This window comes from Aulonocara sp. 'chitande type north' Nkhata Bay, linkage group LG3 (assembly GCF_057382095.1).
Source record: "Aulonocara sp. 'chitande type north' Nkhata Bay isolate Kocher_YH1m ecotype deep benthic linkage group LG3, A_spYH_male_GT1.1, whole genome shotgun sequence".
NCBI classification, from domain to species: domain Eukaryota; kingdom Metazoa; phylum Chordata; class Actinopteri; order Cichliformes; family Cichlidae; genus Aulonocara; species Aulonocara sp. 'chitande type north' Nkhata Bay.
The window spans coordinates 67,094,385-67,166,018 of record NC_141346.1 but is presented as its reverse complement, the minus strand read 5'-3'; the positions used below and the strand labels follow the sequence as shown (position 1 = coordinate 67,166,018).

General features: G+C 42.7%; 3 protein-coding genes, 1 non-coding gene and 1 pseudogene across 5 annotated transcripts; 3 read left to right on the top strand and 2 right to left on the bottom strand.

Annotated features, from left to right (window-relative positions):
* The first annotated feature begins 11,309 nt into the window (after positions 1–11,309).
* LOC147336702 (protein NLRC3-like) lies at positions 11,310–17,052 on the top strand. 2 transcript variants are annotated; one of them, XM_086285555.1, is made up of 5 exons: positions 11,310–11,517; positions 11,659–12,964; positions 13,043–13,507; positions 14,027–14,203; positions 16,857–17,052. In XM_086285555.1, the coding sequence occupies exons 1-5, from the start codon at positions 11,310–11,312 to the stop codon at positions 17,050–17,052; spliced, it is 2,352 nt and encodes a 783-aa protein (XP_086141681.1). The 2 variants fall into 2 exon arrangements, with proteins under 2 accessions (XP_086141681.1, XP_086141682.1); XM_086285556.1 differs by lacking the exons at positions 14,027–14,203; positions 16,857–17,052 and having other exon boundaries at positions 11,385–11,517; positions 11,659–12,973; positions 13,025–13,511.
* A 21,622-nt stretch (positions 17,053–38,674) lies between these two features.
* Positions 38,675–39,619, top strand: LOC147336701 (uncharacterized protein F54H12.2-like). The gene has a single exon (XM_086286220.1). The coding sequence runs from the start codon at positions 38,675–38,677 to the stop codon at positions 39,617–39,619; it is 945 nt and encodes a 314-aa protein (XP_086142346.1).
* Positions 39,620–46,341: 6,722 nt separating this feature from the next.
* On the bottom strand, positions 46,342–47,786 carry LOC147336700 (uncharacterized). Its single transcript, XM_086285594.1, has 8 exons — positions 47,708–47,786; positions 47,600–47,635; positions 47,352–47,522; positions 47,106–47,222; positions 46,881–46,943; positions 46,735–46,797; positions 46,547–46,648; positions 46,342–46,445 (listed from the first exon to the last, which is right to left on the bottom strand). The coding sequence occupies exons 1-8, from the start codon at positions 47,784–47,786 to the stop codon at positions 46,342–46,344; spliced, it is 735 nt and encodes a 244-aa protein (XP_086141720.1).
* Positions 47,787–58,717: 10,931 nt separating this feature from the next.
* Positions 58,718–58,836, bottom strand: LOC147336699 (5S ribosomal RNA). The gene has a single exon (XR_015128687.1). It is a non-coding gene; the product is annotated as a 5S ribosomal RNA (ribosomal RNA).
* A 358-nt stretch (positions 58,837–59,194) lies between these two features.
* On the top strand, positions 59,195–59,303 carry LOC147336698 (5S ribosomal RNA; annotated as a pseudogene).
* Positions 59,304–71,634: the final 12,331 nt, after the last annotated feature.

Below are 71,634 nucleotides of genomic sequence, written 5' to 3'. Positions count from 1 at the left end.
CAGCCCCAGCATTCCCACAAATCTGTCTGTTTCCTTTTTTTAAGTTTCACTGTCTGTCTTCTAAACTTCGCTGATGCAGCTGGTCGTCTTTGTGTGAATCTGCGTGTGAAGGTAATCGAATCAGTATGTATTTTTTCTGATAATATCAGCTGTGTGCAGCTTCGCTCCAGCACAAACCATAGCATTGTTCATGATGACAGATATGAACGAGGTTGACTTGTAACACCGCAGTTATGTGAGCCGTCATTTGTAAGCCTCTTAAACTTTCTTGCACTTTTACACAAAGTTTTATGGTAGTGCTTCTTCTTCTTTGGGGATTTTTGTTCAACAGACTGAAAAAAGCTGTAATATATTTTTGAAATATATTTAAATTGGTATTTAAAGGACTATAGCATATTCTAATTAGATTTATGATACTGTGTTAAGACAGTAAAATTGTGCATGTGTGTGTTTGTGTGTCTGTCTGAATTTTGCTGGTACTGCACTGATTGATGATCGTTGATGATCCACCTGACTAGTATAAATTAGAGTTTTATATAACAGAACAAATTTGATATTATAAAAATATTTTTTTAAATTCTTGCTTACTAGCTGACACTAAATTTTTAACTGATTTCCCTTCTGGGACACCCACACTGTGTGCAGTTTCATCTCAGCCCACTGTGTGATTGCACATTAAAGGACATTTCTCCCCAAATTCAATAAGCTCAGTGGATTATCATAACAGCGTATCAACAATTCATTTAAGAAATCCTTCTTAGTTGTTGTCATGAAAATCTCAGTGGATTCTTGATTTTGCTCGTCTACTCTACAGCCTGGATAGTTTCATTTCAAACTGCTGCCGTGTTTCTGCCAAATTAAAAAACAGTTCTACTCAAATTCAACAAGGTTCAGTTAATAAACAATGATTAACAAAAGATTTTGTTCATATTTCATTATATAATTCTGATCCATCAAAAATATTCCTTCTTAGAATAATCCTTTCTCTTATTGAAGATCGATTTATTTTTCTCATTTTGGTCATTCCTATTAACTCAGCCATTTCCTTAATCAATCCCACACCACCGCCCCCAAAACCATGGGAACACAGAGCAAGGAAAGCACAAAGTACACAAGAAGACGGGGACAATAAATACACACTGGATAATGAGACGAGAGGCAACGGGTGAGAGACATGATGCAGGAGAAAACTACAATAGTCACAGGAAGCAACAGTTAAAACAATAAAACAGGAAAACATGGAGAACAAGGCTTAAATTACATAGAGGAGAACAGACTGGACAGGGGAACATGAGATAGATAAATGCAGACGAGACTGAGACACTGATGGGACCAAATCATTAACCAAATGGGGGAAGTAAAACTCAAAGCTAAATTCACAAGACATGAGACGATAAAAAAGAGGAAATGATACACAGAGACATACGCAGACATGTAGAAAACAGAAAGGAAAATATAAGTGAATGGGAAACATGACAGATGGGGAAATCAGACAATGACAGACAAACAGAGAGACAAGACAGACAAAGGGACATAACTGAAGTACAGAAAGGGATCACAAAAGCAGATATTTAGTGTTACAAAACCAAGAAGACAAACTACAATATGAAAACAGGGTACATGGGATATAGTAAATCCTAAAGCAAACTATTAACCATCCTTATATACAAAGAGCCAAACTAAAACACAAAAGACTCTCAAAAACAAAAAGGCATCACAAAACCCTGAGGAAAAAAACAGCGATCCTCCATCAGCTTCCGCTTATCCTTTTCAGGGTCGCGGGGGCGCTGGAGCCTATCCCAGCTGTCATAGGGCGAGAGGCGGGGCACACCCTGGACAGGTTGCCAATCTGTCGCAGGGCCAACACACAGGGATAGACAACGATTCGCACTCACATTCACTCGCACATTCACACCTAGTGGCAATTTGGATTATCCAACTAAATATCCCCACAAGCTGCATGTCTTTGGACGGTGGGAGGAAGCCGGAGTACCCGGAGAGAACAGCGATCCTAACAAATAATGTTGCAGTGGTTGGAGATGAAACTTTGCAGACATGTAGTAAATGGACTGATTCTTATATAGTGCTTTTCTACTCTCCTGGAGTTTTCAAAGTGCTCTATACAACAGGCCTCATTCACACAAGCACTTCTAAACACAAGTGCAAACTAATCATCAGAGGGCAACTTGGGGTTAGTATCTTGCCCAAGGATATTTGGCATGCAGGCTGGGGAAGCCAAGGTTCGAGCCACCAACCTTCCAATCAGCAGCTGATCTGCTCTACCACCTGAGCCACAGCCACCCACCCATCACAAGTGGGTGAGGCTGGTTCTGATATGGTGCTTTTCTACTCTGAGCATTCAAAGTGCTTCATACAAATGACTCATTCAAGGACTTTTCCTATGCAGAAGAGTTTTCTATCTTGGGGTTAGTATCTCGTATCAAACAAACAACCTTCCAGTTACTTCGTGACCTGCTCTAACTCCTGAGCTACAGACAGAAGAGGAGTTTGTTAAGAATTTTATGACAACTGTCAAAGTTTTTTTTCTATTGTTTATTAAATTAATCTTATTAAATTTGAGTAGAACGCTCCTTTTATTTCTCTGAAACCTTGCAGCTTTTGGTGGTTAAACTGCAAATATATAGAGAAGGTAACCCAGAGGAAGAATGCACAGAGACTTTTAGGTCAGCTATCAAGAATCATTTTTACGCATTTTGATGCAATGTTATGATATTTGATGTTGAAATTGATTAGAAATGACTAATTTCATTTCTACAGAATTATGCAGTGTGGGTGTCCAAGAAGATGAATTCAGAATTTCATGTCAACTATCATATATGATTTAATACAGAACCTTCATACACCTACCTGAAACCATTTAAATGACATTATTGAGTTCCTTCAAAGTTTCTCCATTTGAACAGAGTTGTTCTTTAATTTCTCGTGTCTCAAGCAGCAGTTTGAGGTGAAACTATGGATGCATGAAAGAGCAGCTGAGCCAAATGAGAACTGAATTTCAACTATAAAAGATGATTTTCAGAAATATTTTTCATTTTTTGAAGTTATTTTAGATTTGAATGAATCATGAATGAAGAAGCATTACCAGAAAAATTAAGAAGAAAAGACAACTTGAGTGAAAAACAAATGACACTGTGGCTTTATTTCTGTTAACTTCCTGAAAACCATGTGTGTTGTTATGTGTGTGATCAGCAAAAAGGGATAAGAAGCAGCACTACCGTAAAACTTAGCATTGAAGCTCACGTTTGGCAGATAACGGGTGGCAGGCGTGGCTCACACTTGACCACGGTGTTGGAGAAACTCTGAGCTCCGGGTCTTTATAATCACTCTGTGGAGCTCACAGAGACTGCAGGGAGGACAGGAGGACAGAGCAGACTTTGTGAATTATTTTTTATCTTAGATGTAATATAAATTCAACACAGGCCTCTGAGGAAAAGGATCGTGCTACAAACTTTCGTTTCTCTTCCAACAGAAAGCAGAGGAGTGGAGTTACTCAGAGGCTGACTGGATTAAACACACCAAAGGTTTATATTCCAGTTGGACCGTATCTCTTACCAAGGTCTGCACTACGTATCAGGATTTGATCTTATTCAGGTAATATCAGGGTTCTTATAGGGGTTTGTTCACAATAGTAACTCATGCAGCTATTTTTCAGTCTCACTGACAAAACATTTTACAACATGCTGCATTTTTAATAGTAAACTTCTGTTCAGTGCTTTTCCTGTCACACACTCTTACATGTGTTTTGTCTGCAGCAGCAGCAGATGTGTTGTTGTTGTTAGATTGTATTATCTGTTTAATCTCTTCAACATGGTTTTAGTTTTCTTTGTAAAGTCAGCAGCTCTGTCACTTTTCTCTCACTCCTCTTCTGCTCGACACTCAGCTGACACTCAGTTTCATTTCCACATTCATGAAGTTGTTGTCCAAGCGAATCATAGGCTCCATGATCGGTCAGCAAACTGTGTCCAGGCAGACAGGTTGGATAAGAATAACAGATTTATGTTTGATTACGCCCGTTTCCAATTCAGTTCCAGTCATTCCTGGCCCCAGGAGGTTGATGGGGGTAGGAGATGGGGGGCAGTGGGTTGTAAGCACAATGTAGATGAGTGGAGGCTTAATGTACTTAAACTTCCAGTCACAGTGAATCAGTGTGTGTCAGTGAATGCATCATGTGTGCTTCATGGCTCCATCTAGTGGACTGATAGTAGAAGTAGAGCAGCTGATGGCAGCTTCCTGTGCCTCACACTGCTGTCTGACTGCATTCAGCTGATATTTGGACAGCACACATGATGGAAAGGAGGATTTTGGTTTATGTGCACATGAATGATTTGTGTTTCCTCTGCAGGTGAAGGTAGAAAGTGTGTGTGAGCTGATGTGAATTGAGCAGCATGGATCAGTGTGAGGACAGAGAGGAGGGAGTCCCTCCCTCTAAAAGCACTCTGTGTGGGGAACATGAGAGCCAGACCAAAGCTCAGAGGTGAGATGACCATCTCTAACTGTCCATGACTCTTCTCCATGTCACAGCTCAGCACTCACATCACTGCTCCATCATTATTCACACTCATACCTCTGTGTGTTGTTTTAAAGCCCAGAGCTGTGGGGCGTACCAGGCTCAGCTGGACATAACCCTGAAAATAATCCAGAACCTGGACCTGAACCCAGCTGTGTTTCCTTGAAGAGCAACAGGTCGAAGGATTTTTATATAAACTTTAAAGGCTGTTCTTCTGCTGCTGAGAGGTAATGTGTGTCTAGATGTTGTTCCTGACTCTGTATTTTTGAATAAATCCTCATGTTTAATATCAGCTCAGCTCTTTTTCACACACATTTCTATGTTGGTATGTGAAGCGGTGTGTGTTGGAGTGTTTCCACAAACACAGCAGTCAGAGTGGAAAGAGTGGATGTTGTAGGAGGTGTTTGTGTAGTGAAGAGGCTGAGTGTCTGTAGGACTCCAGCTGCTCCAGCAGGTGTCTCCTTTGTGCTTTGCTTCAAACACAGTGTAGGGAGGAGCTTCCACTCAGGTGTTTCAGGTGTTGCTGGATGGAGGAGGACAAATAGTTTTTCCCTTCAGTGACACTTTAGCAGCTCAATGTTCTGGGAGATGTTTGTCTTTATGAAGGTTTATGAATTCTTGTTCTTACTTTGGTTAAACTGAGCAATACATTTTCCATCTAACATTTAAAGTAAATTTCCAGGTGAATAAAAGATCTGCAGCTGCAGCCTCTGTGATGTTTCACAGTCTGAAAGTAACAGATTCAACCAGAGTTCAAACAAAGGCTTAATATACGTGTGTGTTTGATATAATGCCAACAAGTACAAATAGGTGTTCTTACAGGTCTTAATCACAGAGGTCTGATAAGTCTGGTGACTTTCACACTCAGCAATTTTGCTGCCTTTTATTTTATATTGGCCTTTTTAAAGCCCTTCAAAGTCTCCCACATTCATACAGAGCTTTTAACACCAAACTCCTTTACAGTCCTTCTCCTCTCACACACGATCACACGACTGATTTGTCTGCAGCAGCTGTGTTACTGCTAGTATTTTATTATGTGTGTAATCTCCTCATATTGTTCCTGTGGTTTAGTTTGACTTCCTTCTGCAAACTCAGCTGCTCTGTTGCTGATACACGTCTCCATGAATATGATTGATCAGATGCTGCCAACACCATGTGTTTCATGTGAGCGCTCAGCTGAAACCCTGGGTTGACTTATCGAGTTAATAACAAGCTTCACGTGACTGTGAATGCTAAAGTGAATCCAGATAAAGGAAAGAGACCCTGCTAATGTTGGACTCCCTTCTTAGTGTAGATCCCAGGAGGAAGTTCAACATAGCCATTCTTTGTGCTAGCTCGACCAAACCTGAGACCACAGTGCAGGATAATGATTATCATCTGTCTCTGTCAAGGACATTTAAAATCCACAAATAACAAACATAATTATATTTGATCATTAAAAATATGTTTTCACTTAAAAAAGCATGAGCACACTGGTGGATTACAGAAACATGAAAACTCGTTAACAGTAAAGTTAATTTAGGCGTAAACAAAGTGTCAAACATACTTAAGTAGTAGGACTGATGTTTGTATTAAAATACCCTCTTAAAGCTGAAATACTGATTCAACTTCTTTACTCAAGTAAAGGTAAAAGAGTCCAGGCTCTGAAATGTACTCACAGTATTAAAGTAAAAACTCCATCTTTGAAGGAAATTTCTGCCAGTTTTTGTGCAAAGTTACCTGAATTTCTACCTCCAACATTAATATGAGAAAATTATCTGAACTTTTATTCTAATTAATTTAATCAGCTTGAACATTTTGTAGCACAAAAGTAGAAAAAATCTCCGTTTGCTGTTGCCTGCATTGTAGATGGGCGGCTTTGCCTCAACACCTAAACAGGAAAATGAGTTTAGTCAAGTATTAAAGTGGGATTGAAGAGGTCAGGAAACCAGAGATCAGGTGTTGTGGTGCAGCATGGTCACAAGAATCATTTAGAAATGGGTCGAAATATTTTCTCTTCTAGATTTTTTGCACACAGTTTGATGTGCTGCTGCTCTGAGGTTTACTGCTCTCTGTGTGCTTAGAAAACTGTGAGGTACAAGTAGATTTGACACAAGTTATAGTGGCTGATTTCCATATAACGGTGGAATACAGGGACTTAATCGTTAAGTAAGAAGAAAGTTTGAAGCCTAATCTTGAAAGTAGAGATAGTGTCTGTCTCCTGAATCCAAACTGGAAGCTGGTTCCACAGAAGAGGGGCCTGAAAACTGAAGGCTCTGCCTCCCATTCTACTTTTAAATACTCTAGGAACAACAAGTAGGCCTGCAGAGCGAGAGCGCAGTGCTCTAATAGGGTGATATGGTACTACAAGGTCATTAAGATAAGATGGGGCCTGATTATTTAAGACCTTGAATGTGAGGAGCAGGATTTTGAATTCTGGATTTAACAGAAAGCCAATGAAGGGAAGCCAAAACAGGAGAAATCTGCTCTCTCTTTCTAGTCCCTGTCAGGACTCTTGCTGCAGCATTTTGGATTAGCTGAAGGCTTTTCAGGGAGTTTTTTGGACATCCTGAAAATAATGAATTACAGTCGTCCAGCCTGGAAGTAATAAATGCATGAACTAGTTTTTCAGCATCACTCTGAGACAGGATATTTCTAACTTTAGAGATGTTGCACAAATGGAAGAACGCAGTCTTACATATTTGTTTAATATGTGCGTTGAAGGACATGTCCTGGTCAAAAATGACTCCAAGGTTCCTCACAGCGTTACTGGAGGCCACGGTAATGCCATCCAGAGTAAGAATCTGCTTAGATACCATATTTCTAAGCTTTTCAGGGCCGAGTACAATAACCTCAGTTTGATCTGAATTAAGAAGCAGAAAGCTAGCAGCCATCCAGGTCTTTATGTCTTTAAGACATTCCTGCAGTTTAACTCATTGGTGTGTGTTATCTGGCTTCATGGACAGAGAAGAGCTGGGTGTGCTATGTCTTCTGATGATGCTGCCTTGGTGATTTTAACATCCATGTCTGCTGTGACTCTAAACTTCTGGTCAAGGACTTTTTAAATATTATTGACTCTTTTAACTTGACCCAGTGGGTTACTGGTCCCACTCATGAAAAAGGTCACACACTAGACTTGGAGCTTTCCCACGGGCTGGATGTATGCATCACTGAAATATCTGAGTTGTGCATCTCCGATCATCTTCCTGTGTTGTTCACAGAGATGGGCAGTATCTGATTACTTTTTTCAAGTAACGAGTAAAGTAAGGGATTACTATTGCAAAAACTGTAATTAGATTACCGTTACTTTCCCGTAGGAACTTTTCGTTACTGCGTTACTAAAACCGTGATTTTTTGCGAGAATGTCTCACGACAGTGACATAAGCGAGTGCGCCGTTAGTGACAACAGCTGTGTGCAGATCAACAATGGATCATATATCGAGTGCAGGAGAGAGTATGAGCGTGCAGCGTTTAAAGCGTGGAAGCACTGACCTTACTTTGAGTTTGATTCCATAAAAAGTGACAAAAACATTAGTGTCCGTTGTGCGTGGGAAGAAAACTTCTTTTTACAGCGAAAAAAACCCCTAAACTTCCGAGCAAGCACTGAGTGAGTTATGACGTAATGGGAAACTCACAGAGAAACTCGCGGATTTTTCCATTGACCGCTGCACACCTGCATTAGGGTAAACCTCCGCCTACCCTACTCCTGCTTTACAGGTGAAAATAGAGCAACAGGACCGCTGAGTCTTTGACTTTATTTATTTTCTGCTGTGTTTTACTTGCATCTATTTGAAAGACTGAGTGTAAACACAACAAATATTTTATTTTATGTGCTGGAATGTGTAGAAAATAGGTTTAAATGTTAAACTAATTTATTCAAGTCAGAGAATGTTGCATATAATTAAATTTTTGCTTGATGCATAAAGTTAAAAGATTAAAACTAATAAAACAAGTTTAAAAAAGAGACTTTTCCATTTGATTACATTTTGTATGATGGATTATGCAGAAAAAGTAGAATTGGGCTGAAAGATCTATCGCTTTATTACCTATTCAGGTTGTAAATCGTGTTTTTAAAATGTAACTAAGTAACTAAGTAACTAAGTAACTAATTACTTTTGAAAATAAGTAATCAGTAAAGTAACGGGATTACTTTTTTGGGGAAGTAATCAGTAATTAGTTACTGATTACTTTTTTCAAGTAACTTGACCAACACTGGTTGTTCACTCTAACTATGCGCTGCTCGGTAGATAAGCCATGCGCCTCAGTGCGTAAAAAGCGAGCGCTTAATGCTCTAACAGCGCCGCTTTTTCTGCTGCCTTTATGGACTCTGGAATAATGAACTCCAGCTGTTAAAGTGTTGAGGACCTTTCGGACTTTCTTCTTTCTACCTGCACTGATATTTTGGTCTCTATTGCTCCGTTCAGGACTCTGCGCGCTAAGCATTTATCAGAGCTGTGGTTGAATGAACATACGCGCTCCCTTAGACGTTACTGTAGACGCGCTGAAAGGAGATGGAAAAAGGACAGATTGTATGTTTCTCTACAGATTTTAAGGACTTTCTGTCTTTCTGCTCACCAAGAAGCTGTAAAAACTGCAGACACAGTTTGTCTTAAACTTAGTGTCAGTAAATAGTCACAGGCCTCAGGTACTTTTTAATGTACTCAATTGTTTTTTTCGTTGACGTGATAATGTCGGAGTCATTTCTTCACCAAGTATTTGTGATGATTTTTTAGCATTTTTAACAACAAGCTTCTATCTATTAGGGCTCTTGTCTCGCCGACTGCTGCCTCAGATCCGAGTCTTTCTCCTGTGTGCTCAGCTGTCTTAGAGCAGTTTGATCCCGTCTCCCTTAATGACTTGACTGCAGTAGTTTGTAACATAAGATCATCACACTGCCCCTCTGATTGTCGCCCCCCAACTACTCTTTCAAGGATTGTCAGGTTGGAGATCGGCCTATAATTAGCTAAGACAGCTGGGTCTAGGGATGCTTTTTAAGTAAAGGTTTAACTACAGCCAGCTAGGGATGGGTACCGTTTAGATTTGAAAACCTGCTAAATCAGAATCAGTTGCTGATGATGGCTTTTTTCTTTGACATTAATCACATATAGTCTTAACTCAAAGTGAACATAGACTTGATTGAAGTAACTCAGATCAGCCAATTCAAAATGCTAATTCAATCAACTCTGAGTTCATGGCTAGACTCAGTTTGTTGGCCCTGCACCTTAAAACTATTCCCTGTTTGTCCCTCATGTTTTTTGGATATTGTTTTCACATCTTATGTCACGGCTAGCGGGGCAAGCCATGTTGAATTTAATAAAGGACCCAAGATGCCGACACTGCTGTGAAGTGAGTGAGCTTTATTGAAACAGTGAAGTGCAGTGGAGATGGCCTGTGCAGAAGCTAAGATAACCTCTACTGAAAAACTAAAAAACTAACCTGAAACCTTAAACGGAGACACGGAGAGATAACACAGACGAACCAGCAACAAGCAGGAGAAAACAAAGGGCTCATATACACAAAAGAGCCATCAGGGAATGAGAAAAGGGAGACACAGCAGGATTCATTGGACATAACCAGACAAGGGGAAGCAAAAGTAGACACACTAACATAGGACATGGCACTGTCAAAATAAAACAGGAAGTGAACACAGAGACACAATACTAACACAGTACAGAGGGAACACAGAAACCAAAACCTCAGAACTAGGAAATCTTAATCAGAATGAAATTGTAACAAAAGACAAGAACAATCAAAACAAAACTACTGAGTCCACAGACTCGGGACATACATCGGCTCAAACTGTGGTCATAAATATTTTGTACTTGTAAATCAGACTGTGTAGTTGTGAACTGAGTTTTGTAACATTGTGAATCAAAATATCTGAAAAGTTTATGTTTTTGCGTTCATTAATTTGTGTGTGTAAAAATGTAAAAAATATAATAAATGTAAGAAACATTAGAACTACTTTTGCTGACACAAAGTTTGGCGAGCACTGCAAGTTGTCACTTTAAACCAGTCACTGATATAAAGAGAGCACCTTATTCCAGGGTATCTGAGCATGGAGGGAAAGCTTTATGCAGGAGATGGTAAGAGCTGTTGGGACTAAAGAAACTGAGCAGAAAACTACAGACATCTGGAAACTGAGTTGTTAATTCTCAGTGGGATCAGCAGGACTAGCAAAGCTTCACCATGACAGTCATCTGATTGACTGAACCCATCCAAACATCACTTCATGGACCTTTAGCTTGTGTCTGTGTGTGGACAGACATAACATGAGCTAATTATACATTACTCCTCCACAGAGTGGACCAGCAGAGAGCAGAGGTTTCCACTGGTCAGCCTGCACAGCAACATCAAACACACCTGGACTATGTGGTTATGGTTTGTAGTACTACGTTTACATTTGTTCTTTTCAGTCACCTCTATGCTGCACTTTGTGGACCAGAGGATTGTCAGTGTGTCCAACATAAATCAGAGTTTAGGCTCCATGATGTCAGTCAGATTGGGGTGACTGTAGCTCAGGAGGTGAGCAGGTCAGCTACTAGTCAGAAGGTTTGTGAATCAAACCCTGGCTGGCAAATGTACTGGGTAACGTACTAAACCCAAGCTGCCCTCTGATGCATCCATCAGAGTGTGAAAGAAAGTATTTAAGCATAGAACAATGTGCTTGGTTGAATGAGGCATGTTGTATAAAATGCTTTGTGTGCACAGAGTATCAAAGAGAGCTATATAAGAACCAGTCCATTTACCACTGGGTAATTCATATAGTCTTCTTTTCCAGCGGCTGGAGGACAACATCACCATGTTTGTGAAGAACGAGCTGAAGAAGATCCAGAAGCTTCTGAGTCCAGATCCCCCAGAAACTTTAAAGAGCCAGATGGAGGATGAGGAGATGTTTGAAGGTGAGGATGAAGATGAAAGAAAGAGCTGCAGAGAAGCATTTCTGAAGATCACACTCCACTTCTTGAGGAGACTTAAGCAGCATGAGATGGCTGACCATCTGCAGAGCAGTAAGAGAATTTCTCTAAAGACTGAATATTGATCTTTCCTAATGGCTCAAGAAATGGACCAATAGACATTCATCCTTTCAGGGTACTGAAAGGCTATGATATTTATTATATAATATTTTTTTCTGAATTTCTTATTTTCAGAAATATTTGCTTCACTCCGTAAACGTGAACTTAAAGCCCAACTGAAGAAGAAGTTCGAGTGTGTGTTTGAGGGCATCACTAAAGCAGGAAGCCCAACCCTCCTGAATCAGATCTACACAGAGCTCTACATCACAGAGGGAGGGACTGCAGAGGTCAATGAGGAACATGAGGTCAGACAGATTGAAACAGCATCCAGGAAACCAGACAGACCAGAAACAACAATCAGACAAGAAGACATCTTTAAAGCCTCACCTGGAAGAGATGAACCAATCAGAACAGTGCTGACAAAGGGAGTGGCTGGCATTGGGAAAACAGTCTTAACACAGAAATACAGCCTGGACTGGGCTGAAGACAAAGCCAACCAGGACATCCAGTTCATATTTCCATTCACTTTCAGAGAGCTGAATGTGCTGAAAGAGGAAAAGTTCAGCTTGGTGGAACTTGTTCATCACTTCTTTAATCAAACTAACGAATCAGGAATCTGCAGGCTTGAAGACTTCCAGGTTGTGTTCATACTTGATGGTCTGGATGAGTGTCGACTTAATTTGGACTTCAACAAAACTAAAATCCTGACAGAAACCAGAAAGTCCACCTCATTGGATGAGCTGCTGACAAACCTCATCAGAGGGAACCTGCTCCCTTCTGCTCGCCTCTGGATAACAACACGACCTGCAGCAGCCAATCAGATCCCTCCTCAGCGTGTCGACATGGTGACAGAGGTGAGAGGGTTCACTGACCCACAGAAGGAGGAGTACTTCAGGAAGAGATTCAGAGATGAAGAGCAGGCCAGCAGGATCATCTCCCACATCAAGAAAGCTCGAAGCCTCCACATCATGTGTCACATCCCAGTCTTCTGCTGGATCACTGCTACAGTTCTGGAGGATGTGCTGGAAACCAGAGAGGGAGGAGAGCTGCCCAACACCCTGACTGAGATGTACATCCACTTCCTGGTGGTTCAGGCCAAAGTGAAGAGGATCAAATATGATGGAGGATCTGAGACAGATCCACACTGGAGTCCAGAGAGCAGGAAGATGATTGAGTCACTGGGAAAACTGGCTTTTGATCAGCTGCAGAAAGGAAACCTGATCTTCTATGAACCAGACCTGACAGAGTGTGGCATCGATATCAGAGCAGCCTCAGTGTACTCAGGAGTGTTCACACAGATCTTTAAAGAGGAGAAACAACTGTACCAGGACAAGGTGTTCTGCTTTGTTCATCTCAGTGTTCAGGAGTTTCTGGCTGCTCTTCATGTCCACCTGACCTTCATCGACTCTGAACTCAATCTGCTGGAAGAACAACAAACAACGTCCTTGTGGTCTAAATTATTTGATAAACCAAAACTCCAATCTCTCTACCAGAGTGCGAGGAAGGTGTTTCAAACAAGAAAATCTTCAGAGAAATACTTCTACCAGTGTGCTGTGGACAAGGCCTTACAGAGCCCCAATGGACACCTGGACTTGTTCCTTCGTTTTCTCTTGGGTCTGAAGACCAATCAAACTCATTTGCAAGGCCTGATGACACAGACAGGAAGTAGCTCACAGACCAATCAAGAAGCAGTTCAGTACATCAAGGAGAAGCTCAGTGAGAATCTGTCTGCAGAGAAAAGCATCAATCTGTTTCACTGTCTGAATGAACTGAATGATCGTTCTCTAGTGGAGGAGATCCAACAGTCCCTGAGTTCAGGACGTCTCTCCACAGATAAACTGTCTCCTGCTCAGTGGTCAGCTCTGGTCTTCATCTTACTGTCATCAGAAAAAGATCTGGATGTGTTTGACCTGCAGAAATACTTTGCTTCAGAGGAGGCTCTTCTGAGGCTGCTGCCAGTGGTCAAAGCCGCTAAAAAAGTTCTGTAAGTTATGAAGTTTTTATTATTTAATTTGGTTGGTTTGTTATGGAAAAACACACTGCCATCAACTTCTGTTTTGTTTTTGTCAAAATCACTGTAATATAATCACTGTACCTTTATATACACGTGACTTGTATTAATGCTGCTGCCCTCTTGTGGCTAAAGTGTAATTATGTTATTGTTATTAGGGAGGATTTGAGAGTAACATGCCAAGTGAGTCAGCACCTTTGCTTTAGCTTAAAAAATCCAAATTCTTACGTCATCAGTTATAGTTGCATGTATTCATTATCATAATTTAACCTTTAATATTGATGTCTTAAATTTATTTTGATTAAACTAGCAATAATTTTATGGTTGTATTAAATAAATACATCATTAATGAATTATTTATTTTAGTAATTAATTAAAAAATATATATTGATAATGAATTATCAGTTAATGTCATTTAAAATAATTCATTATTTATTTATGTACAATTCAAATTAGTTAATTACATATTTAATCAATTATTGGTTTATACAGATTGAGGGGCTGTGGTTTGTCAGAGATCAGCTGTGATTATCTGGCAGCAGCACTGAAGTCCAACCCCTCCCATCTGAGAGAGCTGGACCTGAGCTACAACAAAAAGCTGCAGGATTCAGGAGTGAAGCATCTGTGTGGTTTCCTGGAGAGTCCAGGATGTGGACTTGAAACTCTGAGGTCAGTCAGCATGTTTTAGTTGTGCTGAGATGAATATGATGTGAAAGTTGTGCTGACACTAAACTGCAGACATCAGGCTGATATTATACTGATCCACACTGAGGATCTTCATGGTAAAGTCTGTTTTCTTCTTCTCTGGTTTAGTCCATTGACTGCAGCAGAACAATGTTCACATTTCAAACAGTGAGACTCAACGTATGGCCCGCGGCCCACACGTGGCCTGCCCACCTTTCCTGATTCAGAGAGAGGGGACCCTGATTAACTGTGTAGTGTTCTTCCTCACAGTTCTAAGTATCAGACACAACAATGAATAATCCACAGCTGACTGTCTTTAGCAGGTCAAAGGTCACGGCACACAGCAGACAGTGGGAAATATTATAATTCTGATCATTTATCAGCACATATCCATATGTATAAAAACAAAGCTGACACTGTGAGACTTGATCAGAGGTGTGATCATCACAGCAGAGGCCTTTGTGTCAAAGTCACTGAGGATCAAACAGAAACACATGAAGCAGATTTTCCTGTTCTGGCTTTTTATAGCTGATAGGTTTGTAGCTTGTACCTAACCGCTGGAACGTTGAAGACAATATAATTACACTGCAAAGCAAGACACAAGTAGGCAATATTCTTCATGTTTCTCTTGCACGGGAGAAAACCGGACAGAGTGCCGTTCCTTCACTTGACCCCAGTTGCTCTCGTCCGTTCTCCCGTACCACTGCCCTTTTATTGAGGTTACATGAATATGCATAGGTTCATTAACATATGACGTCTACATACAAACAAAGAGTACCTTGCCTGTGTGTGTGTGTGTGGTGGGTGTGTGTGTGTGGTACTGCTGATCAAAGGGTCATAAAAGCACACAAGCAACATCCTTGGTCAGGAAGAGGGTAGACCCCCCCTCATCCTAGATAACACCGTGAGGAAGTCCAGCAGTTCATTTATAAACAAAAGCACTTAGACTAGAACAGATGTAACTATGTTAATCCTACCATAACACAATTAAACACTTTCCCATGCTCCCAGGATGTAGGTGTGCATTCCAGTGTGGAATACACACCAAGCCTCTGTAGCCTGTTAAAGATCACACAACTTATCACTACACAATTGATTATACACCTCTAAGCATCTATGGTTAAATATTTCTAAGCATAAATGACAATCAACAATACAAACTCTAACAATAGCAGATAACCTTCAAAATATTCTGCAGTCCATCAAAAACTGAAGCAAACCATGAATCAACATGTGAACATGAGCTGATGCTGCTGAAGGGAAGCAAAGTTACAGAGGTTTGATTACAGACAAAGCTGAGAGTTTGTAATCTGTCATCATTTTAAAAGGTTTAAATTTCTTCAGTATTGAACAGCAGAAATGAGGCTTTGTTTTCGGAGGCCGACAGCAGTGAACACAACAGCAGACTGGTGCGTAATAAGCAGTGAATAATGCAGGAAACAGATTTTTGAAGGTAAACTGTTCTTGAAGTACACTGAGAGAGAGAGAGCTGTGCAGGAAGTAAACGTCAAAGTCAGAGAGAATTCATGACGATGTTCATCAAACGTAAAGCGTAGTTTGGATCTTCTTCTGCTGCTGGTTCAGTCAGTTTTGGTTGGAGAGAGATGAAACCTGCAGCTTCAGGATCTGTGAGCTGTCCACTTTCAGCCCCGACGGCGTGTCCGTGTACGTGCCGTCGAGTGAAAGATCCACGCTCTGTGTTTCCATCTTTGTGTGTTTAGCTGCTCTCATTTACTGTTTTATCTTCTAATGCTGGGTAATGTCAGCTGGTCCATGTGCAGCTGGCTGTGAGGCTCAGGGAGCGTCTACAAAGTGCAACACTGAAAGAACATCATCCATAAATGTTGAGTAATAACTGGACTCTCATACAGCGACACTCAAATGCCTTTAAACATCAGCTTATCCTGCTGATCCAAGTCCAACACTGAGTTTGTGAAAACATGTTTGTCAGTCATTTTGTTTGGTTTCTGAGGAAAATGATTCAATAACTTGCTGCTAATACACAACATTTCAACATATTTCCTCATAACCCTCTTTTGTCTGACCATTTGATCCCGTTTGAATTTGCAATAAAGGATCCACAGAGTTTGGTGACAATAATGACAGTAGATGTTTGTGTGAAAGTGCTGGAAGCAAATGAGTGTGTGATGTTCTTTCAGTGTTGCACTTTGTAGATGCTCCCTGAGCACTGGTCTCACAGTGGTCTCACACTGCACATAGAGACCAGTGTTGTTAGTCCAGGTCAGAAGATGACTTGTTGGAATGAAAATGAGCTTGTAGTTTGTCTGCTTTAATAATGTGACTGGAAAAAGGTGTTGGACTTCAAATATGTCCATTTCTTTCACACTTCACCTTTAAAAATGAAGCCTTGTGGTTCCTGGAAGGAAAAACACGACTTTTTCAAGTCTTTGTCCTGTTTTTATGAGAAATGTACGACTTTAATGTGAAACATTCAGAGTTTTTTTCTCTTGTTGTGTTTGTTTGAAGCTGCTTCCTGTTGGCTTCAGCTGTTTGGAGTTTCCATTTTCTAAACTTCTACATTCTGAACCTTCTTCAGCTCTGAACAGATGATGAAACACTGAATGATTTCAAGCTCACACTTTGTCTAATAAACTTACATCTTTCATTCTTTATACAGATTGGAGAGCTGTGGTTTGTCAGAGATCAGCTGTGATTATCTGGCAGCAGCACTGAAGTCCAACCCCTCCCATCTGAGACAGCTGGACCTGAGCCTGAACAACAAGCTGCAGGATTCAGGAGTGAAGCATCTGTGTGGTTTCCTGGAGAGTCCAGGATGTGGACTTGAAACTCTGAGGTCAGTCAGCATGTTTTAGTTGTGCTGAGATGAATATGATGTGAAAGTTGTGCTGACACTAAACTGCAGCCATCAGGCTGATATTATACTGATCCACACTGAGGATCTTCATGGTAAAGTCTGTTTTCTTCTTCTCTGGTTTAGTCCATTGACTGCAGCAGAACAATGTTCACATTTCAAACAGTGAGACTCAACGTATGGCCCGCGGCCCACACGCGGCCTGCCCACCTTTCCTGATTCAGAGAGAGGGGACCCTGATTAACTGTGTAGTGTTCTTCCTCACAGTTCTAAGTATCAGACACAACAATGAATAATCCACAGCTGACTGTCTTTAGCAGGTCAAAGGTCACGGCACACAGCAGACAGTGGGAAATATTATAATTCTGATCATTTATCAGCACATATCCATATGTATAAAAACAAAGCTGACACTGTGAGACTTGATCAGAGGTGTGATCATCACAGCAGAGGCCTTTGTGTCAAAGTCACTGAGGATCAAACAGAAACACATGAAGCAGATTTTCCTGTTCTGGCTTTTTATAGCAGATAACCTTCAAAATATTCTGCAGTCCATCAAAAACTGAAGCAAACCATGAATCAACATGTGAACATGAGCTGATGCTGCTGAAGTGAAGCAAAGTTACAGAGGTTTGATTACAGACACAGCTGAGAGTTTGTAATCTGTCATCATTTTAAAAGGTTTAAATTTCTTCAGTATTGAACAGCAGAAACGAGGCTTTGTTTTCAGAGGCCGACAGCAGTGAACACAACAGCAGACTGGTGCGTAATAAGCAGTGAATAATGCAGGAAACAGATTTTTGAAGGTAAACTGTTCTTGAAGTACACTGAGAGAGAGAGAGCTGTGCAGGAAGTAAACGTCAAAGTCAGAGAGAATTCATGACGATGTTCATCAAACGTAAAGCGTAGTTTGGATCTTCTTCTGCTGCTGGTTCAGTCAGTTTTGGTTGGAGACAGATGAAACCTGCAGCTTCAGGATCTGTGAGCCGTCCACTTTCAGCCCCGACGGCGTGTCCGTGTACGTGCCGTCGAGTGAAAGATCCACGCTCTGTGTTTCCATCTTTGTGTGTTTAGCTGCTCTCATTTACTGTTTTATCCTCTAATGCTGGGTAATGTCAGCTGGTCCATGTGCAGCTGGCTGTGAGGCTCAGGGAGCATCTACAAAGTGCAACACTGAAAGAACATCATCCATAAATATTGAGTAATAACTGGACTCTCATACAGCGAGACTCAAATGCCTTTAAACATCAGCTTATCCTGCTGATCCAAGTCCAACACTGAGTTTGTAAAAACATGTTTGTCAATCATTTTGTTTGGTTTCTGAGGAAAATGATTCAATAACTTGCTGCTAATACACAACATTTCATCATATTTCCTCATAACCCTCTTTTGTCTGACCATTTGATCCCATTTGAATTTGCAATAAAGGATCCACAGAGTTTGGTGACAATAATGACAGTAGATGTTTGTGTGAAAGTGCTGGAAGCAAATGAGTGTGTGATGTTCTTTCAGTGTTGCACTTTGTAGACGCTCCCTGAGCACTGGTCTCACAGCCAGCTGCACATAGAGACCAGTGTTGTTAGTCCAGGTCAGAAGATGACTTGTTGGAATGAAAAAGAGCTTGTAGTTTGTCTGCTTTAATAATGTGACTGGAAAAAGGTGTTGGACTTCAAATATGTCCATTTCTTTCACACTTCACCTTTAAAAGTGAAGCCTTGTGGTTCCTGGAAGGAAAAACACGACTTTTTCAAGTCTTTGTCCTGTTTTTATGAGAAATGTACGACTTTAATGTGAAACATTCAGAGTTTTTTCTCTTGTTGTGTTTGTTTGAAGCTGCTTCCTGTTGGCTTCAGCTGTTTGGAGTTTCCATTTTCTAAACGTCTACATTCTGAACCTTCTTCAGCTCTGAACAGATGATGAAACACTGAATGATTTCAAGATCACACTTTGTCTAATAAACTTACATCTTTCATTCTTTATACAGATTGATGGGCTGTGGTTTGTCAGAGATCAGCTGTGATTATCTGGCAGCAGCACTGAAGTCCAACCCCTCCCATCTGAGACAGCTGGACCTGTGGGGAAACAACCTGACGGATCAAGATGTGAAGCAGCTGTCTGATCTTCAGCAGAGTCCAGACTACAGACTGGAGACTCTGGTGTAAGTAGAGTGATGGAGTGAGTGGGTGGTGCTGTCAGCAGTATTGTACTAAACACAGTCAGTATGAAACAAAGATCCAGTGTTTCCTGTAAAGCTGCAGTTTCTCAGTGAAGCTGTGAGAGGAGAATGGTGACAGGCTTCAGGATTGGACACAAACACTTCCTGTTTCTGACCTTTATGGTCACCATAGTAACGGCTGACACGCTCTGATCAATCACTGTCAACAGCCAATCAGCTCTCTGAACAAAGCAGCACGCAGACCAATGACTGCATTCATTTCCAAGTTTAAAGCAGTGAAGAACACAGTCTGTAGGTGAGGAAGAATTTAGTGAGAGCAGATGTTTGGATGGAATTCCTCCAGTTAACAGCTGGAACCGTCCATCTGGATTGTTGGGCTTGTTGTTGAGGTTCCTACAGAGCTCAGTGTAACACCCCTTTCAACACTTGGGATACAGATTTAAATGGTTACCTGTGTGTTGGGCCAATAGCTGAGGTTCGACCACTGGAGCAGAGTGGATGACTAATGAAACGCTCTGAGAACTTGGTTTGATCAATTTGTATTCACAATTAAAGAATCTCACATACATACAATGAAAACAATAACAGTACATGAAAGGAAAAATTGGGCCCAAGTCATGGAAAATAATAAACAAAACACACATTTGATTTGACTCAGTCTCTCTCTCGTGTCCGCCGACACCCTTAAGTGTGAGTCAAGCAATGAGGATTCTCTTTGCGGGATGTGCAAAGGAGGAATGACGTGCAAATCTGTCCTACCACTTAAGTAGAGTTTGTACAGTTCACGGTTCGTCCAAAGAATTTAGTTCTCTTCTTAAAACAATCATCTCAAGGATCCTGGAGGGGTGGCTCGCCATCTTTGGACTGGATCATCACTGAACTGTACTCCCAAGTAAAAAAACCTGACCTGTATAACACAGTCAGAATAACATTCAAAAATCTATATTTAGTCATTTATACATATCCTTTCTTATGTTTCGTTCATACATACTAACAAATTTACATTTTACCTTTCCAGTATACAGAAAGAACGACAGAATATTCCAAAACATAGACAATGATAACTTCTTACCAAAGTAACCAATAAAATGGGCTCTCCTGGAGCTTCAAAATGGCGATGGTGAAACGTTGTAGTACAACTACAAAGAAACATAACCCCATTTTTTTTAAACTGTATTCTCCTCACAATGAACACAATTAAGGATTGATATAGCAACATATCAACATCTATAGCATACATATAACTTACAACTTTTACATGCATCATCATAGGAAGCTAACAAACTCTAACATACAGTTTAATCCTCACAATCACACATGTACAGCCACATGGCTAATAGCAATAGCCGCGATAGCCGCTAGCATGTCATAGTGGCTTAAACTCACAATATTCTTGTTCACAACAAATTAACTCACCCAGAAGAATCCGAGCAGTTACAAACTCCTTTCTGGTTAACAACAATTTCCAGATAGCTTATTTCCACCGTACAGAGGCGGAGCCAGACATTTGAAACACCTGGGGCTTAGCCCAAAGAGTAGTATGCATGTGGGATTTTTTTTATTTTTTATTTTTGGGGGGGGGGGGGTAGAAATGACTGAAAGATTAATAGGCTCTGTTCAAAAAAGAATGACTTCATATAGGGAAAAGTATATATCACATGTGCAGGACACCTTAAACTAGTTTTTTAATTAAGCAGCAAGGCAGAACAAGGTCAGGGCTGTATCAAGACACGAGGACTAAACCCCAATTCAACCAGACCCAGAACTGATCCAGAATTAAAACAGGACTACAACAGTTCAAAATCAGGACTACTGAGGACTTAACCAAGACAGAACCACAATCAGAACTAGATGATAGCACTAAAAATCATCATAGACCTGCACTACACTTATTTTTTTAATTCTACCAAAGTCCACTATTTAGATTGAGAAAAGTTTATATAATTATTGAGCCTTGTTGTGCATAGAAATATACTGAACAACATACAAAGCATAATATATAAAATAACATTTACCTGAGTTTTTTCTTTGAAAGAACCCTCGAATGTCCATTCTTATATTTCAGTACATAACTGAAACCGATTTAGTCGGGGAGGGTAAGAACTGAAAATATGAAATAAACACACGTAAGCTAAGACTCTCTAAAAAAAATAGCATTTGTTCGGCTTTTCATTTCGCCATTTGTTGATTCACTTGAAGAGCAAGTAACGTAATATTGGTCAAGTGATCAGTTTCATATCAATCTTTCGTGATGCACCGTCATATTTACATTATTTGTATGGTACGAATGATTTGCTTTGGTACCTGGTCAAACTTAAGCTCTCCTTAGTATGGCTGGCTCCGTCTCTCCAACAGCGCACTCACTGCTGGCAGCAGCTGCCCCGCCCCCTCGCTCAGTCGCTTAGTGCCTGAGCTTGGATCATACCAATATCAGGGGGGGATTCACGCACAGTCGTAAATTCCCACAGTGTGCACTATGTGCTTTGAATATTGTGTGTACTTTTTGTTTTATACAGTTGTCAGCCAGGCATCTAACTATGAAAAAATTACACTCCAAAAGACCCCGGGCTTCTGACAAAACAACCCGGGCTTAAGCCCCGTAAGCCACCCCCACGCTCCGCCCCTGCCACCGTACAATCCGACTGATTAAAAGCAACCACGCTTTCCACTTGGAAAAAACTGACTTTTCTTCCTCTCCCTCTTTCCTGATATCCGTAGCTGCTATGCAGTGAACGGCAGGAGGCGGTACTTCCCCCTGTATACTTCAAGGACCATCAGGACATTATAGACATCTTCTATTTTATTAATTCTCAACAAAATAATTTAACTTAATAAAACTTAACAGTGAACTCAAAATACTAACATCACTCATAACACACTAAAACCCTTAGTAACTCTCCAGGGTTACATCAGAGCGGACACACCAAGGTTCTTCTAATGAATGAAAGTCCAAACTCAAACTAGGAGGGAAAAACATTTTCAGCAACTTCAATAAAAATCCAAAGATTAGAAAAAGTGAAGCAACAATGAGTCCTAGTACAGTCCCAGCACTGAAGTCCCTGCTGCTCTTTATACTGGATGTGCTGCATCACTGACTGACAGCTGATGAAGAGTCTCTGGAAACACTCGTTTATCTCCTCTGCTCTTCCTTCTTCTCTCTGCAGGTGGAGGTGATGATGGTAAACAGGACGGTGTGTGTGCTGAGAGAGGAGGAGCTGTGTCCTGATGATCCAGAGAGGTTGAAGCAGCAGCAGCTTGTGTGTAGAGACGCTCTGACTGGGCCATGTTACTGGGAGGTGGAGAGGAGAGCTTCATCCAGCAGTGACTGACAGAGGAATGAGAAGAAGTGCAGATGACTGTCAGTGCTGCAGAGTGAACTGCTCTGAGAACAGCTCCACTGTCAGACACAATGTAGAGTCCAGCATCATCCCTGTGTGTCCCTTTGGATCTGACAGAGGATCATCAGTGTATCTGGACTGCTCTGCTGCTGCTCTGTCCTTCTATAGTCTCTGCACAGTCTCTGTCTGACTCTGGCTTCAGACCCTCCTGGATCAAACTCACCTGGAAAGACTTTCAAACATCACTCAATAGATTTGAATACAGAATATATTTGATATATACTGTAGATGTACTGTAGAGTTGCAGTTTGTCACTTGTAAATACAGTCTGTGAGCAGCTGTGAGCTGAAAGATCTTTCTAGAAACACGAAATGTTTTCACTCTTCTGTTGCTTTTTCATATATTTCCACAACATTAATATTGATCCCACCTGTCTCACCTGTTTCATGCTTTTATACATAACAACAGGACACGTGTGATCTGAGCGCTGCTGTGGTTGCTGTGCTGCACGTCTTCATTTAGATAACAGAGACATCTAGTGGTTCAGAGGGAGAACTGCAGGAGGTGGAGCTGTGTTTTAGCATGGAAAACTTTTTATCTTTTAGACGCAGATACAAATATGACAAGTATCAGTGTGAGATACAAAAGGTCACATCAGTCAGCAGAGGGAACAGTGATCACACAGCAATGTAAGAATAGAAACATAACAGTGAATCTGGACATGTATACAGATGGAAGCAAACAAACAGGATGTAACACTACATTAAAGCCACAAATGGGAAGAAAACAAAGCCAAAGGAAAATATATTTGATCTCAGGAATCCAAATCAGATGCTTTAGAGCAGGGGTCGGCAACCCTGGGCACGTGTGTCACAGCTGGCAAGCGAAGGGTTAACTGATGGCACGACCATAGCTGGACTGGCCATCGGGCATACTGATGGTGATTTTTCGTTTTTATGGGCCAATGATGTTTTTTTATTTTCTTGTAACGGTATAAACAATGGAAGGTGGCCGATTGGCCGGATGCTGGTCGATGTGTAAAAATAAGTCAGTTGTTTGGTGGTGGCTATGGCGGAGCTTCCACAGAGGCAGCAGGTGGATGAGGGAAAGGGGAGGCAGGAGGAGCAGAGACCCGAGGCGGCCGCCGGTCCGAGTGTCAGGTGAACTGAACTTCAGGTAAGAAGTTATGACCTGCAGTCTATCTGGGTCAGATATAAACCAAGTTTAGGTGGAGTTTATTTTCATTGTGCTGACTTTTTACAGTCAGTTACAATAACTCGTACTGCTACTAGCTAGCATGACGGAGTTTCTATACTGCTGGGTGGTGCTATGATGTTACTGATAGTGAACTTTACAGTGGCTTACAAAAGTATTCGGCCCCTTGAACTTTCCCACATTTTGTCACATTACAGCCACAAACATGATTCAATGTTATTGGAATTCCACGTGAAAGACCAACACAAAGTGGAACGAAAATCTTTATATATATATATATATATATATATATATATATATATATATATATATATATATATATATATTTATTTATTATATTATTATATTATATTATAATATTATAATAATATTATATTATATATTATATTATAATATTATAATAATATTACATTATATATATATATATATATTTACAGTGATGCTAAATAATCCAAACAACAATAAATCCCCAGTGCGTTCCCGACTCTGACATGTCCTCTTGCCAGTGTTAGTGTTCTTTGTCTCCGCTCCTCAGTGTCTGAGCACCCCGTGCTCGCTGCCCTCTCGTCTCCACACTCCTCCTGGGGAATAACAAAGAGGCAGCCGTCAGCAACGCCACAATGCAGCAGACTAACCTTAACTAACTCGCCAAGAGACTAACGTGAAGTTACGCAATGATCCAGCATCGGAGACAGCTCCACCACACTCCTAAGTAGCTCCTCTGACGAGGCTTGATCAGCTGCAGGTGTGAGTAATTCCAGCGGCGGAGCCAGACATTGTATACAACCGGGGCTTAGCCCTAAAGGGTAATACGCGCGCGGGGGGTTGGAAATGACAAAAAAACCTGCTGTAAAGTTGAAGATTTATTAGGCTGTGTTGTAAGCTTAAAAAAAAGAAAGAAAACTTAATATGAGAAAAAAATATCACATATGTAGCTTAAAAACTGTTTTCTACTTAAACAGCAAGGCAGAACAAAATTAGGGCTGTTTCAAGATACGGGGACTAAACCCCATTTCAACCACACCCAGAACTGATCCGGAATGAAAACAGTAGAATAACAGTTCAAAATCAGGATTACTTTAGGACTTAACCAACAAAGAACCAAAATCAAAACTAGATGACAGTAGTAGAGATGGACCGATCCGATATTACGTATCGGTCTGATACTGACCTAAATTACTGGATCGGATATCGGAGAAAAATAAAAAATGTAATCCGATCCATTAAATATCACGAAAGCACCTCACAAAACTTGCAACACGCCGTAACTCACCTCAGAACGTTAGCACGTTGGAGCAGTATGCATCACGTGATAGAGCGGCTGTGGCATGCGGGACCTGTCGGTGGTCTGGATAGCATTTGGAGCTTAGCTACCAACCCGGCATTTCATCTCCAACAAAGTTATCCCGAGAGAAGTAAAGCAAGTGTGTAAGTCTATCTCTGAATGTTTGTAAAGCATTCTTGCGTTAATCAGAATCAGAATCAGAATCAGAATACTTTATTGATCCCTGGGGGAAATTATTTTTTGTTACAGTGCTCCATTATAATCCAACATTAAGACAAGACAGACAATACACTAACTAAGAATAGTACAATATATACATATATATACATACATACATACATAAGTCACTCATAAATAAATAGCTTTTAAGCTTAACAAGTGACTGCCTCTGCTTGCTGCTACTTCAATCATGAAACTGCTTAATGATCAGCTGATCGGCTTTTCTGTCGCGAGTCCGTCTCTCTTGTTTGTTTTTGGCCCACTTTGCACCAGAAAGAGGAAACCAGCAGCTGAACAACAGCAGCACGTTTAAGCTTGATAAGCTTTTGTTAGAATTTATTTAATATTACTTTCTACACCAGGATCTTTTTCTATGTAGCTGACGGCTGGTAACTGTGCAGGGGCGGATCTAGCAAAGTTTAGCCAGGGGGGCCGATAGGGCATTAACAGGGAAAAGGGGGCACAAAGACAGACTTTTCTTTCTTATTCTCATTTAAAATGTCTAGCTTTTAATAAATAATTATCCAAATCTTACACCCAAAGTTTTAATTTGATGTAAAATGAATAGAAGTCAATTACTGTATATAGTAACTATTAAGTCTAATATATATACCCTAGTAAGCTATAGTACTTTTTCCTTTGGGAAGGTACCATCTGTGCAGTCTGCAATTTTGTTGAAGAAAGATGTTGATTCTATTTAATATTCCTTGAAAAATAATTGATTTCTGTGCATTTTTTTCACACTGCATCAAATTAAGGTTGATTACGTCGATTAAGCATCATGAGGTGGAGCGTGACGGGTGGTTCCCTATTTTTTATTTATTTATTTTTGTTGTTGCTGGGAGTTGGAACCCTATTAGTTAGGTTGCTTAATATTTACGCTAAGTACTGTTTAAAATACCAGAATAGGGAGGATGGTGTAGGTTTAAGTTTATTAGATTGATCAGTATTGCTGAACTATGAAATATTTTTTTTTGCATACAGGTATAACAGAATAGCTTTAGTGTAGTTGTTGTTTTAAACTTGAGTATGAACTTATACAAAATGCAGCAAGATATTTAAAAAAAACAGTTTTGTTGATTAAAAAACACTATATCGGATTCATATCGGTATCGGCAGATATCCAAATTTATGATATCGGTATCGGTATCGGACATAAAAAAGTGGTATTGTGCCATCTCTAGACAGTAGCACTGAAAATCATCACAGATCTGCACTACACTGACAACACCTCTTTATTGTGGTAACATGAGATTGTATCTTCGAAGCTTGAGTTTTGCAAACCTATCAATGACATTTTCAGGGTCAACATTATCCAAGTACTCCTTTTCAATAGATAATATGGCCAAATCATTCAGCCTCTCTTGTCCCATGGTTCTCCTTAGCCACATGTGGAGACGACGCAAGGCACTAAAAGAGCGCTCACAGCTGCAGCTACTGACAGGAATGGTTAGTGCAATTCTAAAGATGACCTTCAGAGTTGGGAACATGTCCTCGTCAAGCAAGTGGAAGGCAGTTGTGATGTCGCAAATGTCCTCTTTTTCCATTTTTCTTTTCATGAAGTTTTTTGCCACAACAAGTTCTTCAGGCTTTATCGTGACATGGTAGTGTGCCGCAATGGGTTTTAAGGCATCTTCGGAAAGGAATGTTGGGGAGGATGGATTGCATGCCTGAATGCCCTCCATTATTTTCTGTCCTACCGCAGAAAATCTGTCTGCTAGCTCCTGCAACATTCGGTCCAAACAAGGAAAGAATATCTCTGCTAAACTCTGCTGAGCTTGTGAGATTTGGTGTTGCACCACAGCTGGACTCAAGTACAAATCCTTCAAGTCTTTTCTGTTTGTGTCGTGCCCCCTGAGCAATCTGGATGTTGTAGCTTCCACAAATGTCCATGGCCTTCTCAAATATTTCCTCAGCAGCAGCCTCTGTGCGCAGTTTACTTAGTGTATCAACTACCGACATCTTGTACTCCACAGCTTTGCCCATGTCTAGCCTTTCTCCCTGCAGGTAGCGGTGCAGGCCTTCAGTGGTGCCAAGCAGCTGTGAGAACATGATTAACATGTACACAGTCTTGGGTTTTGACAGCTTGGACAAGATCCCTTTAGCAATAGGAGTGTTTGTGGCTTCGAGAGTTGCTAAAACTGCAGAAATGTTGTTGAGAAGGGCTTTGATGGAATTTACTTGGCAGGCCCATCTTGTGTTAGAGAGCTGAACAAGCTCAGATGCAAACAGTCCAAGGTCCTTTTGCAGTTCCTTAGACTTTGTATGGTTTACCAGGGAGGTGTTAAAAAATGTGTAGACATTTTCCTTTTTTTTTTTTTTTTGGTTCTTTAGCCATCAGAATTGTTGTCTGAAGACCAACAAGGATATCCAATGGATTTACTTTGCCAAATGGATCTTCGTGGCATTGCCGTATTGGTCCATTTGGTCGATCTTTGTTTTTATTATATTTTATTTTCAGATGTTACAGACGGGACAGACATCAGTGAGGGATAGGAAAGGGAGAAAGAAAGAGGAAGGAAAGGAAAAACAGAAGGGGAGAGGGACAGTGAGAAAGGGGGGGAGAAAAAAAATAAAAATCTCCTGGATCACCTGTTGAGAGAAGAATAGAAGACAAGCAAAAAAACAAAAAAAAAAACAAAGCAACATACTAAACACAACACCATCGCATTAATCTAGCTAAGTGTAAACAGCAGTAAATACTAAATATTCAATGTTGTTGTGCAGCACGCAGGACAGATGTGCTTCGAAGTAGTAGCCAAGAAGGGTGTAATTTAAGTCTACGAGCAGTGAACACCCGTGTGCATACCTGTGTGGATCAGCGTGCTTGTATTCCAAAGGTTTCTCCATGTAACGATCTGCTAGGGAGTGTGGGGGGGGCACAGCCCCGTCCTCCAGGGTATGAAGCAGGTATGGAGGAGATCAAAACTCCAGACATCCAGAGGCCCCCAGAACACAAGAGACCATGGAAAACCAACAGAGGGGCAGCCGCGCCACTGTCCCAGCAAGAGCTGAGGAGAGTCCCAGATGAGGGTTCACTCAGCAGCCGCGGAGCAGAAGCCAGGGGGAGTTGCAGTGACGCGCCCGTGAGCTCCGCCGGCAGCCAGCTGTGCCTGAGTGACCGAGCCCCAGGCCGAGAGGCCGGGGGCACCCCACCTCCGAAGTGGTCCGAGCGAGCCCCAGGTTCCAGGCCCCGATAAGCGGCCGCCAAGGAGTGAGCCGGTGTGTACCCGGACGCCCACCCCCAGACACAAAGAACCACCAACGCACCGACACCTGAGGGAGTCCGCCACTGGCAGGGGAAGTGGTGGTGGGTGGAGATAGGCCTCCAAACCTTGGAGGGCCTGAGGTGTCCCCAGAGAGGTGGTGTCTGATACCCAACCTGACATATAGACACAGACATACAGGCACACACAGACACAAACATCCATTCCCCCCCTCATGCTCTCATGTGCACTCACTCCACACTCAACCAACGTGGAGACAGACATAAAGAGACGCTGTACACACGATCACACTCCCCAAGCGTACTCTACAAACCGGGTCTAGGTACCCTTGCCCCTGGAGGGGGGAACTGCAACCAGACCCAGGTGGTGTTACCCTTTTCCCTGCGGTGGGGAGAGGCAGACCACCCCGACTCCGTAGCAGCAGGGAGGCCCCACACTCCAGACCGCAGTCGGACGGCCAACTCCTCCTAGCCCTCCTGCTCCAGCAGGCCGCAGAGAATGGGGGTGGGAGAAGACTCCAAACCTCCCTCCACCCGCTCATTGTAGTGTTGATGCATGTGTGTTCTAAGGTGCAATTAAAAGCCAGGAGGGCATGGAGCTACCTGCCAGAGAGCAGCAGGTAAGCGCATAGTCCCTCCTGATAGCCCTCAATGTCTACGTGTATTTAAAATTGAGAGGTGGGCAACGACGCCAGGGGTGAGGTGTACACCCTGATGGTAATATGGACTCGGTGATTGTGCCCACCCCCAAGATCCTATATGTATGTGTAATGAGAGTGTGAATAATGTGAATGTCTAAGTTGTGGGATAAAATTGAGGCAGAGGCAGCCGGAAGGGGACAGAGGGGGGGGGGGGGGGTAGCCTCCTCTGCACCCTGGTGACATACCCCTACTCCAAGGCCCTGCATGTGTGGGTGGTTGTGGTGGAGCGGGAAGAGGGAGGCAGCTGGAGATGGGGAGGGAAGGAAGGGAGGGGCAGGTAACCCCTCCCTGGGGCCAGCTCCCCCGCTGACCCCAGTAGGCACTCCCACACTCCGCGACCCGCCAGGGAAAGAGGGCCCAGGCCCATCCAGACCGGGGCCCAGTGCAGCAGCGCCTCCCGGCCCCACAGAGCCCGGGACAGTTCACCTAACCCCACCACAGAGAAAACTGCACCCACCCCACCATCCACTCATCTTCCAGACTACATAAGACAGTAAACGCCCAGGCTGAGATCTTCCTCCACCTCTCCTGTATCTCCCCCTCCTGCAGAGAGAGTCCCTGAAGAGAGGAAAGCTCCTGCAGATGTGACCATCTCCCCCACCAGTTGAAGAGCCCCCCAGGTGGCTCGACGCACCGGCGGCACCCTGCTCCAGGGCTGGGCCCCCATGCACCCACCCGCCCACAACCCCGGCAACACACCAACCAGGACCCAAGCCCCCGAGGCCCGGCCCGGGCCCCAGCCCGGAGACGGAGCGCCCCCAGAACCTCACGCCCATCCCGGACCCACCCAGGGGCAGCCAAGCTACCAGGTCAGTAACCCACGTCCGTCAGCACAGACCCTCCCCTAGCCCCGCTGCACGCAGCCGCGAGGAAACAGTCACCTGAGAGCCAACAGAGCCCCCACCCGGACATGACCGCTACCCCGGGTTGAGCCCCCCAAGGAAGATGCCTCCGGGGAACCCCCCGACGCCCTAAGCCTGTCCCTACCCCCACACCAATCACAACAGTGAAGGCGGGACCAAACTATGACCCCCCACCCCCACCAGGTGATGGAGCTGATAAAAGGAGCCCAGAGCAATTGATCTGATGTGGTGGCAGAGGCTGTATCAAGACTAATGTAATCTAATAGATAATTTCTATATTGGTTAGAATTAAGATTATTTTTATTTTTCCAGTTCATGAGGACTGTTTTCTTGGCTATGCATAGGGCAGTGAAAACCATATGGGCTATATTCTTTTCTGAAGTGACATTATCTAAGCTGCCCAACAAACACACTAAGGGGGAAGTTGGAATGGTACATTTCAGACACTTTGATAAGTCTTAACATATCTCGCGTCAAAACTTTTGCACTGGTGGACAGAACCAAAGAGCGTGGATGTAATTGTCTGGTGTATTGCCTTGACAGTGTGAGCAGTTGTTGGAGGATGTAAAGCCCATCTTGAACATCCGATGACCTGTATAGTGCACTCTATGTAGTATTTTGTATTGTATTAATTGCAGACTGGGATTTTTAATTAATTTAAAGGTTTTTAAGCAAATCTCAGACCAGAAGTTTTGGTCTAAGCTGACTGATAAATCTGCTTCCCACTTTGCAATAGGAAGGGATATTGATTCATCTAATTTAGAAAGTGTTCTGTATATTTTAGATAATAATTTGGGGGATTTAAGAGTAAGAAAATGTGCCGCACTTAGTGGTGTTTGTAATTCAACTTGACTGAGGTTAAATTTCTTTTTTACTATGGATTTAATTTGTTGATATTCTAAAAATCTTGTCTTGTTGATCCCATATTGTGCAACTAGTCTGTCAAATGGAATAAATTCTGTTCCCTCTAATATATGTTCTAAGTATTTAATTCCTTTACAACTCCATTCTGGGAAATTAATCATATTATTGTTTTGTAATATGTCAGGGTTATTCCAGATAGGTGTACGTTTGCATGGAATTAATGAAGACTCCGTTATTTTTAGAAACTCCCACCATGCTGTCAGAGAAAAGCTGATGTTGATACTTTTAAAGCATTCATGTCTTTTGATGTTTGAGCTAATAAATGGTAGGTCTGAAATCTCTAGATCCTTGCATAGTGCCTGTTCAACATCTAGCCAGGGCTCAACTAAGAAGGTATGTTTTAACCATTCTGAGATGAACTGAAGCCTGTTGGCTAAGAAGTATTGGTAAAAATTAGGCAGATCTAATCCTCCTCTATCCTTGGTTCTTTGTAGCGTTTTTAAGCTGATACGCGGGGGTTTATCTTTCCAAAGGAATTTGGAAATATATGAATCCAGAGATCTGAACCAATCTTGTGATGGTTTGTTAGGGATCATCAAAAATAAGTAATTTATTTTTGGCAAGATCATCATTTTTATAGTGGCGACCCTTCCCATGAGTGATATGGGTAAAGATTTCCATCTAGTCAGATCGCCTTCTACTTTCTTTACAAGTGGGATGTGGTTTAATTTAGTTAAGTCTGAAAGCTTAGGAGAGACATTAATACCTAAATATTTAATATTTCCGGATTGCAGTGGGGCAGAGGAAGAATTATGGAAGGAGCAGTTAATGGGGAGAACTGTAGATTTTGGCCAGTTAATTGAATAATCTGAAACTCTTGAAAACCAGTTTATTAAAGTAATTACCTCAGAGAGGTTGGTTTGTGTGTTTTGCAGAAAAAGCAACACATCATCCGCATAGAGACTGATTTTATGTTCTATGTTCTTACATTTTATGCCCTTAATTGTTGTAGCCTGTCTAAATGTTGCTGCTAGAGGTTCGATAAAAATTGCAAAAAGTGAAGGGGAGAGTGGGCATCCCTGTCTGGTGCCCCTCAGGAGACAGAAGCTGGAGGATGTCTGGTCATTTGTTCTGATACGAGCTGTTGGGGAATTGTATAATATTCTTATCCAGTTTATGAAAGAGTTTCCAAAACCAAATTTGTGTAAAGTTGCGAATAAAAATTTCCAGTTAACTCTGTCAAATGCTTTTTCTGCATCTAGAGATAATATTATGGTTTCGATGTTTTTATCGTATGAGTAGTCTATTAAATTAAGTAATCTACGAGTGTTTGTTGAGGAGTGCCGACCTTTTATGAAACCAGTTTGGTCAGGATGAATTAAGAGGGGGGTCATTTTCTCTAATCTCTTTGAGAGAGCTTTGCAGATTATTTTAAGGTCTACATTTAAAAGAGAGATTGGACGATAGCTTGAGGGAAATAAAGGGTCTTTGCCTGGTTTTAGCAGGAGACTAATGTTGGCAGAATTCATATTTGGTGGTAGTCTGCCATTTTCCTCGATTTCCTGCAACATGCCGTGGAATACTGGTGCCAAAATTGTCCAGAATTCTTTGTAGAATTCTGCAGGGAAACCGTCTGGACCTGGGGCCTTATTATTGGGCATACTTATCAGGGCTTCCTGGAGTTCACTTGGCGTCAGTGGCGAATCCAGTTCCATTGCTTGACTGTCTAGTAATTTTGGAAGAGTTACGTTGTCAAGAAACAGATCAATTTCATTTTTAGATGGGTTTATTTGTGGTGAGTATAAAGTTTCATAGAAATCCCTAAAAATGTTGTTTATTCTTCCAGGATCATATATTGTGTTCCCCGATAAATCTTTAGCAGCACATATAGTTGTTTTTTCTTTATTTATTTTTAGCTGGTTAGCTAGAAATCGACCTGATTTGTTACTGTGTTCAAAATTCTGCAAGCGTAGTCTTTGTATAAGGAATTGTGTTTTTTTATTAATAATTTCATTTAATTCTAGTTTTGTTTTGCATATTTTGTTCAATGTTTCCTGATCTTGGTTGCACGCGTAGGCTTCTTCTAGTGATTTGATGGTTTTTTCTAAATCCTGAATATTTTTGTTTTCTTCTTTCTTTTTGTGTGATGAGAAAGAAATTACTTTACCTCAGAGAGTTAATACCCTACAGCTTATGACAAAATTTGATCCGAAGTGATTGATGGCCCTAATCACGACCTTTTGACCTCCCGCCCCTCCCCCCCGGAAGCGTGTGATGAGCGTGACGAATCGTATCCGGAGAAGGGGGGTGGGAAACCCCCCGCGTGACGAATTATATCCTGAGAAAGGGGGGCGAACCCCGGAAGCGCGCCATCTGTTGCTAACCGTGTCGAATTGCATCCTGAAAAAGGAGGGGTGAACCCCCGGAAGAGCGCCATCTGTTGTTGGGAGGGACTGCAGCGAGGGAGGAGAATAAAACCAGAGAGGTGGAGCCCCGTCACAATTTCTAAGTCTCACACACAAGATGGATTCTTTCCTTCTGCAGCCCTCCAGCGGTCCTGTTTACTTGGACGGTGAAGAAATCTGCTCTCCCGCAGAACCCTCCTCGAGCATGGGCGGCAGCAGCAGCGAGTGGGCCTCGTCGATTATCAGCGATACGCCGGTCTCTGTCTACAGTACTAGACCCGAAGCAACCGACACTCCGCGGAAAGAAGGAAGAAGTAAGAGCGTCTTCATGTTCCGCAGCCAAATTCCAGCACCGAGAAACTTGCGAGGAGAATGGACTCTGCCTGCTGAGGGTTGTGGAAAGTGGGGCTACATATTCAAATATGAGTCGGGGGAGCTCTGGTTTTATCAGTCGAACGAAGGAGAAAGCTTGACGGAATCGAGCAGCATTGTGAAGCTGACTCCCAATGACTGGGCCGTGCTGAAGCTGCTGGTTGCGATGGCTATCGGAGAGGCAAATGAGGATTTTCCCATTCCTGAAGAGGAAGATGTTGCCGCTAAAAGACCCCGGAGAGAGGTAGATTCTCCTCCCCCTCCTCCTCCTTCTCCTTCCGGCTTCGGTGATGAAGAAGAGCATGATGCTGCTGATGATGAAAAAGATCCTCCTTCCCCTCCTTCTGTCTCCTCTGATGAAAAAGAGGATACTGCTGTTGAGAATGATGAGGATAAAGAAAAGACCCCCTCTGTAGAGGATGTTTCCTCCCCTGATGAATCAGCTGTTGAATCAGCTGATGATGATGATGATCATCCTCTCGACACAGTTACAGAAGAAGAAGAAGAAGATGATGAGCCCCTGGCTGAAAAACTTCCAGAAGAAGATGATGAGCCCCCACCTCCAGAAATAAAAGAGAAGAAAGCAGCCGCTGAGAATAAAGAAAACATTCCCCCGGCTCCAGAAAAAGCTACGGAAGAAGAAATAGAAGCTATTCCCCCTCCCCCGCCGCGGAACGGAGGCATACGCTTCAATGATGAGCAGCTGATCAAGACTAAAACAATCTTGTCAACCGTCTGGTCTTCAGGAACCACAGCCACGGGGAGATGGAGAATGAGAGCTAGTCTGCGTTCGACTGACGAGTCTGATGCGCCTGACATTTTTGTCATGGAAAAATTCAACCCCGACTGCGGATTATTTCGCAGCATGATGGTTATACCAGCCAAAGAGTGGGTCGTAAGAATGCTGCAAGTGAGGAAGGATATTACAATTCTTTTTCAAACTTGCCGCTGCTGGAGGGATGCCGTAGGAGTAAGGAAATGTCTCAGCTTCTGAAAATCCCCGCCCCTCCCGGACCACGCCCCCCTTCCTTCTGTTTTAAAAGTCCGATCAAAAAGCCTTTTTTAGCTCAGAGAGAGAGATGGACTCTGCACCCCTGCTTCGCGATGAGGAGACCGGCTCCACCGATTGTTTTTCTGACGAGGGCGAGCTGGTACCCGACACTCCCGGTTACTGGCCTCTGAAGCGCCAGAGGCGGCAGCAGCATACCGACGAGATGGACGGCTGGGCGTCTTCTTTATTCATCGACACTGTGAAAACTGCTGTGTATCATCTGGTCAACTTGGTGATAAACAAGCACCGCACCGACGAATGTAATGGATGTAAGATAGACCATCCCAGCCAGAGACAACACGAGTGCCTGCAAATTCTGGAGGATGATTTTTATTCCGACAATTATTATAACATCAGAAAGAAACTGCTCACTCCTCGCTTTGTCCCTTCCATTCAACGTCTGCTGATTGCCCGCAACATCAAAACTGAGGATGTTAAAGTTGGGATGGTTGCGGAGACCCTACTTCATGAGCTGAAATCGGTGAGGAAAGTCTTTGACGCCATCACAGACGCTTATGACAATTTGGTGGGGCAAGATGTGGTTAAAATCGGGGAACTCCGTTTGGTTACGGAGTTTTACAAAGGTTGCTGATTCTTATCCTGCATGCTTCCTATATTTAACCTTGTTTTTTAAATCATGTATTCTGTTTCTTTTAAAAAAAAAAAAACAAAAAACAAAATCCTACCTCATTTTTAATCGTGTATTCTGTTTTTTAAAATCCTACCTCATTTTTTTAATCGTGTATGCTTTAAAAAAAAGTATCCTGTTTGTTTGTAACCTTTTAACATGTTTACCTCATGTTTTTAAAAAAAGAAAAAAAAAAAAAAAAAGAGTTTTTGTAACCGTTTGACTCTATAACTGTGTTTTATCTCAGGGTTTTGAATAAAAGCGTATTCTGTTTCTTTTTAAAAAACAAAACAAAAAAAACTACCTCGTTTTTTAATTCTGCTTTATTTTAATCATGTATTCTGTTTCTTTTTTAAAAAACGAAAAAACAAAAAACTACCTCGTTTTTTAATCGTGTATGCTTTAAAAAAAAGTATCCTGTTTGTAACCTTTTAACATGTTTACCTCATGTTTTTAAAAAAAAGAAAGAGTTTTTTTGTATTCTATAAGTGTGTTTTATCTCAGGGTTTTGAATAAAAATGTATTCCTGTTTTTTTTTCGCATGTTAAACCTTCTGGTTTTGAATTTAAAAAAAAAAAAAAAAAAAGAGTTGTTGTATTCTATAACTGTGTTTTATCTCAGGGTTTTGAATAAAAGTGTATTCCTGTTTTTTTTTTGTAACTTACTTGTATTCTATAAGTGTGTTTTATCTCAGGGTTTTTGAATAAAAATGTATTCCTGTTTTTTGCATGTTAAACCCTCTGGTTTTGAATAAAAAATATTTAAAAAGCATTCATCTCTGGTTTTTGAATATTGTATTCCTGTTTTCTGCACATTAAGCCCTCTGGTTTTTGAATAAAATAATAAAAGCCGACTCCTGCGACGTTATAACGCAGACGAGCTTTTTATCAGAAGACGAGATGGCCGAGAAAAGTGAGATGAAAAAAGTGTATTATGACCCGCATCACCCAGGTAGTTTCGGAGGAGTAAATAGACTCCGACGCGCTTTAGAAGATGAAACTGGTAAAAAAGTTGATATCCGCAAGGTGCAGAATTTTTTATCCGAGCAGGACGCCTATACTCTGCACAAGCCGGCGCGAGTAAGATTTAAGAGAAATAGAGTGTTTGTGACCAAACCCCTGAAGCAGCTTCAGGCCGACCTGTGCGACATGAGACAGCTGTCTGAATACAACGACGGATTCAATTATTTATTAACCGTCATAGACGTATTTTCAAAAAAGGCTTACGCCCGCCCCCTGAAAAAGAAGACGGGTTCTGAAGTGACTGAAGCTTTCGAATCTGTGTTGAGAGAGAGTGAAATACCGGAAAATTTACAGACCGATGCGGGAAAAGAGTTTTTCAACAAGAGTTTTCAAGCTCTGATGAAAAATCACAGCATCTCCCATTTTGCTACCGCCAGCGACCTAAAGGCCTCGGTGGTGGAGAGATTTAACCGCACTCTGAAAACGAGGATGTGGAGATATTTCACCGCGCACAATACCAGACGCTATCTGGAGGTGTTGCCCGACCTGTTAGAAGGATATAACCGCAGTTATCACAGCAGCATTAAAATGGCACCTGCCGAGGTGCGCCCCGAGAACGCGGATCAGGTGTTTCGCAACTTGTATGGAAAGACACCCGCCCGTCCTAAAATAAAGTTGAAATTTAAGAGGGCGGATCTGGTGAGGATATCCAAATTGAGAGGAGTATTTGATAAAAAATACGAACAGAGTTTCACGGACGAAATCTTTACTGTGATCCGGGTCCTTCACCGATCGCCACCGGTGTATAAACTACAAGATTATGACGGGGACCCCATTGATGGGTCGTTTTATGAGCCCGATCTGCAGAAAGTGAAACTGACCGAGGACAAAGCGTTTCATGTGGAGAAGATTTTAAAGCGGCGCACAGTCAGAGGGGAAAAACAGGTTTTTGTCAAGTGGAAAAACTGGCCGGATAAATTCAACAGCTGGGTGAAAGCCTCGGAAGTGGTAGGCGTATAAAAAAAGAGACCCCTCGCATCATTCGGCTCATTTTTTAAAATTCATCATGCAGTCCGAAGGGTTTTACGTGACCCTGCCTTCCAACGCCAGCAAGGGCTTATTTAAAGATAACGCCAGCGGCTGCTACACGGTGGATCTGGCCAAACCCCTCGAGCTGACCGGAGAATGGAGCGTGGGCTTATGCGAATTCATTTACCCGCGCACATGGTACAATCTACCGCCGGACGCCTCCTACTTGGAGCTGATGCGGACGACGGAGGAAGATCAGCCCCTGGTGATTTTAAAATTCGGCAGGGGAGGTCATTACGGACGCGTTAAAGATCTATTGGATCACCTGGTGCCGGCGATCCAAAAGTACGACCCGTCCTTCGAGGCTTCATTCAACAACATCACCAAACGTCTGGATATCAAAGGAGTCGGGAGCCATAAAATAAAGGTCTTCCCTCCTCTGGCTTACATGCTGGGATTGAAAACGAACGAGTGGTGGACTCTGTCGAAGCGCTCTACTCCGTATCCGTGCGATATGAACGCGGGCGTATATAACCTGTTTCTCTACACCGACATCGTTCAGTACCAGCCGGTCGGTGACAGTTACTCACCGTTGCTCAGCGTCCTTAACGTGAAAGGCGATTACGGAGACGTGATCAGCATCAGACATAATACGGTCCATTACTTGCGCGTTTCTAAAAAATACATTAAAACCATACGCGTAGAAATTAAAACGGACCGCGACAGATTCGTGGATTTTGTTTACGGGAAAACGATAGTCAAGCTGCACTTTAAACCGGCTTGACAATGGCGGCGCGTCTTCCGCAGGACCCCCACCGTTTTGTGAGGTATTATGAGGGGCAGGTGGGAGGTTCCCTTCCGGGTTTTTACGGAGCGCCCGTGATGTACGGCAGAGGGATAGGATCCATCTTCTCCAGACTGTTTCGTTTCGTGTCTCCTCTCTTCAAATCCGGGTTCGCCGTAGCTAAACCTCACCTGAAAACGGCCGCAACCAATATCGCTACAGACGCTGTGAAAAGAGTGATGGGTAAGCTGACAGAGCCTCGCCAGGAGGGGGCGGGGGGTATGATGGTCCTCTCCCGCAGGAAGAGGAAACGCCCTCCGGGCGAGCGGATTAAAAATAAAAGCGTCGGAGTAAAAAGTAAATCAGTTAAGGCTGGCAGCGGGAAGAGAAGGAAGCCCCAGAGGAGCTCTGACATATTTTAGAAGAAAATAAATAAAAAATGTCTCTCTTACACAAGAAATCTGCCGAATGCACCCTTGCCGAACTGGATCTATTTTCGGCTCCCATGACCCAGCTATCCATAGAGGATAAAAAATATCAAGAATGTCAGCCCCTCTCTGCTTTGAACGACAACTCACCCATTGAATTTTTCATCCCCGGAGACGGGGAAAAGTATCTCGATCTGAACGACACCATGCTCCATCTGAGAGTGAAAATTACGGAAAGGGACGGGAGCAACATCCCACCCGATGCGGGGGTAGCCCTCATCAATTATCCTCTCAACACAATTTTCAGTCAGTGCGACGTTATTCTGGGGGATCGATTGATTTCGCAGTCCAGCGCCACCCATCCTTACAGGGCCATGATCGAGACGCTGCTCAACTTTTCAGAAGACACCCTAAAGAGTCAATTCAGCGCCGGTCTGTTTTACAAAGACACTGCCGGAGACATGGATTCTATAGTTATAAGCAACGGGCCGAACAGAGGGATAAAACAGAGAGCCGTTTTCACGGCCGAGTCGCGAGAAGTGGACCTGCTGGGTCCCCTCCACGCTGATATTTTCTTCTGCGAGAGGCTCCTGCTGAACTCTGTGGATTTGAGAATTAAATTGATACGCAACAGCGATGCCTTCAGTCTGATGGGAACTCGGGATTCGCAGTTTGCTCTGAAAATAACTTCGGCCTCTCTGTTTGTTAAAAAGGTCACTGTCTCGCCGGCCGTCAGACTGGGGCACGCCGCGGCCCTGATGAAAGGAAACGCCCTCTATCCTCTTTCGCGCGTTTCTGTGAAAACCTACTCCATCCCTGAAAATTCCAGGATCTGCAACCAAGAGAATCTCTTTCTGGGAGCCATGCCAAAATACGTGGTCCTGGGCATGGTTCATCACGACGCCTTCACCGGGAGGAGGGATCTGTCGCCTTTCAACTTTAGACACAACGATGTGGAGTATCTGGCGTTGTGTTTAGGACGGCAGGCAGGTGCCCGCCAAAGCTTTCCAGCCACAGTTTGACCGCGGAAATTCGGTCAGGGAGTTTTATCACATGTTTTCCGCCACGGGGAGACACCTCAAAGATTTACCTCTGAGCATCGATCGCCGGGAATTTAACGAAGGGTACGCCCTTTTTGCCTTTAATCTGGAACCCAGCGAGGATGCTGACGCCCTGTCTCCCGTCTCCAACGGGAATTTGAGGCTGGAGATGAGATTCAGAGTTCCTCTGCCTCAGACCACAACTCTCATAGTGTACGCCTGCTACGACTCAATTTTGGAGATTGACTCTAAAAGACAGGTGCTGGTGGATTATTACTAAAAAAAATATATACACATGGATAACCTTCAGCTGGAGCACATTCTACATCGCGCCTTGGGAGACGTTTTCTGCGGGGTTTGGGCCTCGGACCAGCTGGCCTTTTTGAGGCGCGACTTTAAACCCCCCGCCTACTTTATAGTAAACACTCACCCCTCGCACTTGAGGGGAGAACACTGGCTGGCTCTGACTCTGGAAAAGGACGGCTCCTCCACTTTTTTTGACTCTTACGGATTCCCTCCCGACTTTGCTCACTATCCCTCGGTCATCTCAGAGTTTCTGGAAGGCCGCTCTGACAAAATACTCTATCACGATCGTCAACTTCAGCACCCTATGTCTGTCGTTTGCGGGCAACATTGCATTTTTTATCTATGTCACAAGGCTCAGGGGTTACCCGTCGGTAAAATACTTTCTCTGTACTATAACGATGTGTTTAAAAATGATGATATGGTGTCTGACTTTCTGAAAGGACGCTGCCCCGCTCGCTCTCGCAGAGGTCATCACGGGGCGTGCTCCTTACAAAAGTTTAAAGATGTGTGTATCGAATAAAGAAACGTAAACAAAAAAAAAAAGTTTGTTGCAACGTTTTTTTTATTTCATTTGTAAACAAAAAACATTTGATTTTACATAGAGGTCCAGGTCGGGGAAAGCGTTATTTTGACCCGAGAAGGTTTTCTCCCCCTTCGCGCAGGTGTCTGTCCTCCCTCCTCCTCCTCCTCCACAGATTTAAGACGCACATACTGGTCGCGAGCTCTACGGTTATGTATTGAGGATGAGGGTATGTTTGTTTCGACCAAAGTAGTTAAAAACGCGTTCCATCCTTTCGGTCGCGTTTGGTTTTTACTTTTAAAAGAGAGGGAGAGGTTTTTAAATAGATCGATCATGTGCGAACCCCGCACCGCATCCCCCTTGTAAACAAATTCACCCCTCTTTGTCCATCCTCCTCCACCCTCAGCTAATTTCTGCATAATGTAGCGGGCGTTTTTGCGATCTCGAGGGGGTAAGGATTTTAATACTTCTTCCATCATTTCATCATCCTCCTCTCTGGGCCGCTGCACTTGTTGCTGCACCTGCTGCTGCACCTGCTGCTGCGCCTCCTCTGGCGGGAGGTGGAAAGTCACCCTACTCTCCTCGTCCCGGTCCTGTTTAGAGAGTGTGAGATATCTCCGCAGCAGAGACTCGTATCTTTTGATTTTTTCATACGAATTTAGCCGCGGATCCTCCAGTATGGCTTTCATCTTTTCGTCCAAATCGTCTTTGGCAGTTTCTCTGACGGTAGGCTCGGTGGGTCGGGTCAGTTTTTTCAACTCGTGAGAGGGAACGAGAATCATTTTTTTAAACATCTCAGCGTTTTTGAAATATTCCTCCCAGCAGGTTCCCCAGAATGGGTACGGCTGCGGACAACAGAGGGAAAAGAAACCCGCCCGTTTGTTTCTTTAAAACTTGACGCTTACGGTTTAAACTCGTTTTCTTGTCAGCCAGCAGCCTGATGATCTTTTTCTGGCGTTTCAGTTTTTGGTATTGAGGAGCGGAAAGAGGTATGTTTCCCCTTAAAAGATTTAAAGCTATCTCGCACAGCGCCTGGAGGAAATCCGGGGAGCTGTGAGCGAGAATGTCTTTGCGTTTCTGCGGCGACGCGTGGTACAGAGCTTGCAGTAAGACTGCGTTTCTTTTTATACGCTGAGACATGGCTACTTGGGTTTAGGCAGGTAAATGACGGGGTACTGCCCCGGAAGCAGACCGGCGCGCACTCTGTAGCGTTCTGGGCACGAGGGAGTGAGATCGAGGATTAAATACCCGTGGGGCTCCTCGGTGGCGTCTTTGAAACTGTCTGAGAAAAATGTTTTTTGCGAAGGGAAAATCTGACGGGCCAAAATCTCAATCTGCAGCTTGTCTCTGGGGTTTTTAAACAACACCATATAATTGGAGTTTAAGCTGATGGTGCGGCTGTATTTACCCTGATGAAAAACGTTCTGGGTTAGCATCATGACCGAGACGTTTTTATGGTGGCGGTATTGAGTGAAAATTTTAACCACTTCCTGGTGATCCGAGGCCTGAAAGATGACGTCATCCAGCACCACCAGAACGTCTCGGAAATCTTCAAAAGAATCAGGCAGCCCCTCGATAAATTTAATGTTTTTATTGGTCTTTGAAAGCTCCTCATACATGGGTTGAAAAGAAGTATAAATCCACACAATATTCGCGGGCACAGTATCCATGACGCGTTCACAGTTTTCCAAAACACACTTTACAAAATGAGTTTTCCCACACCCACTAGGACCCACAACTAGACAGGAAAAAGGTACTTTCAGTCTGTGATCAAAATCAGTTTCCTCCATTTTTTTTTTTTTAGAAGAAAACTAAAACAAAAACACTAGTACCCGAAAGGCAGAGTTGTGCCGTCTGGAAAGAGACGTCTCTTGTCGTAAACCACGCGAAACTTTTTCTGAAATATTCTGTTTTTGAGCACAAAGCCTCTCTTATCCCTCTGAATTCCGTTCTGAGGGGTCCCGAGCTCCGCCTCTTTCATACCAGAAAGGTAACTTTCCACCAACCCGCTCATACTGTCGAAATTGACACGTTCGCAACATTCTCTCGTCTGCGTTATTCCTTTCATTTTTACCACCAGTTTCTTTTTGTTTCTGGTCCGGTAGGCGTAACTCTTTGGACCCGCGGAGACAAATTCCTGGATGGTGTCCCCGTCTAATTCGTCCGTGAGATCCCCTAGATAGTTGCCCAGCTCTAAAGGTTCCTCCCCCTCTTTCACTACGTAGATCAGAGAGTCGGTGTCGGTGTACAGAACGCTGCGCTGCAATTTTTCTAAATACTCGTAGAGTTTTAGACGGGCGTAGGCTGTGGTGAAAGCGGCGATGAAAACGTTATTGGTAGCGCCGGGAGGTATCACGCACCGCTCGTTATAGCTCCACTGAATTAAAGCCACTTCCTGTTTTTTGGTCTTTAAAAAAGAGACGTGTTTAAAGACGTACTGTCCTGAAAAGACGTAGTTAAAAAACTGACTCGGCTTTCTGACCAGAGCGGTCTGAGTCATGTTGGCTCTCTGAGCAAACTTTCCCCAGAAACTGTTGAGACACAATTTCGAAACTTGTCTTTTGGCCTGATTCACCTCTATTTTTGACGGGTCTAAACGTATGCCCTGATGCCTGTGGTACTCTTCCACGTATTTGTTCCTCTCATCCTCGTCGCGAGCTTCCGGAGGATAACCGGAGGCTTCCTGTTTGCCTTTGAGAAAAGTGTTAATATAGCCGGCGAAAATATCGCTGCTGCTACTATCAAAGTGCCAGACCTCTGTGATTTTAACCACTCTGTAACCTAATTCTAAGGCTTTGTTAAACTCGACGGTGACCCAGACCCCGGTGAGAGCTCTGGCCTCGTCGTCGTGAAGTCACGGACCGCTTTGTTGATTGGTCTCGGCGCAGGTGCGACAGAGGAAGAATATAAATTTACCTCCGGGGGTTTTGTACGGTAGAACGGGGAAATGGAGCCCGCGCGGCGGGTAAACGGTGGCTCTGATCAGCCCGAAATAACTGCGAGGGTCTGCAAAATTCTCTCTGATGATTTGGGGGTGATGCAGAGGGTAAGCGCGCTTGGCGTTGACGTAAGGGTACAGGGATGTGACGTCTACGTAATACACATTTTCTCCTGGCGAGGCGCTGTAACGCAGTCTCAAGGCCGAAGTGCGGCCTCCGTAAAGCCCCGAGCGAGGAGACAGAGGTTCCGGGACTTCGTAGCTCCGCATAAAATTTATAACCTCCTCGTTCGATTTTTTCATCTTGTTCCATTCGTGCTCCCACAGAGTGACCGTGCGGACTCTGTAAACGTTTCTCAGCTCCCGGAGCCTCGCCTCGGCAGAGGCGTGCAGGTCCCCGTAAGGAGCGCGGGTCAAAGGGCAGATTTCCTCAGGCCTGTAGCATTTTGGACAGCCGTGATAAAAGCATCCCAGAAATTCCCACACCCACTTTTCCCCGTTAATCAGCGCGTATCCGTCGACAAAATACGGGCCTATTTTTTTCTCCCCGCCGGTTGTGAGAGCGTGTTGAACGGGAATTTTCTGAGAGTGAGCTACCCACTCCAGCCACTGAATGGACGCGTGCGAATAGGCTTTGAACCTGCGCCCATAGTTGTCAGGCGAGGGGATGGCCAGACTGTTTTCGGGTAGGAAATTGGTGAGAAACACTTTCATGCAGGCTGAAGCTATAGTGACGCAGCTGAAAGGGTCTACTTTAGTTTCGCCTATAAACCCGTCTCTGAACTTTACGCACGCCTCTCTCAGGATATTAACGTCGTTTCGGCAGTAATACAGGGATTCTTTTTCAAAGTTAAACACTCCCCGGGAGGCCTCGCAGTGCCAACGCAAAAACTCTGCCCTTTCGGTGGGTGACATGCGCTCCACCCCGTAATCTGAAGGAGGAGGGTACGGACCCGAGTATTTTAATCGGTCCCGCGAGCTGAATTTGTGAGGAAAAAATCCCTTGGATTTGTCCTCGAAGCCTAAAGCTTTGGGCATAGCGCTGAGACGCATGGTGAGAAAAGAAAGCGAGTCTATGAATTTGAGAAGGAAATCGGATTCTGTGAAACATATAATTTTACTGCCTTGCATGATGAGAGAGGGCGTCATCCCACCCCCCACCAGGTGACTTAGAATTAAATAGCTGTCAAACCCTTTCGCGTTGTGCGCAACGAACGTGGTCTCTCTATATCTTTTCCTTCTGTATCTTTGGAGAAACTTTTCAACACAGTCTACACCGTAAGCGTGCCACTCTTCTCCTTCTAGAGATTTTGTGCACACTAGGTAAGGGACGTGCACCCCCTCCCTGTCTGGGAAGGTTTCAAAGTCATAAAAGATTATGGAAGCGTTATCAGAGTTTTCATGTTTCAAAGGTTGGATGTAACACAGGTGTTGATCGTTGTCGGGAGGAAGCTCCGCGCGACAGATTTTACATCTGGCGGCTGTGCACCTGTGCTTTCCGCGACGGGAGAGGAACTTGCAGTCCGGACATTTATACAATCGTTGACAAACGCTGAGGTCTGAACCGGAGTGAATTCTAGGTTGTTTGTGCTTTAAATAACACGCGCGTGTGCGACATGATCTGTTACAATCCGTACAGATTACAGAGTCCAGAAAGTGAGAGGGGCATGCGGGGTCAAAACAGAGGTTGCAGCGGTTTTGACAAAAGTGTTCTTCTCTTTTATAATACCCGCGGTGACATTCGTCGCAAATGTACTGAATTCCTAAAAATGTTTTTAGATTTTTTATTCCGTAATAGTGATGGTGGAATAAGAATAGGTACAGCGGGTGAGGCGTGTTCGGGTAGTCTGTTTCGATTAATGAAAGAGTTCTGTCCTCGGGCGGGCGGTAAAACACGACGATTTTACGTTTTAGTATTTGTTCGAATTTACCTATGTCGGTGAGAGTTACCTGAGTGCGATCGCTCAACCCCGCTAAACGCTGCAGCGCTCTGCCGCGTTCCAGGGCCTGTTTATCTGTGAAATGAGGTTGAGTGAGGTGAATCAGGTTGATGGCAAAACACAGATTATCGTTTTTGTTTTTTACCACGTACAGACAGCAACGCTTTTTGACTAGAAGTTCATCATCTAACATTTTGTGAATTTTTTTACGCGGGTCATTACTGCCACTGCCTCTAGGATTTCTAATTACTTGCACAACAATTTCTAGGGGAGAGCCTGCGACGATCGCTCCGTTTGATTGTATCAGCCTGGCTAGCAGGTCCTCAAAAACCGGTACAATGTTTTCAGCGCTTTCGTCATCGACGTTAAAAACAGAGTGATTTCGCGCGTGCTCACTGATGATCTCCAGTTGAACCCGGTCGTTACGACTAACTTCCGGTCTGACCCTATCCGCTAGATCTACAAAATTATCCCTGACGTCGAGGTAAAATTGAGCGAGGTCGCTCGCTTCATCCGGAGAGGGAATGTTAAATACTCGCCTTATTTCGAAATTATTAAAATGTTCGCGGCGAGTCACCGCATCGTTCTGTACCCGAGATCCTCCTCCTTGTTGATGCTCCGCAGGCCGGTCCTCCTCCTCCTCCCTGGGCTGCTGATGATGATGCTGCTCCACCTGCACCTGCTGCTGCACCTGCTCCTCCCCCTGCTGCCGGTCGTAGAGCTGAAGAGCATTTTCTATCGGCTGCAGAGGGTCAAAGTTCAGTAGACCGGCAAGCCGTTCGTTTTCAATGTTTTGAAGGAGGACCTGCAATGCGTTTTCTAAAGGTTGTAGTGGGTCGTTTGGTGGTGGTGGGGCTATATTGTTTTCTAACGGTGGGGCTAAATGTTCATGGTTTCTGTTTAATTCTGCCACGGCTTCCAACAAAGCCTCAGGAATGCTGTGTTCTTCTGACATGATTTTCTTTATTTCTTAATTCACAGACTTTTACATGCTTTTACTTTACAGGTCCTTGTGTCTGTATATCGATGCATATGTGCGAACTGTTATGGCGTACATGAAAGCGAGGTTTTCAAGGATTCTCTTCTTATGAAGCATCCGTCGAGCTGTAAGAAAAGACGGACAGAATGTATTTTTAAACCTTACATTTTTTATTTTTATAGAGCAGAGCAGTTTAATAGGATCGATTCATCCCCCCGTCAATTACCTCTCGGTCTCCTGAGAGTAGCTCTCACTCTCCTGAGAGGAGGCGATCTGGACGGTTCCTCCTCAGCCTGATTTTCTTCCGCCTGATTTTCTGTATCGGTCTCTGTCGGGGGGAAATAAAACAGAAGAGATTTAAGAAAACAATCTCATCCTTCCTATTTTTTGAGAATGAAAAAACGTTTTATTTACCTCGCTCCTCCGCGCGATTGTCTGTAGCGGCGGGGGATTGGTTAGGTAAATCCGCAATCTCAGCTGCCGAGAAATAAAACAGAAGAGATTTAAGAAAACAACCTCCTCCTTCCTATTTTTCGAGAATGAAAAAACTTTTTATTTACCTCGCTCCTCCGCGCGATTGTCTGTAGCGGAGGGGGCTTGAATAGGTATATCCGCAATCTCGGCTGCCGAGAAATAAAACAAAAAAGAGAAAGATTTAATAAATAAAAAACTTTCTAGCACGCTTTATACCACTCCAAGTCGGGAGGGGCGGTATAGCACACTCGGATTACTCCGCCACATCCTGATATTTATCGAAATGACGGATATTGCATCATATTGTTTACCTTTTGGTTTAAAAGGTATTTTCCTGCAGTTCTCCCGGTATGCGTTGACGAAAATAACGTCGTCGTCTTCTTCTTCTTCTTTTCGCTGCGGCGGGGTCTGTATATTCTCGGTTACCTCTGTCGAGAAATAAAGTTAAACTTTTTAAAAATCTGCTCCGGGTCGGGAGGGGCGGTATAGCACACTCGGATTACTCCGTCACATCCTGTTATTCAACAAAATGGCGGATAATGCATCATATTGTTTACCTTCGATTTTAAAACTTTTTTCTCCGCGGTTCTCCCGGTATGCGGAGACGAAAATAGTGCCGTCTTCTCTTCGACGCGGCGGCAGCGGAGGTTCTGCGGGGGATATGGCTTCTAATTCGCCGCGGAAAACGGCCGGATTTCTGCTGTTACTCACTGCATTATCGATTGTTTCTGTAAGTATCAGAGCATGGTTAAATCAAGTCTATCTAAACTTATTTAAAAAATGGTATATACTTATTTAAACGTACCGTAGTCCACTTGCGTGAAATCATTGATGTAGAAATCTAAAAGAAAGTAATCAAATTATTGACATCTCTGTTGATATATAATTTAAAGTCGTAAAGAAAAAAACTTACCGGGGTGAGGTATGAACAGTTCTGGCGAGATGGCCCTGGCGCTCTGATCGGCGGCGTTGTTTGAACGGAATGCTGACATAATATTCACGGATTCTTCCTCGCGATTGGTAGAACTGTCACAGTAGGGGATGAGCAGATAGCGACTCCCCTTCCGCTTCTTCTCTCATTTTATCCTAGTCTAGCGAAGCATCTGTTTTTCGCATCTTTCTCTTGACAATACCGATAGTTAGAGTGGGTTGTTTTTTTTTTGATTGCCTTCTTGCGAACGCCGTCTGTTTTCCCACATTCTGCAACGGTAAAATATAGCTTTGAGACGGGTATTTGTTTTACCAAATGGACAATTGCTGTCTGACCTTGTTCTTGCTGTTGACAAAACTCGGCTCATGGTTGACTCTTTCCCACAGAGGGGGGTGCTTTAATAAACTTATTCGAATATGAGCTTTTTTCCTCGCTAAGACTAGTTTTATGGGGAGATGTAAGAAACCGGGTTACAAGCAATGATAATATCGGATGTTGACTCCTCAGCGTCATCATTTTCTATCTATTGAGAAAACTTATTGTAAAAAGTAATGAAGAAAAAAACTCCTCCTTGCCCCGCGGGGTGTGTGTGTGTGTGTGTGTGTGAGTGTGTGTGTGTGTGTGTGTGTGTGTGTGTGTGTGTGTGTGGGCCTTCTTGTGAACGCCGTCTGTTTTCTGCAACGGTAAAATACGACTTTGAGACGGATATTTGTTTTACCAAATGGACAATTGCTGTTGACAAAACTCGGCTCATGGTTGACTCTTTCCCACAGAAGGGGGTGCTTTAATAAACTTATTCGAATATGAGCTTTTTTCCCCGCTAAGACTTGTTTTATGGGGGGATGTAAGAAACCGGGTTACAAGCAATGATAATATCGGATGTTGACTCCTCAGCGGATCAACATTTTCTATCTATTGAGAAAACTTATTGTTTAAAGTATTGAAGAAAAAACTCTCTACTTTGGTCTGACAAGGAGCAGGTTGCGCAAAACCTACCTCATATAGATGTTTTAATAATAATAATAATAATATTTTTTGGGGGGCGTGTTATAGGATATAAGCATTGAGAAAAAACTGATATCTGCTGTCTCACTCCTCCTTTACCCGCGGTGTGTGTGTGTGTGTGTGTGTGTGTGTGTGCGTGTGCGGGCCTTCTTGCGAACGTCGTCTGTTTTCTGCAACGGTAAAATACGACTTTGAGACGGATATTTGTTTTACCAAATGGACAATTGCTGTTGACAAAACTCGGCTCATGGTTGACTCTTTCCCACAGAGGGGGGTGCGTGTGTGTGTGTGTGTGTGTGTGTGTGTGTGTGTGTGTGTGTGTGTGTGTGTGTGTGTGTGTGTGAAACAAGATCGCCTGTCGCGGGTTTGTTTTTTCAGTCTCTTGTAAAAAGGACTCTCAAAAGGAAAAGTAGTATTCACTAAGCGGTATTTATTCATTTTTTACACATAGGCAGCCTGTAGGTTACAAGCGGATAGAAAGTTCTTCTTTTCATCACAAGCTATGGTGTATCTTAAAGGTTTTTTTTGTTTTTTTTTTTACAGCGTCTGTATTATAGGAAAATAAAATTACTATTGAAATCTCTACAGGAAGTCACTCTTTATTTCCATTACAAACGCCGGTGAAGCTCAAGAAAGTAAAATTACATCCGCTCTGTCTCTCTATACATCACAGAATCAGCTGCTGCATCACCGCTGTGCTTAGGGAACATGACGCAACAGGTCTGAAAATGACTAGACACTTCCGGAGTATTTCCGGTAGGGTCATAAGGTCCGGATCGAGATTGAATATGTCATATTCAAAACCTTCTTCTTTGGGAGAGCAGATCTCATCGGACACAGGAACGCTGCAGAAGGAAATCCATCTTGTGTCTGTGCCTTAGAAATTGTGACGGACTCCTCTCTCTGCTTTTTTATTCCCCTCCAACAGATGGCGCGCTTCCGGAGGTTTCCCCCTCCCTCTAAAAACTTTTTTTCCCAACAACAGATGACGCGCTTCCGGAGGTTTTCCCCCTCCCTCTAAAAACTTTTTTTTTTTCCCCAACAACAGATGACGCGCTTCCGGGGGTTCACCCCTCCTTTCTCAGGGTGCAATTCGACACGGTTAGCAACAGATGGCGCACTTCCGGGGTTCGCCCCCCTTTCTCAGGATATAATTCGTCACGCGGGGGGTTTCCCACCCCCCTTCTCCGGATACGATTCGTCACGCTCATTACACGCTTCCGGGGGGGAGGGGCGGGAGGTCAAAAGGTCATGATTAGGGCCATCAATCACTTCGGATCAAATTTTGTCATAAGCTGTAGGGTATTAACTCTCTTACCTCTCATCACAGCTTTCCCTGCTTCCCATAGAACAGAAGCAGATATTCCGGGAGTGTCATTAAAGTCTAAATATGAAGTCCATTCCTTTTTAAAAAATTTAATAAAGTCTTCATCTTTAAGTAGTGATATATTAAATCTCCAGTTTTTTCTTGGCGTAGTGTTATTCTTGTGTATTAGTGTTAAGGATACGGGAGCATGATCGCTGACAGCTATAGGATGAATCTCAGTGTCTGAAATGTCACACAGCAGTGAGCTGCTGACCAAAAAATAATCCAAACGAGAGTAAGAGTGATGGACATGCGAGAAAAAAGTATATTCCTTACTGGTGGGGTGAAGAGAGCGCCATGCATCGCAAAGACCAAAGTCGCTCATATACTGATTGATTATATTTGTGGACTGCCAATTGCGCTGAGTTCCTGTTGTGTTGAGCCTATCCATGTCTTCATTTATTCCAAGATTGAGGTCACCGCCAAGAATGAGTGTGCAATCAAGGTGTTCAGAGAGTGCACTAAAAAATCCGTGGAAGAATGAGGGTTCATCAACATTTGGACCATATATACTTACAATACATAGTTTTTTGTTCAATATTGATAGTTTAATAATTAGAAATCTACCCTCTGGATCTATAACTGTATCGAGTACTGTAAAATTAACATTTTTATGTATTAAAATTGCTACTCCCCGTTGTCTAGAATTATAACAGGCTGCAAACACGTTAGGAAACTCAGGTGTTTTAAGTTCGTTTAAACCTGTGACAGGTCTGTGAGTTTCTTGTAATAAAACAACATCTGCCTGTAGTTTTTTAAGCTGGTTAAATATCTTTAACCTCTTTCCTCTGGAGCCAGCTCCATTTACATTCCATGTGACAAACCTCAGCATGCCCATAATTGTGTGTGTATGTCTAATGATGTACGCTGGGTGTTTCGTTTAGACAGGTGGAGAGGATGTGGAAACATCACTTGTTTGTAAATAGAAAGAGAAAAAGAAGTGTGGTGAGAGGCTCCATAAGTCTGACTATGTGTGTGAATATTCACTAATATGAACAAGCGTGGCTTGCTTATGTGTCCTGCAAGTGTAGACATTTTCCAAAAGTCCAAAGAAGTCAGAAGCAGCTGGAATAGCCTTGCATGTATGGCAAAGGACAAGGTTGAGCTCATGTGCATAGCAGTGCACATATACTGCTTCAGGGTGTCTCTGTCTGAAACGGGACTGCACACCACTCACAGCACCACTCATAACAGATGCCCCATCATAGGATTGAGCAACACAAAGTAAGTCACTGAGCGTGTGATACTGCAACAGCTCCTCAATAGTGTCTGTAATGCACTGTGCATCAAACCTTTCTAGTTTCCGTAGACCAAGAAAACATTCTTTGACATGGCCTTTACATGACACAAAACGTACACACACTGCAAGCTGTTCCGTGTGCCCATCTCTAGCCTCATCAGCCATAACAGAGTACATCTTAGCTTCCTTCATCTCTTTAACTATATTTCCAGTTATTTCATGTGAAATACTGGTTATCATCTCATTTTGTGAAAAATGAGACAGATAGGTAGCATGTGAGACAGGACTGTAATTTTTCAAAAATGGATCAAATGTTTTCAGCAGCTTCAGGCACTCAAGGAAGTTCCCTTGATTATGACTGGTGGATTCCTGCTCATCGTGGCCACGGAATGGTATTCCTTGTTTTCCAAGGAAACTTGTTACAGCTAAGATCCTGTGGAGATATTGTCGTCTCTCTGAAATCTCTGCTGCGCTTGCTGATCTAAGTTGCTCAACAACGTCACCTTGGTTTTTTGTGGTCTTAAAGCTGTGCCAGCAGATCATAGAAGACGAATGGCTGGAAATCTTTTCGTGCTCCCTAAAGGCATTTAAAGCCCTCTTCCAATTGCAGAACCCTGAATGACTGAGGCCATCTTTTTTTAAAGTATTCTGCTTCCCAAAAATGCGACATGAAAAACAGAAAGCCAAGTTCCTCACAACAGAATACTCCAGCCATGTAAACTGTTCAAACCAACTCTTATTAAACGCCCTCTGCTGAGCTCCAAACTGGCTCAGCGGATATTGTGGGAGGACATTTTGTCTTGGACCACTTTCTAGAGTTCCTAAATCATCTACTGCTGCTCCTTCCAGTAAACCTCCTTCAGCTGTCCTTAACGATCCACCTGCTGCTTCCTGCTGTGATGCTGTTGTGTTTTGGTTTTCTCTTGCTTTCATGATTTCCCCTGACCTCTCTGAATGATCAGAAAGAGAATCATTACTAATTAATGATCCCTCTGTTTTTGTCTTTGTGAGTCACAAGTTTGTGCCATATTATTTTTAATTCTACCAAAGTACTCTATTTAGATTCAGAAAAGTTTATATAACTAATTAGCCTTGTTGTGCAAATAAGTTTGCATAACTTAATAAATATAGAATTTGAAAAATAACAAACCTAAAAAGATACACTAGGTACTAGATATGTGTTCTGATGTTTTGGCAAACAACCATTTGACTAACATGTCTGTCTCACCTGGTTCTTGTTCCATTTCTCTTCTGTCCTCATTCTCCTCTCCATCTCCCTCTCTCACCCTCTTTGTGCTGACAATCAAACCAAACACCAACATCATCAAATATACAGTTGAAACCAGATATTTACATGCTCTTCAGATAAAAACACAAACACTTATTTAAGGTAAAACCTCAAATTAGACAAACTGTTTAATTTATATTTGTTAAATTTAAGAGTAAAGAGAGAAACTATCTGTATTTCTTAATTGCAAATGGCACCAAATTGTATTCAAAACTGAGCCACACTTATGGAGCTCCACAGTTCTTTTCCTGGTGTTTTGGTTGACATCTCTTGATGTTCCCATGTCACAGAAACAGGCTCTGTGTTTTGCCTTATATGCATCCACAGCTGTGCCACCAATTTACTCACATGGACTCTACTAACCTATCAGAAGCTTCTTCAGCTCAGAATGGAATCGTCTGGAGTTTTCTTATTAATTAACAATAAACTTAGTGTATATGTACTCCTAAATTTGATGAAAGTTATAATAAATAGACCGATCTCTCTCTCTTTATTCTGACATTTAACTAATTCAGAATATATTTCAATATTTATCTAAAACAAAAGTTTACTCTAAATTGATGTTGTACAGTAAAAATGTTTTATGTTTTATCTCTAAAGTGTAAATATCTGGTTACAAATGTGAATATCCTGCTGTGTACTGAAATCCCTCTTGTTTTGCATAGAAATATACTGAACAACATACAAAGCATAATATATAAAATAACATTTACCTGAGTTTTTTCTTTGAAAGAAGCCTCTAATGTCCATTCTTGTATATCAGTGCATAACTGAAACCGATTTAGTCGGGGAGGGTAAGAACTGAAAATATGAAATAAACACACGTAAGCTAAGACTGTCTAAAAAAATAGCATTGTTCGGCTTTTCATTTTGCCATTTGTTGATTCACTTGAAGAGCAAGTAACGTAATATTGGTCAAGTGATCAGTTTGATATCAATCTTTCGTGATTCACCGTCATATTTACATTATTTGTACAGTACGAATGATTTGCTCTGGTACCTGGTAGCTTGGCTCTCCTTGGCTCCGTTTCTCCAACAGCGCACTCACAGGCAGCAGCTGCCCCGCCCCCTCGCTCAGTCGCTCAGTGTCTGAGCTCGGATCATACCAATATCAGGGGGGGATTCACGCACAGTCGTAAATTCCCACAGTGTGCACTATGTGCTTCGAATATTGTGTGTACTTTTTGTTTTATACAGTTGTCAGCCAGACATCTAACTATGAAAAAATTACACTCCAAAAGACCCCGGGCTTCTGACAAAACAACCCGGGCTTAAGCCCAGTAAGCCACCCCCACGCTCCGCCCCTGAGTAATTCTCCTCCGCAGGTGTGGCCAGGCTCCTGGCTGACACACCCACACACACACCTAGATACACAAACATGGAAACAGGAGACAGCAGCACCAAAAACACACATGTCCATAACTTCTTACAGGCCCTGGGTCACCCAGACCCCGGTCCCATGACAATTCCTCAAAACTAAGTAGGCCTACACACCAGGGTTTGGACATGTGTGGACCCAAACTATACTTAAACTTTACCCTTTTTTGTGTCACCAAATACACTTTAATATCTTCTAGACAAGAATGTAGTGGCACAACCTCCTAAGACCCAAACTCCTCCGTGGCATTAATTTTTAGTTTCTCTTTGATATTTGGGCTGATTGGGACCTGATGAATGTAAAAACAAAGAATTACCAGATTTTTTTTTTTTTACCAAATTTTTGTTTCTGAGAAAAATGAGAGCCACATATGAGGATATTTGTCTAAAATGTCGATAGCACAGTGGCAGTATAACATGCTCGTAAGTGGATATCAGGCCCTTGTAGAGCAAAATGTAGTATTTTGGTCTAAACAATCCAAAATGTGATGTCCACATATGTGGACGCCAGGTCCTAGGAGGTTAAATATCTGCTCACTTTGTCAAAATGAACCTAATCATCTCTGATGAGTTCAGTGATGTCTGCCAGCTCACCTTGCAAGTGGTCGAGTTTATACCGCCGACAACGCGGCACACAACTTGTAAACCCCCTGCTGACTATCACCTCTGGAGTTATTTATTTATGTTAGTTTCAACTGTTCCTGCAAAAAGTAAGCACGTGTTACTGATAAAAAGTCCAATAGAAGCAAAGTCTAAACTTTGAAAACAAAAAACAAAAACCTGTCTGATTAAGATCTGATGTTTGGGGGGGTTTCAATAAGCAGTGTGACCCGTGTATATGCATCAGGGGTGGTTTTGATTATCGATTTATCGATTAAAATCGATTCGCGCTTGGATAACGTGATATCGATTCATTAAAATCCTGAATCGATTTTTTAATATAAATTTATTTTGGCCAAAACGCCAGAATCTCAGGTTAAACCTCCCAAAATTTCAACAACCACCAAACAACTAAAACAGTAAATGAGAGCAGGAACACGGATTCTGCACAAAGACGTAAACACAAAGCGCGGAGCCGCCGACGCATCAGAATCAGTGAGATGTGAGTTTCTCACCTGACTGCACGGACACGAGCTGAAAGCCGACAGCTCGCTGATTGTGATGTTTAGGCGGCTCCGCGCTTTGTGTTTACGCCCTTTTTGCGCTGATTCTGAAGCTGCAGGTTTGATGTCTCTCCAAACAATATTGAGTAAACCAGCAGCAAAAGAAGCTCCAAACTACGCTTCACATAAACATCGTCATGAATTCCCTCTGATTGTTTTGCTGCCACCAGGATAAAATCACACTTCATGCACAGCTCTCTCTCTCTCTCTCTCTCTCTCTGTACTTCAAGAACAGTTTCCCGTCTAAAAATCTGTTTTCTGCATTATTCGCTTGCTTGTTATGCACAAGTCTACCGTTCTTACAGCCTGTCGGCCGCTGTTTTTTTTTTTTCTTTTACTTACTTCTGAAAACAAAGCCTCGTTTCTGCCGTTCAATACTGAACAAATTTAAACTTTTTAAAATGATGCAAAATTGCAAAATGCTCAGCTGTGTCTGTAATCAAACCTCTGTAACTTTGCTCTGCTTCACGTCAGCAGCATCAGGTAATGTTCATATGTTCATTAATGGTTTTCTTTTGTTTTTGATGTACTGCAGAATATTTGTATAAAATCCCAGGCCAGGAAAACCTTCATGTTTTTCTGTTTGATCCTCAGCTACTTTGACACAAAGGCATCTGCTGTGACGCTCACACCTTTGATAAAGTCTCGCAAGTGTCAGATTTCTTTTTATATATATAAAAATATAGAAATGTACTGATGCATGACCTGAATTATAATATTTCTGACTGTCTGAGGCAAAATTTCCCCGATTCACATTGAATCATATTGAATCGAATTGATTCTAGACATGAGTGACGATGCCAGCCCTAATATGCATTTTTTTTTTTTTTTGTCCCGTTTGGATCTTTAGCCATCAGAATTGTTGTCTTAAGGCCAAGTAAGATGCCAAGCGGATTTATTTTACCAAGTGGATCATCATGGCCTTGCCATGTTGGTTCATTTGATTGACCTTTATTATAATAATGAATTTATTTTATTTTCAGTTGCTACAAATGGGACAGACATGACTGTGGGATAGGACAGGGAGAAAGAATGAAAGAAAGAGGGGGAGAGAAAGAAAACCAAAGGGGAGAAGAGATGGTGAGAAGGGGGGAAGAAAGAAAAAAAACAAACAAACAAAAAAAACAAAGCACCTGGGTCACCTGTATGGAGAGAAAAAAACAGAAGAGAAAGCAAACAACAAAGAGCAACATAATAAGAAAAAAAAAGCACCATCACAATAAACTAGCTAGCAGTAGATATCAATAGTTACTAAATAATAAACGATATTGTGCAGCACGCAAGATAGACAGCGCACAGTGTGCTTTGAGGCAGCAGCCAAGAAAGCTGTAGTTCGCGTCTTTGAATACCCATGTGTACACCTGTGTGCATACCTGTGTGGATCAGCATGCTTGCATTCCAAAGGTTTCTCCATGTAATGATCTGCTAGGGAGTGTGGGGAGCCACAGCCCCGTCCTCTATGGTATGAAGCAGGTATGGAGGAGATCAAAACTCCAGACATCCAGAGGCCCCCAGAACACAAGAGACCAAGGAAGACCCACAGAGGGGCAGCCGCGCCACTGTCCCAGTAACAGCTGAGGAGAGTCCCAGATGAGGGCTCATTCAGCAGCCGCGGAGCAGAAGCCAGGGGGAGTTGCAGTGACGCGCCCGTGAGCTCCGCCGGCAGCCAGCTGTGCCTGAGTGACCGAGCCCCAGGCCGAGAGGCCGGGGGCACCCCACCTCCGAAGTGGCCCGAGCGAGCCCCAGGCTCCAGGCCCCAATAAGCGGCCGCCAAGGAGTGAGCCGGTGTGTACCCGGACGCCCACCCCCAGACACAAAGAACCACCAACGCACCGACACCTGAGGGAGTCCGCCACTGGCAGGGGAAGTGGTGGTGGGTGGAGATAGGCCTCCAAACCTTGGAGGGCCTGAGATGTCCCCAGAGAGGTGGCGTCTGATACCCAACCTGACATATAGACACAGACATACAGGCACACACAGGTACAAACATCCATTCCCACCCTCATGCTCTCATATGCACTTACTCCACACTCAACCGACGTGGAGACAGACATAAAGAGACGCTGTACACACGATCACACTCCCCAAGCGTACTCTACGAACCGGGTCTAGGTACCCTTGCCCCTGGAAGGGGGAACTGCACCCAGACCCAGGTGGTGTTACCCTTTTCCCTGCGGTGGGGAGAGGCAGACCGCCCCGACTCCGCAGCAGCAGGGAGGCCCCACACCCCAGACCGCAGCCGGACGGCCAACTCCTCCTAGCCCCCCCGCTCCAGCAGGCCGCAGAGAACGGGGGTGAGAGAAGACTCCAAACCTCCCTCCACCCGCTCATTGTAGTGTTGATGCATGTGTGTTCTAAGGTGCAATTAAAACCCAGGAGGGCATGGAGCTACCTGCCAGAGAGCAGCAGGTAAGCGCATAGTCCCTCCTGCTAGCCCTCAATGTCTACGTGTATTTAAAATTGAGAGGTGGGCAACGACGCCAGGGGTGAGGTGTACACCCTGATGGTAACTTGGACTCCGTGTATCTTGCCCACCCCCAAGATCCTATATCTATGTGTAATGAGGGTGTGAGTGATGTGAATGTCTAAGTTGTGGGATAAAATTGAGGCAGAGGCAGCCAGAAGGGGGCAGAGGGGGGGTAGCCTCCTCTGCACCCTGGTGACATACCCCTACTCCAAGGCCCTGCATGTGTGGGTGGTTGTGGTGGAGCGGGAAGAGGGAGGCAGCTGGAGATGGGGAGGGAAGGAAGGGAGGGGCAGGTGACCCCTCCCTGGGGCCAGCTCCCCCGCTGACCCCAGTAGGCACTCCCATACTCCGCGACCCGCCAGGGAAAGGGGGCCCAGGCCCATCCAGACCGGGGCCCAGCGCAGCAGCGCCTCCCAGCCCCACAGAGCCCGGGACAGTCCACCCAACCCCACCACAGAGAAAACTGCACACACATTATAACTGTGCTGTCATGTGCAGCTATTAAAAATAAAAGTAGAAACTAATCAATATCCTTCACTCTAAATTGTTTTTTAAATCCCAATAAATGGGTTACAGTATCTACATGAACCCCGTTGTCGAGGAAGCCTCTCACTTACGGCCATACCAGCCTGTTCTCATCTGATCTCTGAAGCTAAGCAGGGGCGGTCCTGCATAGTCGCGTCACCTTCACCTTGCTCCATGTTAGAAACTCCATGATATCGTGTTCCCTGCTCAGGGTAGCACACTGATGCGCATTTATTCAGTATTCTTCGGGGCCGCAGTCGGCAGCCAATAAGAGTTAAAACTCGTTGCACATGAGTGTCAGGTTGACACTGTGCCCGCTGCACGCTACAAGGTTAACAAGTTCCTCACTACTGAGCCCAGACAGACTAGCTGTAGACATTCTCTACATTTACAGAATAAATAAGTTCGTGTATTTCCTAAATATTTCGTTCCTGTTGTTCTTTTGTTTTGTTTTGCACAAAAGCGAAATGCAATCAGGAGCGTTGTCATGAAGCTTTTCCTCAAGCTGCCTCCACTGAGTGAGCAGCGGCGCCCTCTGCAGTTTGTGTGTGGAAGTGCAAAAGCTTACAGCACCTGGTATTCCCAGGCGGTCTCCCATCCAAGTACTGACCAGGCCCGACCTTGCTTAGCTTCCGAGATCAAACGAGATCGGGCGTGTTCAGGGTGGTATGGCCGTAAGCAAGGGAGGGCACCTCTGAAATGGCGTTTTTATACATGCTGTAATGACACATACACGCTTAAGTTTTTGTTTTCTATATTTACGTTAAAATGTCCAAACGACAAAAATGTTGGACTTCCAAATCGACCCAACACACTGTTTTCTCTCTGTCACTTTAACACTGTGCTGTAATCAACGAACATGTCTTCTTATCGTGATGTTACTGCGGGAAAAGCGTTTTTGGAGCTCAATTTGAAGCTGCAGTTAATAACGAAGGTTTGCATGTTGTCGCTGTAACATATGAAGTTTAGCACAATAATATATATCAAACTGTGTGACATTTGCCACCAATAAAAGGTCTTTTTCACAACTCTTCCATTGCTTACGGCCACACCACCCTGAACACGCCCGATCTCGGAAGCTAAGCAGGGTTGGGCCTGGTCAGTACTTGGATTGGAGACTGCCTGGGAATACCAGGTGCTGTAAGCTTTTGCACTTCCACACACAAACTGCAGAGGGCACTTCTGCTCCTGCTTGTGCTAGAGGCATGAGAAGTTAACATTTATGGGTGATAAAATCCTTTTTCTATATTTTTAACATGAGAATATTAGTTTTCCATCTTGTGTTCCAGAGTAATCGGACAAAAGACAAACGTAGAACAAGGAAAAAAGAGGCCAAGTGTCTCACCTATAAAACAAAATTACTGTTTTCTGAATAGTCTCACACAGATAAACATTTGCAGGGAATACCTTTTCCTTCAAAACAAACGTCACAGACTGTGTTTTTCTTTACTGATTGTATTTGAGTAGAAACTCAGATTAAAATGGCATCAGTGCTCATAAAATGATTTAACTGTAAAAGTAGGTGTAGTGGATCACTTTGCATAGATCTAGATAAAAGTGCAGTAAGCAAAGACTACAGTGGTCATTGAGCAGCTGTTCCTATAATGTGAATCTGGGATAAAGGCACAGATTATTTGTTTGCCTTTGTTTCCTGGTTCTTTCTTTCTTATCCAAATGGAAAAAGAGAGCATAAAAGTGCTGTTTACAAGCAGCTTATCTATCTCATTGTGCCCACTATCATAAAATCTTGGTTGAAATTGAACCTGTGTGGGACAACAACAAAGTCCAGTATACTAAGTTTCAGTAATGTGCAGTTTTTTCTGTGGAAGATGTAAATCTAAATAGATGTCCTATTGTATGCATAATATACCACTGAACTTTATAAACCAACTTCTAAAAGCAAATTTCGATTTATTTTAGATTTTCTCAAATCCAAACAGTGCTAAAAGCATGCACACAGTCAAATATTTTTCATACGAGGTGCTGAAGGTTCTGCAATGTTCTGTCAGTGCGCCCCAGGGCAGCTGTGGCTACAATGTAGCTTGCCATTACCAGTGTGTGAATGTGTGAATGACTGAATGTAGTGTAAAGCTCTTTGGGGTCCTTGGGGACTAAGTAAAGCGCTGTACAAATACAGGCCATTTACTGTGCGTGTGTTTATGCTCAAGTGTATGAATAAATTAGTCAGTTTTAAACAGTTGCAATTTAAACAGTAGAAGAGTGGCACTATATTTATATATTTATAAAGAATTTCAAACAACAATTAATTGATGCTCAAAGCAGGTTTATTTAATTAATATCCAGATTTCCAATTAGTTCCCAATTCATTCAGCAGCAAATCACATCACCAGTCACTTCAAGGCTGTATGTATTATTGTAAGGTAGACCCTACAATAATACATACAGAGAACCCAACAATCATATGACCCCCTATGAGCAAGCACTTTGGCGACAGTGCACAGCAAAATCTCCAGTGTTAAATTAACACTGGAGAGTGTCTATATGGGTCCACACCTCTGAGTGTTAAATACAACACTGTTGAGTGTTAAATTAACACTTTTGACAGTGTTATATGTTTAAAAGTAACCTAGTCAGTTTTGAAGATTAACAATGGCTAACACTGAGCAGTGCTGATTTTCTAACACTGGAAAATAACTCAAAATGTTAGAAATATTCAGAGGTGTGGACCCATATAGACACTCTCTAGTGTTAATTTAACACTGGAGATTTTGCTGTGTGGGAAGGAAAAACTCCCTTTTTACAGGAAGAAACCTCCGGCAGAACCAGGCTCAGGTCGGGGCGGCCATCTGCTGCGACCGGTTGGGGTGAGAGAAGTAAGACGTTTGTTGTAGGTCTGATTGAAGGACTGATGTGATGGTAAGTTGTCTGCTGCTCTGCTTTGAATATTGAGAGATTAGTTGATGGATTTCAAGCCAAATTGTGCCCAAGTTTAAGACCACATTCATTGGTTGTTTTTGTTGATGTTATTGTTTTGGGCTTTTTTTCCACAAGAATTTCTAGCTCCCCTAGAATTCTGGCCACCCAAACGATGATTGCTGCTGAGAGAGCACAAGGTTTTGTCCCCCTGTACTATTCATGTCAGTGCAGGGGGTTCTCCTTGAGAGGCCAGGGTCGAAAAAGGGATGCTTCAGAACTTCCGAGGGTGTTATGCGCTGATTTGCAGCCAAGGCCAACATTTCTTTGATTAGCCTTACAAATAATGATTGGCCATTTTCCGGTCCTCGCCTAACCTTCAGCAGTTGTTCGAGGTCATCGAGACGCTTAAGTTTTATATATCGAGTTTCCTTGGATCGATAATCTGTCTCGTATTGAAATTGTTCTTGGGTCTTAAATGTCCAGCGCTGTTTGTTGTAGTTATCCTCGATGAAATAGCAGTCAGTGTACAAGCCAGACTCTAGGAGATGATCTGGTAGCTGACCCTGGGTTTCAATTATGAATTTCAAAACATCATAATCGTCTTCCCCAGGATAGAGAGGCACCCCTGTAGCAAGCTCCACAGCTACCAGCCCCAGAGACCACATGTCGATTGCTTTGTCGTATGGAATGCCAAGCATAACCTCAGGTGCACAATAACCAATTGTCCCCACACGGTCACCAGGAATCACTGAAGAAGCAGGACATGCGAGGCCAAAGTCTATGAGTTTGACTTTGACGGGAGACTCACTGCGGTTCACAACCATGATGTTTCCAGGTTTGAGGTCAGCATGCACTATTCCCACAGAACCCAGGTGGAACAGAGCATTTGCGAGCTGATGCAAAATTGGCCTGAGTTCTCTCATTGGGAGACCTCGGTTATTCCGGTCCCCTATGTAGTCTGACAGGCTTTGGTCGAGGAGTTCGAAATTCAAGCAAATGCGCTCTCCATCGAGGAAATAGCCGTTCCATTCGACAATGTTGCACCTGTCTGGATCCAAGCATCGTAGCTGCTCCAGGATGAAAATTTCCAGTTTTGCCTGGAGCAGAATTTCAGGGTCGCTCTTGTTGACTTTAATAGCAACCGTTTTGTTGTTTTTTGTATCGCGACATCTGGTTACCAAACCAAAGCCTCCTTCTCCAAGGAAGGCCTCTACCACGTGGTGATCTCCTAAAATGGTCCCTTCCGTTATTTGAAGATCATCTTCAAAGGCAGATGGGTTGGCTAAGGTGTTGATGTCTCTTTTTTTGAGGAAATTCAACTGAGTTTTGGAAACTGCAGCTGAATTTTTGCGATCCATGACTTTTCCAGCTGAGAGAGAGCACAAGGAGTTCTCCCCCTGTACTATTCATGTCCGTGCAGGGGGTTCTCCTTGAGAGGCCAGGGTCGAAAAAGGGATGCTTCAGAACCTCCGAGGGTGTTATGCGCTGATTTGCATCCAAGGCCAACATTTCTTTGATTAGCCTTACAAATAATGATTGGCCATTTTCCGGTCCTCGCCTAACTTTCAGGAGTTGTTCGAGGTCATCGAGACGCTTAAGTTTTATATATCGAGTTTCCTTGGATCGATAATCTGTCTCGTATTGAAATTGTTCTGGGGTCTTAAATGTCCAGCGCTGTTTGTTGTAGTGATCCTCGATGAAATAGCTGTCAGTGTACAAGCCAGACTCTAGAAGATGATCTGGTAGCTGACCCTGAGTTTCAATTATGAATTTCAAAACGTCATAATCGTCTTCCCCAGGATAGAGAGGCACCCCTGTAGCAAGCTCCACAGCTACCAGCCCCAGAGACCACATGTCAATTGCTTCATCATATGGAGTGCCAAGCATAATCTCAGGTGCACAATAACCAATTGTCCCCACACAGTCACCAGGAATCACTGCAGAGGTGTTACATGCGATGCCAAAGTCTATAAGTTTGACTCTGACTTGAGACTCACTGCGGTTCACAACCATGATGTTTCCAGGTTTGAGGTCAGCATGCACTATTCCCACAGAACCCAGGTGGAACAGAGCATTTGCGAGCTGATGCAAAATTGGCCTGATTTCTCTCATTGGGAGACCTTGGTTATTCCGGTCCCCTATGTAGTCTGACAGGCTTTGGACATTTTTTGGCCCACTGTGGCCTCACACCGAGCTCCTGCTGTTTTTTGAACACTTTAACAGCACCAGTCTTTAGCTTCCTGTTGAACACACTTAAGTGGTCACTCACTTCCTGAGCCCTGGGCAATAAGAGATGTTTTGTGTTTTATAATTTATTGATATGTTTGATCCTTTCTGACCTGCGTTAATGAAGCAGTCATTAGAGCACCATGTCCGCTATAATAGTTCTGTAGTTTGATGCTTGAGTCGTTGCAGACTTGTTGAAACTCCCTCACCCGTCAAAGCAGCGTCTTTGTTATTCGAGTCCAGCAGATGGCAGTGTTTCACTGTCTGACGGCTGTCTGAAGCTTCAGCTGGATTATTAGTTTAAATGAGATCGTTTTATAAAACTTACAACAACAGGCCTGAACCTGCTCAGCTCCAAAGAGCTGGCTAAACGATGGGGCATGTTCAGAATCTTCCTGAAGTTTAACAATTTCCAAAAAAGCTCCACAAAGTGAATTTCCATATAAGACAAGAAGGAAAGAACAGGGTGTGACGTGGAAGGGGCACTCTGGCAAACAAATTACTGCTTTTATTAAGTTACAAAACTCGCAGTCTTGTTCACGAGTGATCAGAGAAGGGAACAGGAGATCGACAGATGGATCGGTGCTGCGGCTGCAGACTCTTCACCAGTCCCTCTTTACCAGTCGATTTACGTCCTTACCCTCTGTCACAATGGGACTGAACGGACTCACGCGTAGGCTCTGAGTAGGGAACAATAAAGGTTTTTTATTTACAGAAGCACCAGGTGATCTATTTACACAGTGGGGAAAAGACGGGTTCCGGGAATCCACACACGAACAGGAGGGGGGAAAGACACTTGCAGTCCACACACGCTCCAAAGTCCTCACTCCATCCACGCTCCACGCTCCTCTTCACACTCCACAAGAAACACAAAAGCTCGCTCCAATCCTCACACACTTGATCGCTCAGGTAACACAGGGGCAGGTCCAGGGAAATCTATTCACAGAGATGCAAAAGGTTACTGTAAGAAGATCGCTAGGGAAACACGAGAACGAACTGAGCTGGGGTTAACACTGACGAGAGTCGCAACGGTCCAGCGACGAGAAATACAGGGCTGCCATCTTATAAGGGGACTGGAACACTGTTGGGTGATGAGCCACAGGTGTCACCAGGTGCGTGGGCCAAGGGCAGGAGCCCACAGATGAGCTCCGCCCAGGCAGTGAGAGAAGGAGGGAGGGAGAGAGCGGGGACAAAATCAAAACAAAAAAACACATGTAGCCACACTGAGGCGACCGGGTAGACACAGGGACCCTGACACCCTCGCCTTTTTCACAAATGTCATGTATGAAAATCTATAATAACTCCAGTTATACGGATATCAATATCCTCATAAGTGAGGATATTGATAAAAGTGATTTTAACTTTTACTGATTTCTGTTTAGATATAAATTGATTCAAAGTGGTCAGATATGCAGATTCTGACCTTTCCTCTGGCAAATATATAAACTCACTGAAAACAGTTTGACTTTTCAGAGAGTTTCCTATCTATCTGTATTTTTACTTTAATAGTTAAGCACGATTAACCTTTAGGAAACAAAAATAAACAAGTTAATAAATTAAATGAAATAATACTGATTTATATATTCACTCTGTTTACTTTTTCAATATAGAAATACAATGAAGACTTCCATTTTCCTGCTGGTGGCGCTCTCTGGCACTGTGCTCTGCATGACTAACGGACGTGTTCAGAAATTCGAAAACCAGCATATCATCAACATGATCCCACAAGGGGGATGTGATGATCTGATAGCAAACAGAGATAATAATGGTAACTGTAAGCGCAAGAATACCTTTATCATTGGTGACTTTAATCAAGTTAGAACAATTTGTGATCCAAGCAATTGTATCAATGCAAATAGAAATCTTTATAAAAGCCCCACAGACGTGCACATTCTGTATTGTAAACTGCTGGGACAAACAACCGATACCCATTGTACATCCAGATACAGATGAAAAGGCGTATTGTAATTGCATGTGATAAAATCAATCATTTCCTTCAGCCTGTGCACTTTGAATGTTGCTCTTGAGTTGAGAGATGCTGTGAGCTTGCTGCCATCTTTAAACATCACTTCATGATGCTGGTTTAGATGCTTTATAAGACTTTGTTACGTTTCTTAAACAGTGATGAAAATAATAAAGAGGAAATATGAGAGAAGTGATTTTCAGTGAATGTTGAAAAAAATACCACAATAACAAAAATTATGGCAACATTGCTACACTTTGCTTTCTTAGCTTGCATATTGTACATTTTCACAGTTGTTTCTGATTGGCTCCATCTTCTCTTGTTGTCACAGCTGTTGCTCAACTTTCAGCACTCATTCAATTAAAAAAACAACAAACAAAAAAACCAAGCTGCTGCTGGTGAGGTTGGCATTCTTGCAAGACTCAGTAACACAAAACAAATAAAAAAAATGCACATCCAATGTTTATCCCATGTTATTCCAGGCTGAGTTTATGCATTTATGCTTATTTGTTTATAAAATATTATAAGCTGGTCTGAGGTCATTTGTTACTAAAGAAAAACAAACAAACACTGTGTCATTATTTAATCCACTAAAACTAAGACACAATGCAGAAGCAGTGTGTGAAAGCTAAGTGCACCTTCACTGGTGTAGCATCTGCCTTAGAAACAATGAAGTCAAATGAAACTGTTTAATCATCTCTATGTGCTAAAGGCTCATTTTAATGCAGCATTAATCACGTTGCTTTAACAGTGCTGCATTTTAATAATGTTCATCACGTTCTTTGTAGATTTTAATTATCACCATCGTCGCTGTGAGAACATGTCTGGTTGGAGCAGGCGGCACTCAGGGATCATGTTGTGTGGAAGAAGAGTCATGTGATTTTTTTTTTAAAAGCTTTTTTATATGAGTGCACAGAGTGTGAAACAGAAAGATAGGATCGACAGAGAAAGCTGATCATGTCTGTTGTGACACCTGCAATCTCTGACTAGAGTTTTAGGTTTTGTCAGGCAGCTAACACAAAGAAAGCCTGGCTTCATTGTACAAATACAACTTACATATACAACACATGACATATTACACAGAGTCATTATTTATTCAACAAAAACTAAGCCAGATGCAGTTTTTGGATTTTATTTAAAAATGTTCTTATTCTGATTGTTTACTTAATATATTTAGACACATTTGGTTTATTTCTATAAAAATGATATTTTACACAAAACTTCAAACAGCTGCCTGCAAACATGGCTCTTTATTGTAAAGCCAGGTATGAACAACAACCTGCAGCTGCATGCTGTTGTGCTCATTGGTGTCACATTAGGTTCTGAACCACAAACAGAGAAGTTTCTTAGAACTGCTGGGCTAGTGATGTAGGTGTTGATGCAAATGATGGCTTAGGGTGGTGCTACGACAGTGTATAAAAACTGAAGCTCCCAGAGCCAAGTGTTATTTGTTCTTCCGTAACTGAGGTGAACTATAACCTGCTCAGGTAGAATTTAATAACAGCGTGTCTGAACTGCTCGTCTCCAGGCTTCACGTCTCATTCTGTAAGAACTTGTTGTTTGTTTATTAACTTTTTATAAACAACAGACTTTTGTATACTTCCAAGAAAGAGGGAGAACTTACTCTTCTGCCACACTCATGTTCATCTTTATCTGTCATCAGTTCAGATAAAAGCATCACTGATTATTCTGAACACTGTTTTAAAGCTTCTGCGTCACTCTGATTTCTTCTTAAAGTTGGCAGACAGGATTGTGAAGAAGGACATAGTGGATCCCCCCTTTTAATGAGCATATTATCTGTGAACACTGAATACAAACAACCTAAATGCTCATTAAAGAAGCAGGTTGGCTCATAAAGTGCTCTGTACTTATTTTATGCAAGTGCTGTTTCTGGAAACAACCACCATCTGTAATCAACACAGGACTTATTGAACTGTCAGGTGTGCAGACAACATGGCACATTTTGGGAACACCTATAGTTGATGTCTTAATTATGAGAATAGCTACTATGTAGTTGATGCTTCCTGTTCTGCCAGAGCAGGTGCAGCCTTTGTGGAAGTGGGTTCCACTGGACCAGCGTCTGTGAACGATCCATTGTGGGTGATTTTTTTTTTTGACCTTACATCTGTGTGTAAGGACCAACCACAACCATCTAAAATCTTTGCATGTTATTTTATCTTCTGTGTAAGAAGTACACAGCATACCCTGATGATCAGCTTCAAGGGTTCTCAGTGTAGGATGCATACAGTATGTCATGCTGAAATATAGAGCACTTACAATAGAACCCACTAGAAACCAATTATTTTAGCCTGGTTCCTTAAATCTATGGCATTTTTCCCATGCTGACTGATATGCTGCTCAGTGTCTTTTGCTGTCTGTCATGATCCTGGGCCATGTTGGCCCAGCATTCTTAGTTTTCATATGTTTTGTGTGTTGTTCTTTATTTATGCCATGGTTTCTGTTAAGATGTTCCTTATTTGATTACCTCCTGTGTGCCCCTCTGTTTATCTGTGAGCCCTCGTTTCCCCTCCTTGAGTTTTATTCCATGTTTTCCCAGCCCGTTATGTCCGTGCTCTCCCCGTGCTGTCTCTCCTCCTCTCTGAACCTCCGTGTACTTCCTGTTTTACTTTGACAGTCTCCCGTCAGTGTTGCGTTTACTCTTGCCGTGTCTTGTTATGATTATCAGTGTCACCTGTGTTCCCCGTGTGCTCCCACTTCCCTCGTTAACCCTCTGTGTATTTATGTCTGCGTCTCCCTCAGTTCTGTGTCGCGTTCTCCCTCATTCATGGCCGTGTGTTTCTCTGTGTATTACGTTATAGTTTCCTCGTTTAGGTTGTATGGTTTTTCTCTCCAGCAATAAAGCTGTGTTTTGAGTTCATTCCTGCCTCCGTGAGCTTGCGTTTGGGTCCTCATCCTGCCTGCACACAGCCGCAACCATGACAGTCTGCTTTTAAATCAGATGTCACTCTGAACATAAACACAAGCCACAGCAGCCCAGCTGTCTTAGCTGAGTACAAGGATACATTTACTCTGTTTGTGTAAAATATTGTGATGATTTTACATTATATTAGGCAGGCAGCTGCCCAAATTAAACCGTGACTATTAGCAGTTTGGTTATTTTGAACGCCTCGGCTGGAAAAAATTCAAAATGATTTGTAAGGTTGGCCACAGCTTTGTATGTAAAGGGGAGTTAGAAGATTGCTTCATATTTTAAGATTGATTAAGATTAATTAATATTTTTAATTGTTTTATTTTACATCTCACCTTTTACACTGCATTGAGTTGCTGCCATGTGATTGGCTGAGTGTACATCGTTCTTTGTTTCAAAATGGACTTAAGGCTTGGTTGAACAGTTGTGATGTTTATCTCCTTTAGATTTATTTTTTATTTTCATGATGAAAAATGGTTTGTTGGTTCATACCTATGAAGTTACAGTGTTTCTGAAAAGCCTAAAAAGATGAATTGTTACCATAGTAAACTTCAAAACAGACTTTATTATATGATATAGTTATAAAATTGGATAAAAATTGACTTCAGCATAATATAAAATAATGTGTTGTCACTATGTATGCATTGGTCAACTTTCAGATCTATGAAGTTCAGCTCCCCCAGCTGTGTCTCCCTTCTGTGGCCCATTCCCTCATTACTACCCTGTGTATTTAAGCCCTGTGTTTTCCCATGCTTGGTGTCGCGTCGTACCCTCAGACCCTGCCTGTGTGTTCCTGCTTGGTTTCATGGTTTGGTTTCTGTTTTTGTTTCATGCCAGCAATAAAAGCTGTGGTTTTAGTTACATTTCGTCTCGGAGTCCTGCATTTGGATCCACATTTCCACCTGCCCGCACTCAGAGCCCTGACATCAGCATAATATAAAATAATGTGTTTTCCCGATACCTGATTTTTAGCACTATGTATGCATTGGTCAACTTTCAGATCTATGAAGTTCAGCTCAGTTATCTATGTTTTCATTTTTAGTTTTCATTTGCATTTAGATGCACGGCCGATTCTCTGATGTGTGATCTGTTTCTACCTGTGCTGATGCTAGCAGGACTAAAGCTGATCAAGCAGCAGTAAATATGTGAAGCAAGGCTGAAGGATACACTCATAAAATGAACAGAATCATAAGAATATAACAGCACGAGCACTGCAAATGCAACTAAAACATGTTGACATCAAATGGTATGTTATTTGAAATCTATATGAAATAATGACACATCTATGTTTTCCAATTTATTTTATTTATTAATTTAATTTTTTCCACAGTTGTGTAAATCAGTCTGTCTGTGGACTGCCAGCCAACACATCCACAACACCAACAACTCAGACAGCACAAAGCCTTTTAAGTTGGCGAGGCGTGATAGCAAATGCAGCGCAGGTACATCCATCTCACCTGCAGCAGCATCGCAGACCACGCCCCCCCTCCACACCACTCTTTCCTCATAGCTGCTCGCCATCATTGCGCTCAGAGGGTAGAAGGTCCCGATCGAAGTGCACAGGTAACTTCCCTTCACATTTCACGACAATGATCCTGTTAGTGAGAAGCCTGCCTTCATACTGGCAGCTGGGTTTCCTGGCTCCCTGATGCTTTAGCTTACATTTAATTATGCGAAACGTTGCGGTACTATACGTCATGCCGCTATTTTCATCGTACCTCCCATCACCTCTACAAATGGATTTGACCTTTGCTGGAATGCTGAGGATGAATGTGTTGGTTTCCTTACAACTGTTGTCAATTTTGTAGATATTCCTATTTGATATTTCTGTGTTACACAGCTTTTCAGTCATCTTAGCATCTACATGCTGTCTTCTAAACTTTTCATAAGGTGTTTCTTCAGGTCGGTGCTCGCTTGGTTGAAAATTGTTCACTTTGGAAAATCCGGAAGCAAAGAGCAGCATGAGCATCATGCAGACAAACAGTGTCTTCATCGTCTCCTGGAGAAGAAAACACATGGACATTTTTCCACATTAAGAATTTGGCAGACACATCCTTTTGGATCCTGAAGCTCAGTAAGTCGTCTTTGTGAGCTGCAAACACACACGACAAGAGGACTGATAGACCTTTTCTTTAAATGAAAGAAGTAGTTTTATTTATAGTTTTCTTTTTTATTTATTTATAATCATATATATTACTTTGTTCTCTGTTTATTTTTTATTTTTCAACTGTTAGGACGATTTCTAAATATCCTGAACAAGCCTGATCTGGACGGCTCCTGGAAGCAGATTCAGGCGTGATGATGTCACTGGAAAAAGAAGCTTTGAAAAGCTGAAGTAGTTGTCTTTAAATGTTTAGATATTTAACCTTGTTGTGTTACTTTATATTTTATATTCATCGTATTAAGACATCAAGATATTTGTTTTTGCCTTAAAATTTTGTGTTTTAATTTATTCTTTTTGTTATCATTTTTTTTAATTTTGTCATTTTGCCTTTTTTACTTGATGTGATTTGGATAAATATATATTTATATCTACAGATATATTGAGAGAGTTTTTCTCTGGGTTTCACAAGCCCATTTTATAGATAAAAGTCCAGGTCATAATAGATCCGGTTCATTAAGAACAAAGTTTAAATCCTATTTAATATAAATGCCTTTCTGCACTCAGTTATTCTTTCCTGTCATATGTTTCAGTGTGCTCTGTAGTAACAATGACACACTGCAAATTAAAAATCAAACAGAACTCAAGACACTATGGATTTTCCTCCAATTCGTATCTGTTTGTGTAATTTATAGGATTTTTTATTTCAAGCTTTTCCAAATTAAGACACTCACCTTTTTTTTCCTTTACTAATGATGATGATTAACCTGCAGTGGTTCAGGTATAAGTTGGTTGTCTGGAACAGCAGGTGATGAAGATGTCGTGAAGGGTCTGTGGTTCATGTATATAGTGGGTTCATTACATAACTGGATAGGCAACATCTGACAGTCAGTTTAAATAAGATCTTGTTGTATTTGAACACAAATCAGCAAAAACAGGTCTCTCACCGTGCAAATATACAGCTTACGTAAGTTTAGTATGCTCACCGAATGCAGTGTTTAGTGTAGCAGCAGAATTATGACAGTTTATGGAGATGTTCAACGTGAGCCTGCTGCCCAGCTTTAAAAGGAAAATCATTTTAAATGATACATAATAAGTTCTTACCAAAAGAGGAATGCAGACGGAGATGAGCAGAGATCTCTTCTGCAGTTCAGATGCTGCTGTGAGTTATAGTTCACTTCTGTCACAGAGGAACAAAGTGTGTTTGGATCTGGACACTTTGATTTTTACACTTCTGATCAGCACCACCTCAAATAATCCTTTGCATCCACACCTACATCACTGGCCCACCACTTCTAGGAAACTTTAACACTTCCCTGCTTGTGACTCAGAAAGATAATGCAAATATGATGACCACTGACCACAAGAACCTGCATGTAGAT

Excerpts from the sequence above, each read along its gene's own strand:
- LOC147336702 (XM_086285555.1), top strand. The coding sequence starts at position 11,310 with ATGTTTGTGAAGAACGAGCTGAAGAAGATCCAGAAGCTTCTGAGTCCA. Across the intron at positions 11,518-11,658 it reads GGCTGACCATCTGCAGAGCA|AAATATTTGCTTCACTCCGT; the intron begins GTAAGAGAATTT and ends TCTTATTTTCAG. Across the intron at positions 13,508-14,026 it reads AAAGCCGCTAAAAAAGTTCT|ATTGAGGGGCTGTGGTTTGT; the intron begins GTAAGTTATGAA and ends TGGTTTATACAG.
- LOC147336701 (XM_086286220.1), top strand. The coding sequence starts at position 38,675 with ATGACCCAGCTATCCATAGAGGATAAAAAATATCAAGAATGTCAGCCC.
- LOC147336700 (XM_086285594.1), bottom strand. The coding sequence starts at position 47,786 with ATGTCAGCATTCCGTTCAAACAACGCCGCCGATCAGAGCGCCAGGGCC. Across the intron at positions 47,223-47,351 it reads AAAAAGTTTTAAAATCGAAG|AGGTAACCGAGAATATACAG; the intron begins GTAAACAATATG and ends ATTTCTCGACAG. Across the intron at positions 46,798-46,880 it reads CAATCGCGCGGAGGAGCGAG|CTGAGATTGCGGATTTACCT; the intron begins GTAAATAAAAAG and ends ATTTCTCGGCAG.